General features: G+C 38.4%; 1 protein-coding gene, 1 long non-coding RNA gene and 1 pseudogene across 2 annotated transcripts; 2 read left to right on the top strand and 1 right to left on the bottom strand.

The window, feature by feature from the left end:
- The first annotated feature begins 16,277 nt into the window (after positions 1–16,277).
- On the top strand, positions 16,278–16,669 carry LOC136317320 (transcription factor E2F6 pseudogene; annotated as a pseudogene).
- A 4,866-nt stretch (positions 16,670–21,535) lies between these two features.
- Positions 21,536–48,729, top strand: VSIG4 (V-set and immunoglobulin domain containing 4). The gene is given in 12 exon segments (XM_066249825.1): positions 21,536–21,590; positions 26,465–26,495; positions 26,497–26,653; positions 26,656–26,714; positions 26,716–26,819; positions 27,562–27,762; positions 27,765–27,842; positions 39,638–39,700; positions 40,493–40,570; positions 45,676–45,780; positions 48,077–48,098; positions 48,435–48,729. Coding segments are annotated over 12 exon segments (1,188 nt in total). The 3' UTR covers positions 48,670–48,729.
- A 1,547-nt stretch (positions 48,730–50,276) lies between these two features.
- LOC136316986 (uncharacterized) lies at positions 50,277–54,355 on the bottom strand. The gene is made up of 3 exons (XR_010727832.1): positions 54,255–54,355; positions 53,082–53,299; positions 50,277–51,403 (listed from the first exon to the last, which is right to left on the bottom strand). It is a non-coding gene; the product is annotated as an uncharacterized lncRNA (long non-coding RNA).
- Positions 54,356–72,089: the final 17,734 nt, after the last annotated feature.

The raw sequence follows: 72,089 nt of genomic DNA, 5'->3' as shown, positions 1-72,089 counted from the left end.
TGTAATTGTATTGCATGCAAAGAGGAAAAAGTGAAAAGTGAAATTTATTTGTTTACAAAGTTGACTACAAAATAAGTTTTTTAAAATAAATCTTTAAGTAACGTTGGTTTCCATTAAAGAGATAAATTATAAAAGGAAATCATAAAGTAAGAAACTTACCAAAGAATCAGTTAATATGGTCGTATCTCTTTACACATAGGATAGTATTACATAATAGCAAGATTAGGGTCTGCTGGGATGGGAGGGTATTTGTTATGTTACCTAATTTAAGAATCTTTCCTTACCCTTTGTTCTATTTATGTACTTTCTCAAATCATAAGAATTTCTTCCATGCCTGGAGAGTCCTTGACTCTACACTTTGATAACATGCTCACTGAGGGTAGTACTTAGCTTCATTTCTCAAGATTGTATTTCCTGTATGTAGCCATACCAAAAAAGAGACACAAAGAAGATGGTAATCCTTGGAAATCTTGCTAGTTATATCACTCATCACAGTAACTTAAACAACATTTGGATTTATACAATGATTACTCTAATACAGTGGTTTTCAACCTTAGCTACACATTGGAATCACCTGGGAACATTTGCAAAATACTGATATCTGGGGTCAACTTCTAAAGATTTCAACATTTGTCTGAGGAAATATCTGGATGTTGGGAATTGTTTTCAATCACACAGACAATTTTAAAGTGTAATCAAGACTGATAAACATTGGCTTATCCTTTTGATTAATTTGACACCACTCACCAGAGTTGAAAACAGTGACTGCTTGAATCCATGAAATTAAGAACTTACGCTGAAGTAACCAGAACCAAACCAATCCTTGAAGATCCTTCAACCAGCCACAACATAGATATATATCCCAAGATAGTGTAAGAAATATACTTTTTTTCCCAGCACCTAAAAAATATAAAATGTTTATCATGCTTTTGGGAAAATAAGATGCTCTTAAAAATACCTTTTTTATTTATACTTTTGTGACATATAACTCTCACCTTAAAAGATTATAACAGTTAAATGGAAATGATGGGTGAAAGTATCATTAACTGCAAGGCTCTGGGATATTTCCTTATAATGTCTTCCAAAGTAAAAATTGTCAAGACCTGTGTTTAAGTTGTTAAGTGGTCCATGTATATTGAAGAAATTAACATCTAATGCTGAACACTTTGAACTCCTGCACATGACACAATACCAGTACAGTTCCATTGAGCCAGTTTTGTTATAGGTTGCTGGACATTTACATCTATTTGTTCATTATTTATCCTCAGCAGTGTGCCATCCAGGACAGTCTTACAAAACAGAGTAGTAATAAAGTTAATGTAAACACTCTTCATTTAAGCGACAGTGATTAAACCAATCAAGAAAAAAATTCAAGTGGTAGTGACCTCTGCAACTCTGGGTGTTCTGATGACTTCTTTTTTTTTCTTCTTTTTTTTAGGGGAAAGGAAGAGGTCCCATCCATTCCCATAACCAAAACCTGTGAGGGAACTAGAGGTCCAGAGTGTGATAGCAAAACAGAGAAGGCAGCCCCTGTGTCCACAAGGAATGAGATGGACTTACCCACTTGTTGCAGAACCCTGGGTTCTCCAAGTCCAGGCTGTGTCCCAGGAGTTCAAGCAATACACCCACCTGGCTGGATTGGCCTTCCCATTCAGGCGGCTTGTCCTCCACGTAGAGGCACTGAGAAAAAACCTGTTGCCCAAAGGGGTAATCACTCCACCAGTGACTGGGCTGCTTGAAGTTAGGGCAGGGCTCAGTGGGCAGCCGCCGACAGGGGCCCTGCCGGGACCAGTGGTCCTGCTTGCCACACTTAAAGCAAGCTGCTGGTGGCTCTGTTGATCTCAGGGTTGCCACAAGACCTGGGGGTTTGGAGCATTACCTTCTACTGCATGTGGGGCCTGGCGGAACAGCCTTGGCCTGTTTCTACTAATTAGGACAGTTAAAAACTTTAAATGCCGTGTTCACAGGTTCTGGATAGGGGTTTGGGGGTTTGGGAATAAGAGGAGGAGGGCTCATGTGGAGCCCGGCACCCAGATCCTGCAGGAAACACTGGACAGGGCAGGAACTTCCTGCAAGAAAATTGGGGTTGGACATCCTGAAAATGGTGTAAGAGCCAATGCCAGGCTGAGAAAGGCCTGATGGAGGAGGGACTTAAGAACACAGTGAAGGGAGGGGACCCTGGCCAGCAGGGGAGGAGAGAGAGATGGCAGTGGTGAATAAGAAACAGGGTTTTGAGAAAGGAGGGGAGGAGGCTGTCAGAGGGAGAGAGAGAGAGAGAGAGAGAGAGAGAGAGAGAGAGAGAGTTGGAAGTCCACGGAGAAGGAAAGATCAGGAGTAGAGGTTTTAGGTGAGGTTTCTCTGGCCAGAAAAAGGCCCATGCAGTAGAACAGGTGGCACAGAGATTAAGGACGGGTGCATGAATAATTAGAAGCCATGTATGTAAGAGATCTCCAATCAGTTCCCAGCTTTTTTGGTGATAGTTAAATTGGTGAGGATGTTAACACCAAAAGTCCCTTCAGGAGGTTAATTCAGTGGGTTCTGTGGCCTGGCCACAGCAGAGAAGAAAAACAGTTTCTTCTTTCTTAGACAGGGAGATTCCTGTGCCCTCACAGCTGCCCTCAGTTCTCGGAGTGGTCAGTATTGAGTTTTAGCGTCCTAAAAACTCAAAGGTCTGGCCACGGACAGAAAAGGTAAAGTGAATATGCTCCAGAGGTCTCCGAAGCACACACTCACTCAGACGGAAAAGAGTTCCCTGACGTAGCTCCAGTTTTGGACAGGGAGTCTCAGAAAAAAAGAACTGAAAGGAAAGGCGGAGGTAGAGGACTTACCGCACCATGCACCGAAGTGGGTGGAAGGTCGGAGATCTTGGTTCTTTCTCCTGGTTCTTTCTCGGAGGGGAGGGGAAAGGAGCGGTCCTCGCGGACTTCTAACTCCTTCTGGGTTTTCAGCACCAAAATGTAAGGTATTTTCCCTGCCGAGAAGGAAGAGGTCTTAGTGCTGCAAAGTTTGAAATAATAAATGGCTTTATTCAGTACAAAGCACGCATCCTGCCCGGCAAGGTTCCCTGGCCCCGAGGAAAGATGGAGGCTAGGGAAGTTGCCTCTGATGACTTCTTTTAAGTCTGTCTTGATTATTTCTTTCACCTGTTCCATCTTCCCCTCAATATCACCCTATTGTTACATATTCCTAGTTGTTTCATTCTCTGTGGGGGTGGCAGGCTGACTACATCATTATATCATCAAGGATATTTCTCCATATTAGTCAGCACACCTTCTAAAAATGCTTTAATTTCTTAACTTCCTAGTAATGAGATTGACTATCATAGCTTACTAAAATTTTCATTCAGGCCTGACCAGGTGGTGGTGCAATGGACAGAGCATTGGACTGGAACACAGTGGGCCCAGGTTTGAAACCCCGAGGTTTCAAACTAGCTTGAGTGTGGGCTCATCTAGCTTGAGTTCAGGGTCACTGGCTAGAGCATGGAATCATAGACATGACCCCTTGGTCACTGGCTTGAGCCCAATAGTCCCTGGCTTAAAGCCCAAGGTCACTGGCTTGAGTCCAAGATCGCTGGCTTGAGCAAGGGGTCACTCGCTCTGCTGTAGCCCCCTATGAGAAAGCAGTCAATGAACAACTAAGGAGCTGCAACAAAGAATTGATGCTTCTCATCTCTCTCCTTTCCTGTCTGTCTGTCCCTATCTGTCCCTCTCTCTGTCTCTGTCACAAAAAATGTAAATAAATAAAATTGTCATTTGAGAGAAAACCTAGTACAGACTGTAAAAAAGTGTTCAAGGTCATGAGACCATGATCTTTTAAGGAGGCTAACAGAACAGGAATTAAAAATTATAGAGAAGAAAAAGCTAGAAGAAGGAGTATTAATGGAAGGAAACATCTTTGCTAGTAGTCAAAAAAAGTACCTGACAATTTTCTGCTAATACTTTAGTGGGTTTAAGCTGCTAAAAATAAAATACACTATATTGGTATTTAAAGATGCTATTAAAGGTGATAATAAAATACAAAATTAAAGGAGATCTTTTCCCTTTTTGCATCTGGACTGTTGATGATATGTAACATGACATTTATTATATACATCCTAGAAATCTAGTTAATTGCTTTGTATCTAAGTTCCACTCTATATTCTGGGTTTCCTACAAGCAAGAATATATTGTACTCAGTTTTGTACTTCTGGCACGAGCTCAAGGTCAGGCACATAGTAGGCACTCAGTAACTGAATACATGAGTACATGAACAAAATAACAAACTCTAGTAGTGATTAGTTTTAGAAACTGAAAAGGTTTCTTGAGAATAATTGTAGTTTTACTTCTTAAAACATATGGCCTGTAAGCTTTAAGGGCAGGCTTGATTCTAATTTGAGCACTAGAAAGGAAGAGAATGAACTATAAGATCTTAGAATGTTCATTCATTCATTCAACAAATATTTACCAAGATCACAATAGCTTCCAAAAAATGTTCTAGGCATTTTTAATTTTTTTTTTTTTTTAGTGAGAGAAAGGGAGGCAGAGACAGACTCCTCCATGTGCCCTGACCAGGATCCACCTGGAAAACCCACTAGAGGGCAATGCTCTGCCCATCTGAGGCCTTTGCTTTGTTGCAATCAGAACCATTTTTTAGCACCTGAGGCAGAGGCCATAAAGCCATCCTCAGTGATCGGGGTTAACTTGCTCTAATAGAGCAATGGCTGCAGGTAGGGAGGAGAAGAGAGAGAGAGAAGTGAGAGAAGGAGAGGTGGAGAAGCAGATGGGCACTTCTCCTGTGTTCCCTGACCATTAATTGAACCTGGGACTACCACATACCGTGCTGATGTTCCAGCACCGAACCAACAGGCCAGGGCCTAAACACTTTTGATATATTCAAAAACAAACACTATAAAAATATTTACCTATGTACTGTTATTGAGCAATCTTACCCCATTAAATTTATTTTTTAAAATAAATTTTTTTACAAAACATAATATACAGAATTCTTGCCTCATGTTGCTCACATTCTACCAGACAATAAAAATAAGTAAATTGTATTTGTGTTCCCCACTCTTACTTTCCCTTTGCTAAAATACCTATGATATTTAAGTCCGGATTTGTGGACATGGATGATAAATCCTGATGATCAGAAAGAGTCAGAAGAGTTTTAAGGACTGAGAAAAGATGGTCAACATAGACTATCAGATGTATATTTAAAGAGAAATCTTACCCTTTGCAACAGCATAAATGGACCTGGAGACCATTATGCTCAGTGAAGTAAGCCAGGCAGGGAAAGACAAGTACTACATGATCTCATTCATATGTGGAATCTAATGAACAAAATAAACTAACAAAAAAAATAAAGACATGCTCGTAAGTAGAGAGCAGACTGACAGCTGTAAGGAGGGAAGTTTAGGGTGGAAGGATTAAGCAAAAAATAAAAATAAAATACATAAAAACCTCATGGACATGGGCAACAGTGTGATGACTGCCAGAGGAATAGATGTTAGAGGATGTGGAATAGGGTATAAGAGAGATAGATGGTGGGGAAGAATCCAAGATGGCCACAGAGTAGCAGATGCTCCAACTCCCACTTCCCAAAACCAAGGTGGATTACAACTTAAATCTGAGAACACTAAACTAAGAGGATTCTACAGCCAAGAACCACCAAAGAACCCACACTGAGACTGGTAGGAAAGACGGAGACATGGAAAGGGCTGCTCTGCTCCTGGAAGCGAGCGGTGCCCAGGAGGAACTTTTGCAATGGGGAGGGCTATCCAGCAAGTTGTAGGTCCTCATCCCCAAAACCGGAATCCCAACCTAGAGCCCTGGAACCTGGAAGGGGCTTATGGACTATATTTGGCTGAGAAAAAAAGCCTAGACACGGTTTGAGAGAAGGAGGCAGGACTCTCAGACCCAGGATCCGTATTAAAGTAACTGCATGGAGAGCCTCATTCACAGCCACTTTCCCGGAGCTCCAGGAAAACATTCTAACCCCTGGGTTGAGTCACTCCCCAAATTTAAAATAAACATTTTTCCTGGGAACAGCAGCAACAGCAAAGAAAAGAAAGTGCCCCATCCACTGGAGGTTCCCCTACCCTAGTTAGAGCAAAGGCACTTAGAGCCAGGCGCCATGTTAGGGACACAAATAGGGAGTGCACAGGTCTAAGCTATACCACCCACTGCACTGCTGAGTACTCGCCTGGGGCAGGCAGGCTGGAGGCAGCAGGGTGCAGTTGTAGAAGTTCAAGAGAGCACGCACAAGCGAGCACATAAAATTGGGAAACGTTGCTGCTGCTGGGGAAGTCCTGACACACACACAGTCCTGCTCACTGAGTGGCCTGCGCTTGGTTAGGGTGGAGGCCTGAGCGTCAGCAGAGGGGGAACATACAGGCAAATGCGAGCCTGCCAGCAGTGTGGCCTCTGCTGGGATCCAGGCCAGTGCACAAACCTGCCTGGGGTAGAGTGCACCCTCGGTGGTGATCTGAGCAGGCAAGCACAGCCCCTCCATAGCATATACTGAAGTCTGAGCAGATGCACAGACCCCTGGAGACGAGGCAGCCCTAGAAGTGGTCCAAGCAGGCGTGCCCAGCCGCATTCATGGGGATGAGGGCAGAGGCAGACACCCAAGCCCATGAGCAGAAGTGCCCACAGTGCACACCAGCTATAGGGGGCAGCTGAGGCTGGGATAACCACGGAAGCAGTCCAAACTGGCACATGGGTGTACGTGAGCCCAACAAGGGCAGCAGTGGTCAAAGAGGCGGGCTGATGCCAGCAGCACCAGAACCCAAAACCCCAGGCAGCAACAGTGGTGGTGGCCTGGTAGACAGACCACATAATGGGAGAACAAGGGTCACATCCACTTGACCTCTGAAACTACACCCTACTGAGTGCTGAAAAAGAACAAAAAAACAAAATAAAAGAGAATAAATAAATAAAATGTCTGGATAGAATGACACCTAAGGCTAAGGAGTAGACCACAGAATGGGAAGACAGAGAAGTGAAATTGAAATAAATCAACAAGAGAAACCACCAGAAAACAAACTAAGTGAGACAGAAATAAGCAAATTATCAGATGCAGCATTTAAAATAATGATTATTAGAATGCTGAAAGTTCTTAGAACAACAGTAGATCGACACAATGAGCACATAAATAAAGAGATAACAAGCATCAAAAAGGACATTGAAACAATAAAGAAGAACCAGTCAGAAATGACAAATACAATATTAGAAATGAAGTCTACACTAAAAGCAATTACAAACAGGCTGGTTGAAGCAGAGGATTGAATCAGTGATTTAAAAGACAAGATAAATGAAAACACAGAAGCGGAGCAGCAAAAGAAAAAGAAACAGAAAAAAAATCTGGGGAAACTCTAAGACAGCTCTGTGACAACCTAAAGAGAAACAACATCCGCATCATAGGAGTTCCTGAAGAAGAGAAAGAACAAGGGATATAGACCTTGTTCAATCAAATCATAGCTGAAAACTTCTCTAAATTGATGTAGGAAAAAGTCACACAAGATGAAGAAGCACAGAGAATTCCATTAAAGAGAAAGCCAAAGAAATTTAAACCAAGACACATTATAATTAAAATACCAAAACTAAAAAATAAAGAGAAAATACTAAAGGCTCTAAGAAAAAAAAGACTATCACCTATAAAGGAGCCCCCATAAGGATGACATCCAACTTCTGAACAGAAACACTTGAGGCCAGAAGAGAATGGCAAAAAATATTCAAAGTAATGCAGAACAGCAGCTGACACCCGAAACTACTTTATCCAGCAAGGCTATCATATAAAATTGAAGAAGAAATAAAAGCTTCCCAGACAAAAAAAAAAACAAAAAAAAACCCCCCAAAAAAACCTCAAGGAATTTATTACAACCAAACCAGGCTGCATGAAATGTTAAGGGGTCTGTTGTAAACAGATCAAAGGGGGGGAAATATACTGAAAGAGGAAGATAGCTTTAAAGAATAAAATGGATTCAGACCAGGCAGTGGAATAGTGGATAGAGTGTCAGACTCAGATGCAGAGGACCCAGGTTTGAGACCCTGAGGTCTCCAGCTTGAGCACAGGCTCATCTAGTTTGAGCAAAAGTTCACCAGCTTGGACCCAAGGTCGCTGGCTTGAGCAAGGGGTTACTTGGTCTGCAGAAGGCTTACAGTAGCTTCTTGGATAAGAAAACAGGACACAAACATATGCTGTCTACAAGAGACACACCTCAAAACAAAAGATGCACATAGACTGAAGGTAAAAGGATGAAAAAAAATATTTCATGAAGTGGAAATGAAAAAAAAAGCTGGGGTAGCAATATTTATATCAGACAAAATAGACTTTAAAACAAAGACTATAGTAAGAGATAAAGAAGGCCACTGCATAATGAAAAAGGGATCAATCCAACATGAAGATATAACCATCATAAATATCTACACACCTAATATAGGAGCACCTAAATATATAAAGCAGACTTTGATGGATATAAAGGAAGAGATCAAGAGCAATACTATAATAGTAGGAGATTTCAATACCTCACTAACATCACTAGATAAATCCTCAAGAAAGAAAATTAACAAAGAAACAGCAGACTTAAAGGACACACTACATCAAATTGTCTTAATAGATATCTTTAGAACTTTTCACCCTAAGGCAGCAGAATATACATTCTTTTCAAGTGCTCATGGTACATTCTCTAAGTAGACCACATGTTAGGACACAAAAGCTGTATCAACAAATTTAAGAAGATTGAAATTATATCAAGCATTTTCTCTGATCTCAATGGCATGAAACTAGAAATCAACCACAACAGAAAAACTAAAAAATACTCAAACACATGGAAACTAAATAGCATGTTATTAAATAACGAATGGGTTAACAATAAAATGAAAGAAGAAATAAAAAATCCTAAAATCAAATGGTATTGAGCAAACAACAACTCAAAATTTATGGGACATGGCAAAAGCAGTCCTGAGAGGGAAATTCATAGCACTACAGCCATTCCTTAAGAAGCTTGAAAAAGCTCAAATAAACAACCTAACCCTTCATCTAAAATAATTAGAAAAACAACAGCAAGTAAGGCACAGAGGTAGTAGAAAAAGAAAATAATAAAGATCAGAGTGGAAGTAAATGACATAGAAGGTAAAGAAACAATACGGAGGATCAATGAAACCAAGAACTGGTTCTTTGAAAGGTTAAACAAGATCGACAAACCTTTAACTAGACTCACCAAGAAAAGAAGACAGCAGAAATACAAAATATTGAAAAATAATACTGTGAAGAACTGTATGCCAAAAAATTAAACAACCTAGGTGAACTGGACAAATTCCTTGAAACATATAATCTTCCAAAAATCAATCTGGAAAAATCAGAAAACATAAACAGATCGATTACAACAAAAGAGATCAAAATAGTTATCAAAAAGCTCCCAAAAAACAAAACTCCTGGGCCTGATGGCTTTACTCGTAAATTCTACCAAACATTCAAAGAAGAACTAACTCCTATCCTTCTCAAGCTATTACAAAAAATTCAGGAGAAAGGAATACTTCCAAGTTCCTTTAATGAGGCTAGCATAATTCTGATTCCAAAACCAGGCAAAGACAACACAAAGAAAGAAAATTATAGGCCAATATTCCTGATGAATTTAGATGCTAAAATCCTCAATAAAATATTAGCAAATTGGATCCAGCAATACATGAAAAAAATCATAAATCATGATTAAGTGAGATTTATTCTGGGGAAGCAAGGATGGTACAACATTTGTAGATCAATTAATGTGATTCACCACATAAATAAAAGGAAGGAGAAAAACCACATGATAATTTCAATAGATGCAGAAAAAGCATTTGATAAAATCCAGCACCCATTTATGATAAAAATTCTTGGCAAAGTGGGAATACAGGGAACATACCTCAACATGATAGAGGCCTTTCATGACAAACCCACAGCCAACATTATAATTAATGGACAAAAATTTAAAAGAATTTCCCTAAAATCAGAAACAAAGCAAAGGTGCCCCTTTTCATCACTCTTATTCAACATAATACTGGAAGTCCTAGCTACAGCAATCAGACAAGAAGAAGAAATAAAAGGCATCCAAATTGGAAAAGAAGTAAAACTATCATTATTTGCAGATGATATGATACTGTATATAGAAAACCCTAAAGTCTCAGTCAAAAAATTACTGGACCTAATAAATGAATTCATCAAGGTGGCAAGATATAAAATTAATACACTGAAATAAGAGGCATTTTTATACATGAACAATGAACTGTCATAAAGAGAAATTAAGGAAACAATTCCATTCACTATTGCAAAAAAGATAAAATAAATAAAGTACCTAGGAGTAAATTTAACCAAGGATGTTAAAGACTTCTATTCAGAAAATTATAAAACATTGATAAAAGAAATCAAGGAAGACACAAATAAGTGGAAGCATATACCATGCTCATGGTTAGGAAGAATAAACTTCATTAAAATGTCTATATTACCCAAAGAAATTTATAAACTCAATGCAATACCAATTAAAATACCAATGACATACTTCAAAGATATAGAACACATATTCCAAAAATTTATATAGAACCAAAAAAGAACACAAATAGCCTAAGCAATCATGAAAAAGAAGAATAAAGTGGAAGGTATCACACTTCCTGATATCAAGTTATTCTACAAGGCCACTGTACTCAAGACAACTTGGTACTGGCTTAAGAACAGGCGTATAGATCAATGGAATAGAACAGAGAACCGAGAAATGAACCCACACCTTTATGGACAACTGATATTTGACAAAGGAGGTAAGAGCATACAATGGAGTAAAGACTGTCTCTTTAACAAATGGTGTTGGGAAAATTGGACAGCTACCTGCAAAAAAATGAAACTAGACCACCTACTTACACCATTCACAAAAATAAACTCAAAATGGATAAATGATTTAAATGTAAGCCGTAAAACCATAAGCATCTTAGAAGAAAACATAGGCAGTAAGCTCACCAACATCTCTCGCAGCAATATATTTGCTGTTTTATCTCCACTTGCAAGGGAAATAAAGGACAGGATAAACAAATGGGACTACATCCAACTAAAAAGCATTTGCACAGCTAAAGACAATATGAACAAAATAAAAAGACCAACCACACAATGGGAAAACATATTCGACAATACATCTGGTAAGGGATTAATAACCAAAATTTATAAAAAAAACTTGTAAAACTCAGCACCAGGAAGACAAACAATCCAATAAAAAATGGGCAAAAGAAATGAATAAACACATCTCTAAACAGGACATACAGATGGCCAATAGACAGATGAAAAAATGTTCAACATCACTAATCCTTACAGAAATTCTAATTAAAACCACAATGAGATACCACCTCACACCAGTCAGAATGCCGCTCATTAACAAAACAACACATGATAGGTGCTGGCGAGGATGTGGAGGAAGGGGAACCCTCGTGCACTGCTGGTGGGAATGCAGACTGGTACAGCCACTGTGGAAAACAGTATGGAGATTCCTCAAAAAATTAAAAATGGAACTGCCTTTTGGCCCAGCCATCCCACTTATAGGAATATATCCCAAGAACATCATATCACTGACTCAAAAAAAGAAATACACCCCCATGTTTATGGCAGCATTGTTCACAATAGTGAAGATCTGGAAACAGCCCAAGTGTCCATCAGTGGACAAGTGGATTAAAAAGCAGTGGTACATATATACAATGGAATTCTATGGAGCCATGAAAAAGAAGGAAATATTACCTTTTGCGACAACATGGATGGACCTGGAAACTATTATGTTAAGTGAAATAAGCCAGGCAGAGAAAGAAAAACATCATATGACCTCACTCATTTGAAGAAACCAAGGAACAATGTGAACTGAGGAACAGAATTAAATATGAAGGGAAGGGGGAGGGCTCTGTTCAGAGGGGGACAAGGGAGGTGTTGAGGGGAATACAGGGGAGGGGGAGATGCATTTGAGGAGACACTAGAATCTATGTAAACACAATAAGTAAATGCATGATGTCAGAAAAATATATATATTTACAATTAGAATTTATATAAAATTAGGATATGTAATCAAATATATGTAATATTTATAAACAATTGGGATGTATATAATTATTTTGACCCATAAAATGACTGTTGTCACTTTTTAAAAAACAGCAATTTTATATAGTTGAATCTAATATTTCAAATGGGCCAAAATGAGTACACCTGTTCAAAAATAAAGCTTATCTTGTGTTTTCTTTTACTAGAAAGAAAAAAAAAGAACACAGTTCGTCCCATTTATTATGTATTGTCTATGCTTGCTTTCATGCTACAACAGCAGACTTGAATAGTTTCCAATGTAGTCTATGATCACCTTGCTTTGTTCATTAAAATGCAGATTCCTGAAACAACACCAAATTCACTCAATGACATTCTCTTTGGTAAGAGGCCAAATATCTGCATTTTACCAAACATAACAGCTTATTCTGCAGCATATTAAGTGTATGAAACTTTTATTTTGTGTCTCCAAATTTTATAAGTACAGTCTGAATCAAATATATTGATTGCAGTATCTTTTTTTTAATTTATTTTATTTTATTTTATTTTATTTTCTTACAGAGGCAGAGATAGATAGGGACAGACAGAAAGGAATGGAGAGAGATGAGAAGCATCAATCATTAGTTTTTCATTACGCGTTGCGACTTCTTAGTTCATTGATTGCTTTCTCATATGTGCCTTGACCGCGGGCCTTCAGCAGACCGAGTAACTGCTTGCTGGAGCCAGCAACCTTGGGTCCAAGCTGGTGAGCTTTTTGCTCAAACCAGATGAGCCCACGCTCAAGCTGGCGACCTGTGGTCTCGAACCTGGGTCCTCCACATCCCAGTCCAACGCTCTATCCACTGCGCCACCACCTGGTCAGGCGATTGCAGTATCTTTAATTTGCAAGATTGATTATTTTCATGGTGTTGCTAGAACTAAATAATGAAAATTTTATCTGTTTTTCTTCTGAATATCCAAAATTTTGATCATTATATTACTTTATATAATCCCATTTTTATTTAGTATCTGTATACCATTAGACCAAATGGTAAGTGGCGAATGATTTATGTTATTAAGGAGTAAGATGTAGGGTAAGACTCTGAAATTCTTATTCTAATCTTATTTTTATATTCCAAAGCTTTCTTTTTTTATACATAATTTTATTTTTTAATGGGGTGACATCAATAAATCAGGATACATATATTCAAAGATAACCCAAAGCTTTCTTCAGTGTAGTCTTGCATGGTTTTTATTTCAGATCAAGATATATTTGGGTGTTCTTGAGCTTCTGTCTTTGAAAAGAACTTGTTTCCATCTAATCCAGCAGACTGCCTCTAGGGAAAGGGAGAAAGTAGGTTTTCAGATTCAGAAAACAAAACAAAATGAAAACAAGCACAGTCCACCTAGTTTCTAAGTCATTTAACCAGATTTAAATTCTAAAGGGGGCCTGATCTGCGGTGGCGCAGTGGGTAAAAGCATCGACCTGGAACACTGAGGTCGCTGGTTCAAAACCCTGGGCCTCCCTGGTCAAGATACATATGGGAGTTGATGCTTTCTGCTCCTCCCTCTCTTCTCTCTCTCTCTCTATCTTTCTCTCTCTCTCTCTCTCTCTGTCTCCTCTCTCTAAAATAAATAAATAAATAAATAAAAAATCTAAAAAAAATGTTTAAAAAAATTCTAAAGGGAACAGACGTTTTTGCACTCATTTTACATAAATCATGTTAATATTGGAAGTTAGAAAATAAATGATGGCTAAGCACAAATGGCCAGCCCTATAAATGGACCACCACATCCCCAAAGTGCCTAGATCAGCAGTTCTCAACCTGTGGGTCACGACCCCAGCGGGGGTCAAACGACCAAAACACAGGAGTCACCTAAAGCCATATATATGTATTTCCAATGGCTTTAGGCGACCCTTGCGTTTTGGTCGTTCGACCCCCACCGGGGTTGCGACCCACAGATTGGGAACTGCTGGCCTAGATCAAGATACTATACAAATGTACTATAGATTTATTATTGACTACATCTTGAAAGTATGCTTTAATTTTTTTTCTATTTTGATTATCTCTCAATTGTATATGTTGAACATTGTAAATACTATTAGTTGGTATCTTTAGCTAAATGCAAATATAAAATGAATAAACCTTAAAAAAAGAGACAAATGGTGATGAACGGAGACTTGACTTAGAGTGATATACACAAATGATGTATTGTAGAGTTGTACACCTGAAATCCATATATAATTTATAATATACAATCTATGTAGAATTTTGTTAACAAGTGTCACCTCAATAATTACAATAAAAAAGAGAAAAGATAAATCTGAGATAGCTAGGTCTATGAGCAAATAAGTAAATCAGAAAAAAGTAAGAACTGTATGATTTCACACATAGGTGGGATATGAAACTGAGACACATGGACATAGATAAAAGGGAAGTGGTTACCAGGGAAAGGAGGATGTGGAGACATGGGGGAAGAGAGTGGGGGGAAGGATGTAAAGAGAGACAAATATATGGTGACAGATAATGATTTGACTTTGGATGATGGATGTACAACATAATCAACAGTTCGAATGTAGTGGAAACATTTGCCTGAGACCTGTATACTCTTGCTGATCAATCCTGTTAAATTTAATTTTCTAAATAAAAAAAGAAATGCTATCTAAATGGTCATCAAAGATATGAAGGAAATAAAGTAATGTGTTGCTTTACAGAATCATTTGTAGAGTCACACAGATATGGGTTTAGATCTTGTCTAGGCACCTTCTATATAGGTAAATGATTTTACTATTCTAAGTCTCATTCTCACTTGTAAAATAGTGATTTATTCAATCCATTTAAATATATTGAGTGTTTGTTCTGTGTCAGGCACATTGTTTTACACATGGAGAATATATATATAACAGTGAACATGAAATACAAAATTTCCTGCTAACATGGGCTTACATTCTAGAGTGAGAAACAAACAATAAACAAGTAAACCAGTAAACTATATATATTTATATTTTATAAGTGATGAAGTCTACAAAGAAATAGTAAATCAGTGTAAGGGAGTTAAGAGTGACAGAAAAGACATAAGACTAAATACAGTAATATCCACCTGAGTGGTTGAAAGTATCAAATGAAATAGTGCACACAGAGTGTTTAGTACAGTGCCTGGACGACTAAGATTTAAAAATAGTAGCACTATACATGTGAGAAGATTATGGGGATGGCGTCCTGAAATTCGTTATTCACCCTTCTCTCTTCGAGACTGCGTGGTATTTCCCCAGGCCGTGGGACAAGGATGCATTTGTCTGCAGCCCAGCCTTTCCAGATGCACCTCCAAACAGGCCACAAGAATATTTTTGGTTCGTACTTGGATTCAAGAATCAGCATATTGGGAACAGTGTCTGATCTAAGAAAATGCAGGAGAGCTCACAGAATGCGAGGTCCAGAGGCTGCCACCAGGCATGAGTCAGGAGTGGCTGACTAGGGAACAACCACCCAGTCTGCCTGTGGTCGAGGCAGAGGAGACAGTAGGCCGCCAGTGATGAGAACCTTATCAATGTGGAGAGCCCGCTGCCATGAAAAATAAGGATTATTTTAAAATAATTAATTTAGAAGATAATGTATAGTATGTGTCCATGAATAAATCTCTAAAAGTGAAGAGACCTCATTTTGATGTATCACTGTTTTATTTAACTTGAAAATTTATGGATCATTTCAGAAATGTTATTGAGGTTATTTTTTGTTGTTGTTGTTGTTGTTTTCTTTTTTTACAGGGCCAGAGAGATAGGGACAGACAGGAATGGAGAGAGATGAGAAGTATTAATCATCAGTTTTTCGTTGCGACATCTTAGTTGTTCATTGATTGCTTTCTCATATGTGCCTTGACTGCGGGCCTTCAGCAGGCCAAGTAACCCCTTGCTTGAGCCAGTGACCTTGGGTCCGAGCTGGTGAGCTTTTTGCTCAAGCCAGATGAGCCCGTGCTCAAGCTGGCAACCTCGGGGTCTTGAACCTGGGTCTTCTGCATCCCAGTCTGACGCTCTATCCACTGCGCCACCACCTGGTCAGGCACTGAGGTTGTTTTTCATGTATATAGAGTTGCAACAATATTGAGAGTATGAAAAATGAATAGTAATATGATGTCACCAATATCTAAAGTGGAATTGACCTGGTAAAAATAAATAAATACATAAAAATAAAACCCAGATTCAATGAATAGGACCTGATCTCAACAATTTTGAAGCAATGCTCCGACAGACAAAACTGCGAAAGGAACTTTCTGACTTGCCAGTGATGGAAGATACTCTGTATGATTTAATTCAAGATTGTACTCACTAATTGATTAACAGATGACAAAGAAAATAAAAGACTAGCATATCTAATATATCAAGATATTCATAGTATTAAAGCTTTCCATGAACAGATTGTTACTGCAGTTAAAGTTACAGCAGAAACCAGACTGGATGTTCTACTTCCCAGAGAAGACTCTATCATGGTACATATATAGAGCACCAGAAGGTCTTCTGATGACTATTTGTGTGATGTGGAATTGGATCACTCAAGTAATCAGGTGTGTAAAGGTGTAGGAACCTCTTCATCTAAAAGCAAACACCCAAAACACCCTGATTAAAAAAAAAAAAAACTCTCCATGGGAAAGTAAAGTATTACTTGAAGTGAGCAACTGATAGGATTTCAGAATTTGTGTAGTCAGTATTTTTGGAACATCCTATATGGATAAATGATATATCAAGATTGATTCTCAGAGCAATAAATGATTCATGAAGTTCCCTCATTCGCAGTAGCGCATTAAGTCCAGTAGTTTTTTTGAGTAGTTCACTATTCAGGATACTGGATAATTACGGCTCCCACATTTGAAAACAATTTTTATAATTATTTACTTCTTTTTGGCAGTGAAATAGACATCCTGCCTACTGAAATAACTTCATCCTAAAGAATATCACTAAAACAAATGGTGGACCTGAAATGGACAGTTCTTCATAGATTCTGCCTCTTCCTTCAAGGATCATGTGTCATTATTATGAAACAACATGAAAGAAATCATTTACATGGTTTATGCCTGCAATTAGCTTTTGACATTGGATGGATGTCTATGCACATCTAAATGTAATGTCTTTGTATATACCTGTATAATGTTTAGTTTGCTTATAAAACATGTCGAAGTAAAACTTTCCACCATTGTATAGCCAAAACAATTCATATATGGAAAATAAAAAATTTCCATAGTATCTATAACTTATTAGAGTTCTCTGAATGAGGATTAGAGGAGAGTTTTTTCCAAACCTTTACATGTAGAAGTGTCATAAATATGCTATATAAATTAAGTTCATGAATTTAATTGAAGAATTTCAGTATGGTTCCCAGTGTGAGACTCAGACTTCAAACTAATTACAGTTATTGTGTCTGAACAGACTGGTGGCATACCACAAACTTTTAGGGGCAAGTGTAGAAATGCCATCAGGTAGTATCTTAATTGATTGCATGACATAAAATTCAATTATGGTAAAAACTAAAAACTATTTTAACCTTTTAGCCAGTAGATTTTATAAAATGTTTCTGTATGCATCCTTACTCTTCAATAAAAGGAGATTACTTATGCTTAGTTTGTTGTACCCTGCCCTTTCGCCATCTCAAGTCTCCCATTACCAAGTACCTAGCTAATTCTATCTTATTGAGTAAGTCATTTCTCGCTCTGTGTCTCAGTTTACTCAGTATTTTAACATTAGACAGTGAACTGCTTGAAGGACTCTGTCCTTATTGTTGGTCAAATAAGTTTGTAAATATGATATATATGTTTGCTCACTTATAGTTTGCATTGGATGTGGGAGACAAGTTGTAAACTGGCAGGGTCCTCATAGCCTAAGGCTTAATTGTAAGACTAAGCCTTTCCCACCCTTTTAATACTAAGATATTCAATATTCTCAAAACTAAGCTTTTCCCCACACCCTTGACTGTTGCATGATGTGGGGTGCTGCACCCTTATGAAGAATCCCATTTATGCCTCAGATAAGTGGCTTTGTATCAGAGACTTCCTTATTTGTATATTGGATTAAAGGCTTTAATTTCTACACTACAAGGAAAACTGGGAGCTCTCTCACTGAGATCCTGCCATCAGCACTGCAGAGGAGAAGCAGCCAAGATGGTGGAGTGCTGAAGAAGAAGCCAGTTTGTGCAGAGTTTGTGCAAAGAGAAGGAGATAGAGAACAGAGGTGAATAAGGCTGGTGAGCTAGAAACCTTTGATTCTAGGAAACTTGAATAAGTTAGTGGCTTCAGGAGCACTGAATGGAAAGGGAAGTGTTTTCCCACTGTGTGTGTATTTACTCGACTGCTGGGTGCAAGCTAGGATTAAAGGTAATGGCCCACCAGTTCTTGGTTCCATTATTTCATTACTGTCTGTCCGAATCTAATGCAAACCTGCACAAGCCAGGCAGCTGTGATGGGGGCCGTGGCTACTGGCTTTACACTTATCATTGTTATACCCGAGCGCCTTGTACCATGCATGGCATATAAAAATCAATCACTAAATGGCTTAACAAATAATAAAAAAATAGCTATTATTGCTATAGTTATTGTATGTATAATATAGTTTGATTTTTTAAAATCTGAAAAGATACAAACATCAAATTTAATAGTACTCGTTAAAATTAGGGAAGCTGAGGTTCAGCAGGACTTAATTTGGTCAAAGTGTCTCAGAATGAAATAAATGCAGAACCAGTCTGTCTCTGGGCTTTCTGACTTCCCTTTCAGAGTTCTTGCTCAACATGGTTACTGAGCCCTCTGCAGACTGGAAATTGTCACCAGAGAAATGCTGGTGGCTTCTCTGGATATGTATCTTCAGATCCAGGCGGTTTCGACAATAGACAAGATGGCAGTTTAAGAAATACACATCTAAGATAAAGTTGCATGATTTTTTTAAAGTGCTAAATGGAACTCAAAGTTTAATAATAAAACAATACAATACCAAAAAAAAATACATATCTACCAGGTCAGGAGGAAATTCACATTAGTCTAATGGGGCATGGACTTTCAGATCTTCATCATATAGAAAGAAAGGTGTGTGTGTGTGTGTGTGTGTGTGTATGTGTGTGTGTGTGTGTGTGTGTAGATTTATGGCAGTAGGGTGTTGGTTGCAAAATACCAAATAGGGTTCTCCATAGTTCAGGGTTCCCTGAGTGAAGACCCAATAGGAAAGAATGATTAGAATTTCCAGTGAGATAGACTGAGTTAAGTAACCAAAAAGCAACGGAGAGCCAGACAAAGTGGATGGTATCTGGGAAGAAGATTGACTTGACAGAATTCCATGGGACAATGGCAAGGCCTAAAATTCTGGAGGCTCCTCTTAGCCTTTGCAGAGCCCCAGGCCATGTTTATGTAACCACTCCTTGGAAAGCATATGAAGGAGATAGTATCTCTCTTTTGAATCTCACTCCACCTCCTTTCAAAGCTCACCTATCCTTCAATATAAGCCTTTCTTATCCCTCTAATTAAAAAGAAAGCTAAGATTAGATGTTATTTATAAGTCAGTATGAATTTGTTGGATGCGTTTCTCATTTTAAAGGTGTTTATATATTTTCAAAGCTTAGTAGATGTGGGCAATGCTAAACCTAAATGTAAACTGTTGGTGAACTTATAGTCACTCTGGGGTTTGTGAAGAGAAGCAATTAAAATTTTTGCGAGACTTAATGTCATTCTTTTGCAGTCCAGGGATCTGTATCAATTGAAAGGTATTAAAAAGTCCAACTTAATAAACTTAACTTTCCCTTAAGAATAAATGAAAGATCCCTTATGAGCACTAATGGGACCCCTTTTCACCAAATAGGTGGAGATATTGGAAAAAGTGATGCATAAATGGTAGTATGCTAAGTGAAATAAATCTATCAGAGAAAGACAAATACTATATGACTTCACTTATATGGGAAATTTAAAGAACAAAATAAACAAGCAAAACAAAAATAGACGCACAGGTCCAGAGAACAGATTAATGGTTGCCAGAGGGGAGGGGGATTGACAAAGCGGGTGAAAAAAATAAAAAGATTAATGTTAGTCAAATAAATTTGTAAGTATGATGTATATATTTGCTCGCTTATAGTTTGCATCGGGTGTGGGAGACAGGCTGTAAACTGGCAAGGTCCTCATAGCCTGAGGTTTAGTTTTAAGACTAAACCTTTCCCACCCTTTTAATACTAAGATCTTTTCAACCTCTTTCTAATACTAAGATTTCTCAAATCTAAGCTTTTCCCCATACCTTTAACTGTTGCATGATGTGGAGTGGTGCACTCTTATGAGGAATCCCATTTATGCCTCAGATAAGTGGCTTTGTATCAGAGACTTCCTTATTTGTATATTGGAATAAAGGCTTTAATTTCTACATTATAAAATGAAGCAGACTGGGGGGCTCTCTCGTGGACACGCACTTGGTTCCTGCCATCAGCATTGCAGAGGAGAAGCAGCCAAGATGGTGGAGTGCTGAAGGAGAAGCCAGTTTATGCAGAGTTTATGCAGAGCTTGTGTAGAGAGAAGGAGATGGGGAACAAAGGTGAATAAGGCTGATGAGATAGAAACCTTTTGATTCTAGGAAACTCAGATAAGTCAGTGGCTTTGGGAGCCCTGAATGGAAAGGGATGTGTTTTCCCACTGTGTGTATTTCTTGTCCGCCAGGTGCAAACTAGGATTAAAGGTAATGGCCCACCAGTTCTTGGCTTTGTTGTTTCATTATCATTGGTCTGAATCAAATGCGAACCTGCACGGGCCAGGTGGCTCTGACTGTGGCCTTGGCTACTGGCCATACAATTAAGAAGTACAAATTGGTAGTTACAGAATAGTCATGGGAATGTAAAGTACAGCATAAAGAATATAGTCAATAATATTGTAATAACTGTATGGTGCCAGGTGGGTACTGGGAATATTGGAAGGACACTTTGTAAAATATATGATTGTCTAACAAATATGCTATACACCTTAAACTAATACAAAATAATATTGAATGTAAACTGTAACTGAAAAAAACTAAAAGAAATTTTTCAATATCATATAAGGGGGCTGTATTCCTCCATGACATCATTATTCAGCTGAGAAGGCAAGAGATAATAGTATGATGCTGAATATTAAGCCAGCAAAATTTGTCTTTTCTCCCTAGTCTCACCAGAAAGGAAAAGATCTCCATACTAGAGGAAGCAGACTCACCCCAAAGGTCATCCCCCAACTTTTAAGTATTGTGGGAGAAACCTAAAATAAACACATCCTGAGAAATCAAAGACCAGAGTCTTATTGGCTCAAGAGAAAATAAAGTCGGGGGAAAATTGCTTTGTTCACCATTGAATCTTCAACCCCAGGCAGAGGAGGGAAGGGGATGCTCATGTGACTTGTGCTGAAATAAGGAAGGAAGGGAAATGTGAGGTAGGACTGGGAGTCCGAGTGAGAGATATAGGGAAGGAAGAGAAGTGAGCAGGCACAGACACCAGGAACAATCAGGAGTCTGAGCCGCTTTGATAACAGGAGGCTGGAACAAAGGACAGAAGTGTTTTTGACTGTGATGGGGCTTTTCCTTGGTCTACTGTTCCTGAGCCACCTAATGGTGGTTACCTATGGTAAGGCTTTTCCTTGGTCTGCTGTTCCTGAGCCACATAATGGTGGCCTGATGCCACTGCTGGCACAGGCAAAAGGTTGGGAGTGGGGAGAGGTTGGGGTTCAATGATTACTAAGGAAAGCTTATTTTTGCTGAGCAGATGAGTTTCTGACAATGTTGAAGACCTCTCAGCTTTTGGTAGAAAAGAGGCAGTAGTTGAAGGCTAATGAAGAAGCCAAGAGATAAGTTTCCATAGAAATTGAAAAGGATCCTCTCAGAGAAAATATCTACATAATTTTATAGTACATGTTTTATCTCCGGTATTCAGAGATGTATACAATGCCAACATTCAGAAGGTATACAATGCCATTCAAATCCCCCGTCCATTTGCTATCTTTCAACTAAAATTCTACCATTATTACTTCAGACTTTGATCCCTCTTAATGCACGTATCTCCCAAAGAAGAAATGCTGTTGAAGAGCTATAAGGGGCCTTAAAAATAATCTAGATCCACCCCTCACTGTTATAAACAAGTGTACTTCCAGAGACTGATAATTTACTACTTCCCCAGGTCATCCAGTCTATCCAGAGGCATCTCCAACTGTTAGAAAATTTGTCCCCATGCTGAACTAAATACTCTTCCCTGTGGCTTCCATCTAAAGGTCCCAGCTCTGTTTCTCTTTGACACACAGATCATATCTTCCCCCTCTATACTATGACAGCCCTTTACATTTCTGAAAACAGACATGTCTCCTTGATTCATCTCTGCTCCATGCTAAACAGCTCCAGATCCTTCAGCTGCTCTTCACAGAACTTGGTTTCTCACCACTTTCCAAAGTAACTCACTTCTCGGTGGATATAGCCCAATTTTTCCGGGTTAATTGTGGGAGCTTAATGCTGAATACACATCCTAAGAGAGTTCTGACTATCCTAGTAGCATTATTTCCTTGGGTCTTTCTTTATCTTCAATTATATCCCTGAGAATTGAGATAACCTTTTAAGAAACTAAGACTGAGTGATAGATAAATGCAACCCATAATAAGTCACAAGGGTTCTTGCTGCACTCCTGCTTGTTTCATATTCTTAAAGGATAAGCCTGGATGATGTTAGATTGGTGTCCTTTAATCTCCAGCTTCCCATAGGTGACTCAGTTTAGGCTGTCCTATCCTGGAGTCCTGTGATTCATCAAATTCTAGAACCTCAAGCTAGAATTAAGTCACCTGAGAGGAAAAAGCATTAGTGGCAGAATTAGTGCTCCTAAAAATAGTGCTTTTTCTACAACTACAAATTTTTATTTTTAACACGTTTTAGAATGCACTTCCCTACCTTTTTCAAATGTGTTGGTTTGAGGTGGGACTTACAGAAAAAAGTCTGGGACTCAAAAACATTTCGTAAATGTTCATTTTAAATCATGTGTAAGCATGCACATGATATTTCATATATGTATTTTATCTCCCTGGATCTTAGTGTCCCCAGTTCATCTGGACAGTGAGAAAATCAGCATGTCTTGCCCCAAAGGGTCCTACCAGTTAGACAGCTCTGCAGGACTGTGGCTTCACTTCTAAAATGTCTCTGGGGACCAGAATCTGCTGTTACATCTAAAACATGTGTTGAAATATCATAATAAAAATATATCTTAACATTTTCATTTTATAAACATTATTAAATTTTATAAACATTTATTATCAAATTAATCTTCTTTTGGCCTGAGCTGTGGTAGTACAGTGAATAAAACATTGACCTGAAATGCTGGGATCACTGGTTCAAAACCCTGAACTTGTTTGTTTAAGGCACATATGGGAGTTGATGTTTTCTGCTCCTCCCCATCTTCTCTCTCTCTCTCTCTCTCTCACTTTCTCCCACCTCTCTAAAATTAATAATTAAAAAAATAGATTAAATTAATCATCTATCCAGGAGGCATCCCCAAAGGAGAAGAGTAGCCAGGCACAGGGATGTCTGGTTGTGAGAAGATTTCACCTTCTGTGTAAGGATAAAAGAAAAAAAAGATTCAAATAGGAACCCAGACACAGACTGAGTTTTATAAAGGGGCCCACTCAGAGAAAACTAGGTCTTTTCTTTACTTAGGACCAGTACACAGGCCCCAGACTTTTTCTTGTATAAGTTCAGGTGCTGCGAGTAGATTAAAAAGCTGTGGTACATTTACACAATGAAATACTACACAGATGTGACAAAAAAGGAAATCTTACCTTTTGTGACAGCATGGATGGACCTGGAGATTATTATGCTAAGTGAAATAAGCCAGGAAGAGAAAATAAGTACCATATGATCTCACTTATATGTGGAATCTAATGAACAAAGTGAACTGAAGAATGGAATAGAGGCAGAGACAGGGTTACAGAGATCAGAGGGACAGCAGTCAGAGGGAAGGATAATGAAAGGATGGGATCAGAGAAGGTGAAGGGATTAATGAAACTATATATACATAGCAAATGGATACAAATCACATGTCAGCAAATCCCAGAGGAAAGGAAGGAGGAAACTATGGAAGGGGGGCAAAGAGGATGTAATGGGGAGCACATGGTTGGGGGTTAGGGGTGTTATATTGAGTGTGACACTTGAATCCATGTTAATACAATAAGTTAAAGTAAATAAAAATTAAATTAAAAGAAAGTTCAAGTCCTGGACCAGAAAGGGTCTCAGTACTGTTTCCTCTTTCTCAAGTTAAACCCTTTTCCAACAAAAGCCCTTGAATCAGTGCCAAGTCCTGGTCTTTCTGCGGAGAGGGGTACAATATTTAAATAAAATTCAATTATTTTCTGAGGAATAAAAGCAAGGCTCTAAACTTCTAGGAAAAGCTCTTTAGAAAATAGCAAATGAGAGAATTCTTTTTCAGGCAGTCAGGGGATAGAATCCAGCCTTGAATTAACCTCCCTTTAAAACATGTCAGTTAGGCCCAGGTAAGGGAGATTGCTGGCTTCAGCCACATATGAAGCCAGCAATCCCTTAAAAAGTTTAAGAAGTTAAGAAGGCACCTGACCAAGCGGTGGCACAGTGGATAGAGCATCAGACTGGGATGCGGAGGACCAGGGTTCGAGATCCGAGGTCGTCAGCTTGAGCGTGAGCTCATCGGGGTTGAGGAAGGCTCACCAGCTTGAGCCCAAGATCGCTGGCTCAAGCAAGGGGTCACTTGATCTGCTGTAGCCCCCGGTCAAGGCATATATGAGAAATTAATCAATGGACAGCTAAGGAACCACAAAGAAGAATTGATGTTTCTCAACTCTCTCCCTTCCTGTCTATCTGTCCCTATCTGTCCCTCTCTGACTCTCTCTGTCTCTGCCACAGGAAAAAAAAAAGTTAAAAACGTAAGAATGCATTAGAGCTTCTGAAAGCTTTTATTCTAGGCCTCTAGGTCCAGCTCTGCTCCTATCTTTGTAACTTTAGCATCTTTAGGATAAGCATCTTTATCTCTCTGGGCCTCAGCCTTGCCCATATGTACCATTAGGGATTACAACTAAGTGGTTTATAAAAGTCCTTAGATCTATCATGCCATTCTAGGAATCCCCAAAATACTATCTTGCCTGGTTCCTCAAGACCTGTTGTACCAAGTACCTAACAATTTGGTGGTTTTCATGGGTCCATAATAAGTAGAGCCCCTCAGGTGTTGAGGCTTTCCTGAAATAGATTTTCCCTATCCAATCTTCCAGGAAAGTCAGCAATACTGCTTAATTTGGGCAACGTTTTACAGGCCACTATGTCCTCTCTTCCCTATAGCCTAGGGATGGCCTATTAACTGCATGTAACTTGATAGGCTCCATCAGGCAGGGAATGGCAGGTAACTTCCATACCTGTTTGTGTTGTAATTTCTCCTTCAGGTTATTATTAAAGCTGACAATTATCCAATCTAATTAACCTGTCCACCTTGGGAAAACACAATAAAGACTTCTTTAAGACAAGAATAATCAAGACAAATATAAAAAGATTCTCTTGAGACCTGAAACAAGACTGGCATTTTTCCAGCACCTACTGAATGTCAATCACTATTCTAGGTGTTTTCACACCTATGAGCTTCACAATAACCATCCTGTAAGGTTCATTATTACTTCCATTTTATCGATAATGACCGAAAGCTCAGGTTTAGCAATTTATCCAAGGTCACACAGATATATATATATATGGTAGGACAGATCTTGAACTTATATTGGTGTTATTATTCTTACTCATTATACAGTGTTTCACTATCCCTCTGATCTCACTAGATGCTCCTACTCAATGTTTCTTTAGGCTCTCAGAGTACCACAAGGATTGTTGTAAAGTATAATCAATGCAGTTGAGGTTACCTTTATTTTGGAAATGTCCTATGCCAAAAATATACTCTCTTTTTATGCTGCTAATGAAGAAAGAGGAGAAGAGAACAATAAAAGAGGAGGATAAAAAGAGAAAAGTTTAAAGGACAAGTGGGATAAATGAGGGGGGGCAGAAGTAAAATAGAAAAAAATGTAATTCTTACAAATCTGGTTACTAACTTTGTCCCATGCCCCTATTCTGAAATGGAAGAGTTACGTCTGACTTAATTCTAGAAGTGATTTCCAGGATTGATAAATTGGGACTGGCTGTCCATGTTCTTGACAGACCAGAGTAGGCTATGGGAAAATCCCCAGCAAGTTCCCAGAAAGAGTAGCGTGAGCTAGGCCATGCAGTTCTCCCAAAGTTAAAGGGAAGACATACATACGCATAGACAAAGGCATTTTTAGCTATTCCAGATGTCCTCACAGCAGAATGCTGCTTTGTTTCCCAGGAGGGGAATGTGAGGATGTTTTTATGGGAAGGGGAGGAGGATTTGGGAGGGCTGGAGGAAGATTAGTGGAAAAGAGACACCCTAGCTCCCAGGTGGTTGTGCCATCTATATCTGCATTTTCCTCTGCTGCCCATTTTCAGGCCATCCCAAACTTGAAGCGCCTGAAAGTATGACCTTGGAAAAGGGATGTGAATATCCCTTGCACCTATGGTCCTCTGCAAGGCTACACCCAAGTCATGGTCAAGTGGCTGGTACAACGTGGCTCATACTCAGTCATCATCTTCTTGCTTGACTACTCTGGAGATCATATCCAGCAAGCAAAGTACCGTGCAGGGGCTGCCTGCACGTGAACCATAAGGTTCTGGGAGATGTGTCCCTCCAACTGAAACCCTGAGATAGATGATTGGAGCCACTACACTTGTGAAGTCACTTGGCAGATCCCTGATGGCAACCAAGTGGTGAGAGATGAGATCATTGATCTTCGTGTCCAGAAACGTGAGTCATTGTGGGGGTAGGAAAGTACTGATAGGCAAAGGCCCAATACAGGACTATAATCCTAGAAAACCCTAAGAAACTCAAAGATATTTGTTAACCTGTACGTAGGATTTCTTCAATTATATGTACTAATTAGAGGAAATGAACAGGCGGAGTATCCTCAGAGTCATCACTCTCATGGCATAATTTAAAATGTTTTGGGAAGGGTTCTTGGCTTTCAAGTCTCTACTGCTTCAAGTGTCAGAAATTATAGCATCCATATCTTTGTTTCCCTCTTTGGGCTCTGTGTCTTAAAACTTATAAAAATGAATACATCTTTTTAGGATATTGGATAATGAATTGATGCTGACAGAGAAACTCTGAGGAAAAAAATGCAGGGCTTTGACAAGATAAGCTTTGTTGGCTTCACAATTTTACAAATGTGTTCCTCTGTAATGTAAAAATTGTAGATAATCCAAAAACTCTACTTCAACTTAAAGAAGCAATATTAGTTTTTACAGTGAGTTGAATTTTAACTCTAGATAATCAAAAACCCAGATAATTCAAAACAGTACTTAATTTTCTAAAGAAAGCTATTTTTATTTACATTGTTTTATTCGCTTCTTTCCTCCCAAGTCAGGAGCCCCTTTTAGTTTTGTTTGCAGACATATACATATCTTTATACCCAGAAAAGATGAATCATCTTTGTGTTCCCATATCCTTGTAACTTCCCAGAGCCTCCTCTCTTGTCTTCCCTTTGCAGTCTCTGTTTCCAAGCCTACAGTGACAACTGGCAGTTGCTATGGCTTCACAGTGCTCCATGGAATGAGGATTAGCCTTCAATGCCAGGCATAAGGTTCTTCTCCCATCAGTTATGTTTGGTACAAGGAACAGACTAACAACCCAGAACCCATCAAAGTAGCAACTTTTAATACAGTACTCTTCAAGCTGGCAGTGGTGGCTGATCAGGCTCCTATTTCTGTATTGCCAAAGGCCAGGTAGGCTCTGTGCAACACAGTGATATTGTGAAGTTTGTGGTCAAAGGTGAGCACCCTTCTCTCCTGGTGAATATCTCAACAGATAGCCTTATTCCAGATTTACCTCGGTAGCATGTCTTTATTCCAGAGAAGAGAGATTGGTGTGTGTGTGCAGATGGGGATTGTGTGTGTGGGAGGGGAGGCGTTGTTAGTGGGTTGTACAATCATGAAGAGAGAAACATTTTGGACTGGTGACACTAGAAATGAAGACAATGTTTGTCACATTGTGGGTTAAAAAGATAAATATGGTAAAGGAAAAAGGACTATTTGCCAGATTTAATAAACAAGAACTCAGCATGTTTTCTCATTGAATTCCACAACTATCTCATGAGATAGCTCAGGGGTCCCCAAAACTACGACCCACGGGCCACATGCGGCCCCCTGAGGCCATTTATCTGGCCCTCGCCGCACTTCCGGAAGTGACACCTCTTTCATTGGTGGTCAGTGAAGCACAAAGCGCATCATCGTTCATGTGCAGTACTACTTCCAGTGATGCGGGATGCACGCGTCACTGCTCTGGAAGTGTGTCATATCACTTGTTACGGCTAGCAGTGACAAATATGGAACCAGACATTGACCATCTCATAAGCCAAAAGCAGGCCCATAGTTCCCATTGAAATACTGATCAGTTTGTTGATTTAAATTTACTTGTTCTTTATTTTAAATATTGTATTTGTTCCCATTTTGTTTTTTTTACTTTAAAATAAGATATGTGCAGTGTGCATAGGGATTTGTTCATAGTGTTTTTTTATAGTCCAGCCCTCCAACTGTCTGAGGGACAGTGAACTGGCCCCCTGTGTAAGAAGTTTGGGGACCCCTGAGATAGCTATTATTACCGTCATTTTAAAGAAAAAGAAACTGAGAGTCAGAAAGGGGAATCTGTTTACCAAGCAACTCACAGCTAGGAAGTTCAAGTCAGATTTTATGTTCTTTTCACTATGTCCGATTGTCTCTCATGCTTGTATCTATACTAACTCCTGAACACTCTTTGGAAACTTATTTGTTTGGTTTGGTGTGTTTTTTATTGTTATTTTGTTATGTTTGGTTTTGCTTTATGAAATAAAACTCAGATTCCTACATAGTTTCTTTAAATTTCCCTCACTTTTCCCTAAAGCCAAATGTAAGTTCTAGTTAACATGTCAATTTAGACTGACTCTGGTTAATCCCAGAATTATCCTGGGAGCACTACAGACTATGTACATAAAGACTGCAGAAAGGGCCCTGACCAGTTAGCTCAGTAGTAAAGTGTTGGCCCAGTGTGTGAGTGTTCTGGTTTCAACTCCCCATCAGGGCACACAGATGAAGCAACCATCTGCTTCTCCAGTCCCTTCACATCCCTCTTCTTTCTCTCTTCCTGGCATGCAGCCATGGCTCAATTGGTTAAAGCACATCGGCCCTGGGTGCTGAGGATGGCTTCTTGGAGCCTCCACTTAAGGTGCTAAAAATAGCTCAGTTGCAAGCATGGCCCCAGATGAGCAGAGCATCTACCCCAGATGGGGATTGCTAGATGGAATCTGGTCAGGGCACACGCGGAGAACTGTCTCGCTATCTCCCCTCTTATCAGTTGGAAAAGAAGAAGAACAACAACAACAACAAAAAGAGTGCAGGCAGGATTTAAATGAACAGCCCAGCAGTGATATGTACAAATGAGTCTTGCTGCCTTCCAACAGATCTCCTTGGAAGGGAAGACACATATTCCAACAAACCTGCCTTTGCTCAAAACATTTTGCAAACAAACTGCTTTAAAGAAATTATTCTCAGAACTACCTGAAAATTACTATCATGTGAGGATAGCTCTTTATAAAGAAAGTGAACAAACTATCTTTCTCCAATTTTGTTAGGAGACTGATGTTAGTTTGAGACTACTCCGTTTGATGAGATTTGTTTGTAAGTTGAGTTGTAGTGACTATGTGCATGCTGTAGGTTCTGGCCTGTCAGTTTTGGGAGGAACATGGACAGTCTCACTAAGAGATAATTATATGAATACTGTACCAGTTCTTTGAGAGTTTATAATCTGGTCAAGCAGAGAGAGCAGGGAATGGCCAGTAAGTCCAAGAATGTGTACTTCATAAAGAAATATGTTGAACGTTTTCCCCTTTCTGTAAGTTAGTTCCTATCCCATCTGGTCAGGACCTTGCTCAAAACCAATTAACCTATCTATTCCTTATCTCAGTCCGTTTACAGGCAATGAAACAGTGCTCATGACTGCCCCTACTGATAGAAAAGGACATTGAGGCTCTGAGATATTACTCCCAACCTTTGCTTTTTCTGCTGAGTCAAACTTCTAACTCTTGGATTTCTTTATCTGGCTTTCTTCTCTACTTAAATCTTGCTCCATGCATCTGGTCCCCTGTTTCATCTCTGCTCTACACAATTCTCAGTCCCTCATCCTTCTGCCTCAACTACTGGGCAGTTTCTCAGTTCTGGGATGCCCTATAGACCCTGTCTTTGCTCATGCTCTTCAACTGCTTAGCTCTAATCACAATAAAATTATAGACATGCATTTTACCTATGTTAGTTCTTTGCTCTGTGGCTTCCACTGCTTGCCTCCATGCTGTATGCCAATTAATTTGTTCATCTTTTTCCTACTCCTTATAGCTGTTACTCACCTGCTCCTTATCTAAAATCAACACTTCCTCAGATGTGAATGCTATCAGTCACCCTCTCTGCCTGGACATTGCCCTAACCATTCTCTCTTGGATTAAAATAAAATTTGCCTTTCTTTTCTCCACAGCAAACCTTCTACCTAAGGTCTTAACCTCTGCTACTTCAACTCTTATTCCACCTATTATCTTCTCCCTAAGACTAATATGTATGAAGGTATGTATATATGTATTTATAATACACACACATATGTATATAAACCTAAAATACTGCTCACAAAAATCAGGGGCTATTTTATCGCTTCATATTTATTTTGAAATATCCTCTAATTTCTGTGAGCAGTATATATATATATATGCATATATGTAATGTATATATATACATATATATGTAAATTACATATATATACAATTTTTTATATTCAATATAAATTTTTATTATATTTAAGTGATAAGCATAGTGGTTCAACAATCATATATTTACAAAACGGTCCCCTCAATATTTTTAAGTACCCACTTAACACCATACATGGTTATTAAAATGTCATTGATTATATTCCCTATGCTGTACTTTACATCCCTGTGACTATTTTGTATCTACCAATTTTAGTCCATCTTAATCCCTTCACCTTTTTCAACAAGCCTGTCAAAACTCTTCCCCTCTCAGAAACTGTCTTTTTTCTGTATCTGTGGGTCTGTTTCTATTTTGTTTGTTCATTTAATTCTTTAGATTCCACATATGAGTGAAATCATATAGCATTTGTCTTTTCTCTGACTGACTTATTTATTCAGCATAATACCCTCTTGGTCCATCCATGTTGTCATAAATGATAAGAATTCATTATTTTTTATGGTTGAATGGTATTCCATTGTATATATGTACCACCACTTTTTTATCCACTTGTCTATTGATGGGCACTTGGGTTGCTTCTATATCTTGGCTATTTTAAATAATGCCACAATGAGTGTATATACTTTCAAAATAGTGTTTTGGGTTTTTTGAATATATACCCAGAATTAGAATAACCGAGTCATAAGGCAATTCAATTACTTTTTTGAGGAAACTCTATAATGCTTTCCACAGTGGCTACACCAATCTGCATTCCCACCAACTGTACATAAGCATTCTTTTTTCTCCACATTCTTGCCAACACTTGTTGTTTCTTGATTTATTTGTGATAGCCATCCTGATAAGTGATATCCACCTTACCATCCTGGTAAGGTGATATCTCACTGTGATTTTAATTTGCATTTCTCTAATTATTAGTGACTTTGATCATTGTTTCATATGTCTATTGGTTATATATATGACCACTTTGGAAAAAGAGTCTATTCAGGTCCTTTGCCCATTTTTTTTAAGTGGGTTTTTTTTTGTATTTTTCTGAAGCTGGAAACGGGGAGGCAGTCAGACAGACTCCCGCATGCGCCCAACTGGGATCCACCCGGCATGCCCACCAGGGGGTGATGCTCTGCCCATCTTGGGGCGTCGCACTGCCGCAATCAGAGCCATTCTAGCGCCTGAGGCAGAGGCCACAGAGCCATCCTCAGGGCCCAGGAATACTTTGCTCCAGTGAAGACTTGGTTGCGGGAAGGGAAGAGAGAGACAGAGAGGAAGGAGAGGGCGAAGGGTGGAGAAGCAGATGGGCACTTCTCCTCTGTGCCCTGGCCGGGAATCAAACCCGGGACTCCAGCACACCAGGCCAACGCTCTACCACTGAGCCAACCGGTCAGAGACTCCTTTGCCCATTTTTAAATTGAATTGTTTGTATTTTTGTTGTTGAATTGAATAAGTTCTTTATAAATTTTGGATATTAACCCCTTATCAGATGTATTGGAAAATATGCTATCTCAATCAGTGGGCTGTTATTTCATTTTAATGTTTTCCTTTGCTATGCAAAAGCTTTTCAGTTTGATATAGTCTCATTTGTTTATTTTTCTTTTGTTTCCCTCCCTTGAGGAAATATATCAGAAAAAAATATTGCTATGAGAAGTGTCCAAGATTTGACTGCCTATGTTTTCTTTTAGGATTTTATGGTTTCAAGTCTAATACTTAAGTCTTTAGTCCCTTCTGAGTTTCTTCTTCTGTATGATGTAAGAAGGTGGTCTAGTTTCATTTTTGTAGGTATCTGTCCAATTTTTCCAACACCAGTTATTGAATAGGTTATCTATACTCCACTGCATGTTTGTGCTTCCTTCATCAAATATTAATTGCTTATAAAGGCCTGCGTTTATTTTGGGACTTTTTATTCTGTTCTATTAATTGGTGTTCTTTTATAATGCCAGTATTATCATATTTTGATTACTTGTAGTATAGTAACTTTTTTTTATCTTTCTCAAGATCAGTGTTGCTATTTGAGGTTTCTTGTAGTTCCATATTGCTTTTTGGAATATTTGCTCTCATTCTGTGAAATATGCCATTGGTATTTTGATAAGAATTGAGTTGAATCTATAGATTACTTTGAGTAGTATAAATATTTTAATGATGTTAATTCTTTCTACTTATGAACATGGTACATGTTCCCACTTGTTTGTATATTCTTCAATTTCTTTCATCTTACAATTTTTTGCAAGTACAAGACTTGTACATCTTTGGTTAAATTTATTTCTAGATATTTTATTTCTTTTGATGCAATTATGAATGGTATCATTTTCTTAGTTTTTTTGTTTGTTTGTTTGTGCTAGAATTATCACAGCAGGTTCATTTACTATTGCCCCAACTAAAAGTTATCAAATGTCCATCAATAGAATGCTAAATAAATTGAAGTACATCTATGATACAAATCGTACACCACCCAATAGTTCCATGTACCCTATCAAAATAAAGTATTAGTTTTCTTTTCTAATAGGTTATTACATAATATATAAAATGCAGCTGACTTCTGAATATTTTGTATCCTGCTTCATTACTGAATTCATTTATTAATTCTAGTAGGTTTTGGTTGAATCTTTATGGTTCTCTATGTACAGTATCATGGTATCTGCAGATAATGAGTTTTATTTCTTTCTTTAAAATGTGGTTGCCTTACATATATATTTTTCTTTTTGTCTGATTATCATGGCTAGGATTTTCAGTACTATGTTGAATTATACTGGTTAAAGCAAACATCCCTGTCTTGATCCTGATGTTAAGTAAAACATTCTTAGTTTGTGCTTATTGAGAAGATGTTGGACATGGGTTTGTCACACATGGCCTTATTATATTAAAGTAAGTCCCTTCTATTTCTACTTTGCTGAGAATTTTTATCACAAATGGGGACTGGATTTCATCAAATGGTTTTTCTGCATCTATTGATATATATGATCATGTGGTTTTTACCCTTCATTATACTTATATGGTGTATCATATTTATTAATTTGCAGATATTACCAACCTTGCATTTCTAAAATAAATGCCATTTGATCATGATGTATGGATTTAATATCTTGCAGGATCCAGTTTGCTAATATATTGTTGAGGATTTTTGCATCTATGTTCATCAAGGATATTGGTTTATAATTTCTTTTTTTTTTAGTGTTTTTATCTGGTTTTTTAATTAGGATAATGCTGGCCTCTCTTGTGTGGGTTAGGTGAGTTCTCCTTGAATTTCAGTTTAGATTGCTTTTGGATTATCTGTGAGTACAAATTGACCCTCAGGCTGGCTGACTGTGAAGATTGGCACTGACCACAGTTTACAGGCTGCTATGAGATGAACTGTATTTTGCCTTAGCAGTATCTATTGCCTGCTAACACCTCCCTTTGGTTGTGTTGTTTGTGGAGCTAATTGGGTTGTTTTCTAATGTGTCCTGAAGCCAACCATTGGTGTGTTTGTATCTGGGCTGTTTGGAATAGACTCTGGTGAAGGTCAATATTACACACTGCCTGTGACTGAACTTGAGCAACTTTTTAGGAGCTACATGTAATCCATAATTGATAGCTGCTTTGCTGAGCCTGGGTGGATGTGGGTTAGACCAAGTTGCATTCTGTTATATGTTGCCAACAGTATGAGGCCTGGAGTAGGTCTGTGAAACGTTCAAGGCACCCTAAGATCTGCCATTACTTGCTGACTGCTCATTGAGCTCAGCTTCTGAAAGAGCCTCAGACAATATGTGAGTTGATAAAAGAGATTCTCACTGAATCACCAGATAGAGGTGAGCTATGCTCACCAAGTTAATACAGATTCAAACTTTGTACCATTGTTAGGTCTAAAGTCACTTAGCAAAAGTCCCGGGTACACCAAGATCAGCTGCCACCCTTTGGGTGCAGCAGATCTTTCTAGTGGGTTTGCATCTCAGGGTGTCATCACAGTGGAGTTAGTACAGTTCATCAAGATAAAGCATATTAAGATGTAGCCATCAGGAAGAAAGGCTCTGCACATATATGGACAGACTTGTTGAGAGGTTTTCTTGAAAGACTACAACATGGGCCAAGGTGGCTGCTGCCTGCAGATCCTACAACCTGGTTCAAGTTTGCCAAACTGGGGCATTAGGGGATCATCAGGGTGGGCCTAGTACAGTTCCCCAGGATAATGCCATGTGGAGATGTGGGCTTGTCCAACATAGGAAATGTGCTGCTGATTGCGCTTGTGGGGATAAAATGACCCTCACTCTATAGCCACACAACCCTGTTTCTCCTTGGGTGTCTCTGGCACTCCCTGGGTTTGCCTAAAATTCTTCAAGAGTTTTTTTCAAGAAATACTACAACCAGGGCCCCAGTAGTAGGTTGCCAACAGGTCCTTTTGTTGGGAGCAAGTTTTACAGTGTGGGGTCTCAAAGAATTGGCAGGGTGGAGCAAAGACATTTTCTTAGGCTAATTCCATATAAAGGAGAATGTTATAACCAAAAAAGACATTGCATCTTAGGCAATGTCAATGAGAGACTCAGCATAAGAATCTTGTTGTCTTTCTAGCTCTCTCCAAAACCACACAACCCAATTGCTCCTTTATGACTCCAATCTCCTCTGAGCTATTGACTCTCTGCCAGAACCCAGGGTGAATGCTTATGAGCAAGATTTTATGTGATGGCCCTGGATTTCCAGCAGTTTCTTATTTCATCCAGGCAGACAAAATTCCTTCTAAATTTCACAGCCAGATGTTATGTGGACTTTTTTTTTCCAACACTGGTTCTCCAGTCTGGGGAGCCTGGCATGGGGTTGAGAACCCTCAATATTCCAGAGAGACCTCTGCAGCTGAGATATGCTTCCAGATTCTCAACTTCTTCATGTGAATATGGAGCTAGCACCTTTTTGCATCTCTTCCCCTATTACCAGTCTTGATGGGGTTTATTCTACATATTCTTAGTTATGAGACTTGTTCAACTAGTTTTCAAATGGTTATCCAGATTGATTGTTGTATAATTTTGTTGTAGTTTTGATATGGTCCTAGGAGGAGGTGAGTGTAACTTTCACCTACTCTGCCACCATCTTGGATCCTTCTATATGTGTTAATTTTTTTAAAAAGCTTTCTCTTTATCTGCCAGCCCATCTCTATGGTCACTACCAACCTCATAAATATATGTAATTTCTGCTTGCTCTCTTTACCATTTTAAAACAATATGACTTTGTAAATTGTAGTTATTACTGACCTTTAAACAACTAAAACCCAAGACCTCTCCATTTCCACCCATCCTCCTCAACATCTCTGTAGCAGTGGAACATGTTGTACATTCCTTCCTCCTCAAAGCTCTTTTAAACACTATTATCAATACTACTACTCTCTCTTGGTTCTCCTAAGACCTATTTGATAAATTCTTCTAAGAACGTGTTTCTGGTTCTTCCTTTATTCATCCTTTGATTATAAGTTTTCTCAAAGATTGCCTTATCTTTTCATTCTTCCTATGTCTCTGTAGCATTTTATCAAGATTTTATTTACTTCTATGGCTTTAAATATCCCCTCTAGGCTGATGAAATTCAAATAAATAATCGTATCCTTAATTTCTTTCCTGAGAGCTAGATCCCAATGTGTATCTTTAATTTTATTCTTGCTTGTCTAAAACTGAACTTAACAGTTACTCACTAAATATGCACTCTAAACTTATTTTAAAATGCATCAGTATATTTTACCCCTCCCGCTTAGCCTTTCAGATAATTATCAAGATCACCAAGTGCTATGAATTTAACTAATTAATCACCTCTCTTTATTACTGTATTTCCCCATGTATAAAAAATGCTTCCATGAATAAGACGCACCTTAATTTTGGAGCCCGAAATTTGAAAAAAAAATGTATTACATAAAGTTATTGAACTCAAGTTTTATTCATCATAAAATTTATACAACTCCTCATCCATGTGAAAAAGCGGGAAATGCAAGTAAAAAAACTACAACCACTGTATAAGATGCAACTAGATTTTAGATCCCAAATTTTTTGAAAAAAGGTGCTTCTTCTGCATGGGGAAATATGGTAATCTCCTTTTTTTCTATACCCTTGTAGTTTCATTATTTTTTTCAATCGACTTTTAAAGAAATTCCCCATGTCCATTCATTCTCACCAAACCATCAACTTATTCAGTATTTATTGATTATCTACTTTATGTTGCTAGGTATAAAATTCATTATTGGTTCCCCATGGTCTGGCAAATTACTTGGCACTTAAGAGGCACTTAATGCATATTTATCAATAAATAAACAAAATATGTCACACCTTCACCTTCAAAACCCTACACACTATTGTCGGAATTATTTTCCCAAAACTTAAATTGGGCAATGTTTACTTCTTCCTCAAAAACCTGTTACTATCAATGGACCTGTCCACCAAGGAACAAAGCCTAAATTTCTTTAGTCAGTCACTAGCTTATGTATCAACCCTTATCTTCTAACATCTCTCTCCACATCTGAAACATAAAATTTTTGTTCTCTCTGCCTCAGTGTTCTTCCTCCTTTGTAACTTAATCTTTCACTGGCATCTACTTTTTAATGTATACTTCAAATACTATATGATTAAACATTTCAAAGTATACAATTTAGTGGTTCAGGTGATTGTGCAACCATCATTATAATTATCTTATTCCAGAACATTTTAATTATCCCAAAAGGAAATGCTGTACCAATTAAACAGTCACGTTCATTTCCCAGTTCTCGAGCCCCTAGAAACAACTAATCTGCTCCTTATTTCTATGAATTTACCTATTCTGGTTATTTCATATAAATTTCACCATACAATATGTGACTTTTGCTAATGATTTCTTTTACTTAGCACAGTGTTTTTGAAGTCCATCTTTGCTGTAAGATATAGTTATACTTTATTCTTTTTATTGAAAGATAATATTTCATTGCACGGATTTAACACATTATAAGCCATTCATCAGTTAATGGGAATTTGGGTCATTTTTACTTTTGGGGTATTATAAATATTGTTGTTGTGAACAATAATGTAAAAGTTTTATGTATATATTTTTTTCAGTTTCCCTAAATATGTGATTAAGAGAGGAATTGATAGGTCATGAAGTCGTTCCATGTTTAACTTTTTGAATAACAGCTAAAGTCTTTCCCAAAGTGGTTGTACTGTTTTATATTCTCATCAGCAATATGTGCGTTACAACTTCACATTCTCACCAACTTGTTATTCTTATTCTGTTTTATTTATTTATTTATCTATTTATTTATTTATTTATTTAGAAGGACAGACAGGGATAGACAGACAGGGAGAAAGATGAGAAGCATCAATTCTGTGTTGTGGCACTTTAGTTGTTCACTGACTGCTTTCTCATATGTGCCTTGATGGGGGCTTCAGCCGAGCCAGTGACCTCTTGCTCAAGCCAGTGACCTTAAGGTCAAGCCAGTGACCTTGGGCTTTAATCTAGTGACGTTTAGGCTCAAGCCAGTGACCATAGAGCCAAGTCCATGATCCCACACGCAAGCCAGTGGCCCCACACTCATGCTAGTGAGTCCATGCTCAAGCCAGATGAACCCACGCTCAAGCCAGTGACCTTGGGGCCTCTAACCTGGGTCCTCCACTTCCCAGACTGATTATATATCCACTATGCTACTGCCTGGTCAAGCTTGAGTGAGATTTTAGCATGTTTCTCTTTAGTTGTTCCTTGATTGCTTCTCATAAGTGCCTTGACTGAAGAATGCAAGACAATAGTGACCTCTTGTTCAAGCCAGCTACCCTGCACTCAAACTGCAAAGCTCATGTTCAAGCTGATGACCTCGAGGTTTCCCACCATGGACCTTAGAGTCTTAGGGTAGCCCTCTGAATACTGTACCACCACCAGTCAGGACCATTCAAAATCTCAAGGCCAGCCATAGGTAAAAACGCACAGCCTTTTTATGTCTTTTCTGATTATGTACACAGCTTTATGCATTTGTGTGGCCTTCTAGATTTCTGGAAAAGAGTCAGAGCTTTTCTAAGTTCTTATGGACATCTCATTGATCAGTTTTTGTAAATTTATTTTTTAGTTAGGTTCTTGTTTCTGTCAATTGCTATTTTTTTTTCAAACAACTATGTGAGAGATTTTTCCCCTCCCTGGAGAGAGTTTTGGCACCCAGTGACCAATAGAGGCAAACTTTTTAAATTAGGTCTTTCAGGAAACTGCCACACAAGTCAAATTATAACAATAGTTTGGAACTTAAATCTGTTCTGCTTACTCTAACACTTGAAATTGTGTTTAATTTAAAGTTTACTACTTCACTGTTGAGAGGTAGTGAGATTAGGGTAAGTTAAAATGTTATGAAATATATAAGTTCCTAACAATACTGGTGTGTTTTTCTCCCACAAATCCTCCCTGGGTTCATACAAACTTTTGGCTAATTTTCCAAATTCTGAAAAATAAGTTGATTATGAAAATTTTTCCCATTATTTTATTGCTTTTGTGAATAAGTGATTATTCAGAGGTCATTATTCTACCATTTACACTGACATCACCCACAGCCACCTTCTTTGTGATACTTTCTAAGTCTCTCTCAAAAGCATAAACAGTTAAAAATAGTTAAAATTAGTATAAACAAATCTTTTTCCCATCCAAGTTGAAAGACACTTTGGACTCTAACTACACATTTCTTGTCTATCTATAAACCCTGGGTTAAAATAATGCTGTCTTAGAATAATTTTAAGTTTAAATAGGTGAGACACAACTTTCATGACATACAGTTATCATAACAGAAGAATTCAGTCAGATCCAAGTGTGGAATTTCTTGGTCTTTACTTATTTTCCAATATTTCTATGTTATTCAAGTGTTCATTCAAGGGTGCCAGAAACCTTGAAATAGTTTCTTTTTCCTTGCAGACTCCTCAAAGCCATACAAAACCAAGACTGGGACATCTACAATCATATATTCCCCTTCAGAATGTAAGTTTTTCTATGGTACATTTTGAATTGAGAGAGGTCTAAAATAGTGACATAAATGCCAAGGGAGAAGGGACAATGCCATTAGATGAGTGACTAAGAGGTTACAGAGTTCTTCAAAAAGAACATAGTGGCCTGACCTGTGGTGGCGCAGTGGGATAAAGCGTCGACCTGGAACACTGAGGTCGCCGGTTCGAAACCTTGGGCTTGCCTGGTCAAGGCACATATGGGAGTTGATGCTTCCTGCTCCTCCACCTTCTCTCTCTCTCTCTCTGTCTCTCTCTCTCACTCCTCTCTCTCTAAAAAAAATCAATAAATAAAATATTTAAAAAATAAAACAAAACAAAAAAAAAACAAAAAGAACATAGTAATAATGGAATGGAAATAAAAGAGAGATATCAAACATCAATGATTATGAAGAAGTGGAATCATGAATATGTATATCTATATATATGTGTGTGTGTATGTACATATATATACTTCTTTTGTGAAAACTTCTGAAGCAAAAGAAAAGAGACAAGAATAATCTCATGGGGAAAGAGAAAACTAAAGACTTCTAGTCTGCTCCTAGTCTCACTTTCTGCAGGACTTTGAACATGTTGCCTTCACTCTCCGGGCCTTCTTCTCACCACCAACAGTAATAAGCTAAAGTTACTTCACCTCATAGTACTAGTATTCAAAGACATATATCCAGGAATTCTGGGAAGTTCAACACAGATGTCCAAAAAAGAATCCCAAACTTTGCAAATCTTGGCTGGAATAGGGCACTCTGATATTAATACCCTGTTGTCATAGCAACACCCACAGTGAACTCATCCTGGGGCTGGACCACTGAAGTGAATAACTATCTTGGGGACACCAGTGCTGGGCCAGGTAAGGACAATGTCACAACTTCTATCCTTTCTTTTTGGTTCTAAAATTTGCAAATGACATCTTCTTCAATGTACATTGTTTTATGGAATTCAACTCTGAAAACATTACCTACTGTGGTCCAGACAATGGTCAAAGAGATAAGGAGTGCAGGTGGGATGGATAAAAGAAATATATATACGAGGATAAGCAAAGTCAGAGTGGGGGTAAGGGAAGTGGCAAATGTGTTCTTAGCTGGTTCTTTACGACCATATTTCACAAATATTCTAAGAAAGAATAGAAGTGGATTTATGACCCCACCCAGCTCTACTAAAAAGATGAGCATCAGGTCAGGTAAGGGTAATGGCAGGGCCTCATTGCCAGAGCTCTACATCAGGGTTTACCCTGCTGTTTCCAACTGACTGCTGATTCATCAAAAGTTTTTTTTTCATCAAAAGTTTTTTTAAATAAAATATTCTATTTATTAATTTTAGAGAGGAAGAGAAAGAGAGTGTGAGAGAGAAACATCAATTTATAGTTCCACTTATTTATGCAATCAATGGTTGATTCTTGTATGTGTCCTGCTCAGTGATCAAACCCATAACCTTGGTATCTCAGGACAACTCTAACCAGATGAGCTACCTGGCAAGAGCAGAAGTTGCCTTTTCACATTGCAATCTTTAGCTTTCTATTCTTTAAATCTGTTCTTTCTTCTCCCACCCTAAATTATTTTTATGCTCTACTATCTCCCAATTTGATTACACCAATAATCTAATCTATCTTCCTACTGGATTGCTAGCCTTAACCAATCTTTTACCTAGTCATTTGCAATAGATTTAAAAGAAAAGGAGGGTTATAGCATGTTGTTTACAAGCATTCAGAGGCTTCTCACTGACTACAAGATTAAGTAGGGGCATTAATGATCCTTTCCTTGTAAACTCACTTCTCCAGCATTCTTAAAAAACCCTTTGACCTTTACATTTCATGCTTTCTTTTTTTTATTAATTGTACTAGGGTGACATCAATAAAACAGGGTACATATGTTCAAAGAAAACATCTCCAGGTTATTTTGTCAATCAATTATGTTGCATACCCATCACCCATAGTCAGATTGTCCTCCGTCACCTTCTATCGAGTTTTCCTTGTGCCCCTCCCCCTCTCCCTTTTCCTCTCCCCCCCCCGTAACCACCACACTCTTATCAATGTCTCGTTTTTATGTCCCATCTACATATGGAATAATGCAGTTCTTGGTTTTTTCTGATTTACTTATTTCACTTCGTATAATGTTATCAAGATCCCACCATTTTGTTGTAAATGATCCGATGTCATCATTTCTTATGGCTGAGTAGTATTCCATAGTGTATATGTGCCACATCTTCTTTAACCAGTCTTCTATTGAAGGGCTTTTTGGTTGTTTCCATGTTTTGGCCACTGTGAACAATGCTGCAATGAACACGGGGCTGCATGTGTCTTTACATATCAATGTTTCTGAGTTTTGGGGGTATATACCCAGTAGAGGGATTGCTGGGTCATAAGGTAGTTCCATTTTCAGTTTTTTGAGGAACCACCATACTTTCTTCCATAATGGTTGTACTACTTTACATTCCCACCAACAGTGAATGAGGGTTCCTTTTTCTCCACAGCCTCTCCATCATTTGCTATTACCTGTCTTGTTAATAATAGCTAATCTAACAGGTGTGAGGTGGTATCTCATTGCAGTTTTGATTTGCATTTCTCTAATAACTAATGAAGATGAACATCTTTTCATATATCTGTTGGCCATTTGTATTTCTTCCTGGGAGAAGTGTCTGTTCATGTCCTCTTCCCATTTTTTAATTGGATTATTTGTTTGTTTGTTGTTGAGTTTTATGAGTTCTTTGTATATTTTGGATATTAGGCCCTTATCTGAGCTGTTGTTTGAAAATATCATTTCCCATTCAGTTGGCTGTCTGTTTATTTTGTTGTCAGTTTCTCTTGCTGAGCAAAAACTTCTTAGTCTGATGTAGTCCCATTCATTTATTTTTCCCTTCACTTCTCTTGCCTTTGGAGTCAAATTCATAAAATGCTCTTTAAAACCAAGGTCCATGAGTTTAGAACCTATGTCTTCTTCTATGTACTTTATTGTTTCAGGTCTTATATTTAGGTCTTTGATCCATTTTGAATTAATTTTAGTACAAGGGGACAATCTGTAGTCGAGTTTCATTCTTTTGCATGTGGCTTTCCAGTTTTCCCAGCACCATTTGTTGAAGAGGCTTTCTTTTCTCCATTGTGTGTTTTTGGCCCCTTTATTAAAAATTATTTGACCATATATATGTGGTTTTATTTCTGGACTTTCTATTCTGTTCCATTGGTCTGAATGTCTATTTTTCTGCCATATAATGCTGTTTTGATTGTCGTGGCTCTATAATATAAAAGTCAGGTATTGTAATGCCCCAGCTTTGTTCTTTTTCTTTAGGGTAGCTTTGGCTATTCGGGGGTTTTTATAGTTCCATATAAATCTGATGATTTTTTTGTTCCATTTCTTTAAAAAATGTCATTGGAATTTTGATGGGAATTGCATTAAATTTGTATATTGTTTTGGGTAATACGGCCATCTTGATTATATTTATTCTTCCTATCCAAGAACAAGGAATATTCTTCCATCTCATTGTATCTTTTTCTATTTCCCTTAACAGTGGTTTGTAGTTTTCATTATATAAGTCCTTTCCATCAAAAGTTTTAAGGATACTTAATCCGTGGTCTCAGAAATCCAAATTCAAAAAAAAGACACTCTTTTGTGTTCTACCTGGAACTAATAGTCATCTAGTATACACTAGTACAATTTCATTTATTGTTTAAATAATAAAATAATTTCACAGTTAGTTGGTAATTTGATACTTCCCTTAACTGCTGAGCTCCCCATTATCACTTGGGCTGCCCTGGTCAATTTCTCAGAACTCTCCAAACTACTCCATAGTGTTTCAACAAAAACATTGATGATTAGTATTGCAGGGGACCTCTAAGACTCCATGTCTATAGTAGGCATCTGTTTTGATTGTTTGGTGCTAAATAGTTTGATGACTATCATTCGTGATATCATAATTTAGCTTCTTATAATTTATGGTGGAATTCTTAATACTTTTGTACTTCTTCAGCCCTGGTTTCAGAGTTTCTTAGTTATCTCTAGACTTATCTGTAACCTGTTTGATGTGCCACCTTTACATTGTCACCTTTGGCTTGAAGGTTTCCATAACTCCATGCCTCTCCCAGGGCAAAATCTAATGAGAGAATGGAGATTAGAAGATACTTCTTGGAGGTTTGGTTTGGGGAAATGAGGAGATAACCCCAGGAGGAATAAGAATTATCAGATATTGCATCTGTGCCCTACATCCTCTATCAAGTTTTTCACTATTTAACTTCCTCCAAGGGAGAATCTTCTTTTATTTTTATCTATTTGGTGCTTGGGTTCTCTCATCATTAACCACAACTCTGAGGACCACAAATATCAGACTTCCAAGACAGAAAGAATATCTTGGATTCTAAGAAAAACAAAGCCAGTTGCTGCAGCAAATCCTCAGGGTGCTGGGATTCCTTTACCTGTATCTTTGTATCTTTCAGTCTTGCCCTCTAGATTCAGATAGCTATAGTACTTTAGAAATCATCCAATCTTTTCATTGAAATTATGGGAAAATTAAAGCCTAATCAAGAATTTGATTAAAGTCACTGTATTTATTTTGCTACAACTGTTATAAATATTGCCCCTAAATAAGTGCCTTAAAATAACACAAATGCAGTATCCCTCAATTATGAAAAGCAGAAGTCTGACAGACTTCTAAACACACTTCTGACACATTGGCTAAAATTGACATGTCAGCAGAACTGTTCTTTTTTTTTTCTGAAGTTGAAAACAGGGAAGCAGTCAGACAGACTTCCGCATGTGCCCGACTGGGATCCACCCAGCAGGCCCACAAGCGGGGGGGGGGTGCTCTGCCCCTCCAGGGCGTCGCTCTGTCGCGACCAGAGCCACTCTAGCGCCTGGGGCAGAGGCCAAGGAACCATCCCCAGCACCCGGGCCATCTTTTGCTCCAATGGAGCCTCGGCTGCAGGAGGGGAAGAGAGAGACAGAGAGGAAGGAGAAGGGGAGGGGTGGAAAAGCAGATGGGCGCCTCTCCTGTGGGCCCTGGCCAGGAATCGAACCCGGGACTTCTGCACGCAAGGCCGATGCTCTACCACCGAGCCAACCGGCCAGGGCCAGACTGTTCTTTTTGGAGATTTTTGGGAAGAATCAGTTTCTTTGCCCTGTCCAACTTCTAAAGATTCTTGACTCTTGGCCTTCTCACACCATTTTCAAAAGCAACAATGTTGCATCCTTAAATCTGACTCTTACCTCCTCTTCTGTTTCCTTATTTCACTTTTTCAAAACTCTTGTGATTTTATTGAGCCTACCCAGATAATTCAAAATAATATTCCCATCACAATGTCAGCTAATTAGTAACCTTAAATCAAACTGCTACCTTAACACCTCCTTACAATGTAAATTAACATACTGATTCCAGAGATTTGGGTGTGAACATATTTGGAAGACCAATATTCTGCTTGCCACAACAATACAGCAAGTAAATAACAGATCTAGGACTGGAAGATCAAGCTAGATGTTTTCTTCAGCTTGTAGACATGATTAGGATAAGTAACCCTAGGCGAATAAGTGGGAATATGTTTTGAGGAAAAAGAAACCTGAGTACTTGGCCAGAGAGTGTGAAAGAAATAATTTTTGCAGCCAGAAATAATTAACAATAATCTCAAGAAAGTAAAATTTTTGTAAGGCTGATAAGTCAAGATACTACTTTCTTTTCTCTAAGAATAGGTGAAAACCTCTCATGTTAGCTCCACAGAAAGCATGGAGGACTAATAAAAATACCCAGGCCTATCAGCCATCACCAATGAGTTTGAAAAACTTGTTTATACATGGAGTCTCTAGCCTCTCTCAGGTCTTTGTCATTGACCTGAGATTTTGCTTGTCTCCAAGAAACTTAGGAGAAGATGGAAAATGGAAAAGAAGGTGGTGTGGGCTAGTCTGGGGTGCTTATTTGCATCTCTCTTTCTGAACAAAAATTTAATCAGATATCACTTTGTCTTGTTTTGCCTTCTAGAAAAGGGCCTGCCTATGTTTGTCATAATTTTCATCATCTTCTTGTGTTGTATTATTGTCTTCACCATAGCTTATATTATGTTTTGCCAGAAGATGTCCCAAAAAGGTGAGTGATGAATATGACTTGGTAGCTCTTGGTCATTCATTCATTTCGGCAGTATAGTTGAGCATAAACTCTGAACCAAGCACTGTGTTAGGCATTTCAAAGGGTTTTCAGCCTAGTTGGGGTGTGAGGGTAGGGGTAAATAAAGACAGACATGCAAGATAATAATACCAATACAACATATAAAAATTAATTTAAAAATCTTTGGTACCCAGCATAATACAACCATCTCTGTGATGGGTTGTCTAATAAGGATGCAAAAGAAAGAGAAGTCCCAATCTTTGGCCTTAGGTTGTTTACAATTTATTTAGGAAATTTAATGTATAAGCATGGACTTTATCAATAGTGATACATAGCAATAAAGGCTATGGACTCAGAACCTGGAGTTCAATACAGTAGATGTTAAAGGAATCCAGAGAGAAGGAAAGTTAGTTAGGGACAGAGTAGTTAGCAAAGACTTTCAGAAGAAGGTGGGACTATGATCAGGCCCTGGAGAATGTAGACAATTTGGAAAGGGGTATTTTTCTAAGAAGGAGGAACTATATGAGTAAAGGTGTAAAAGCTTAAAAGATAACTGTCAGTGAGGTTATTAATAAAGAAAATTTATTTGGCTGAACAACTGGGGAAATAAACAAGGAAAATAAAAGTTAATTTCTGATATAGAATGTCTTGAATGACATACTAAGTAAGGAATCTGGACTTTCTTGTCTAGGCCTTGTAGAGATACTTTCTCTACAAAAGTATCTCTTGGGGTGTGAGGGTAGGGATAAATAAAGACAGACCTTTCTATAAAACACCAAAAAAAATTTTTTTTAAACAAAGTAGTGACATGAAGAAGGTACGGTTATTAGAGGAATTTTAGCACTTTGAGCCAACAGAGAAAGAAAGAGAGGATTTAGATGTTGATTTCTAAGTATAATCTAGCTACTCCTCAATACCTGCTGCACCAGCTGTTTTACCTATTACTAGTATATCTATCCCATGGTAACAGCTTCTATTCCCAAATAGCCTGCTTTCCACATGGGTCTCTCCAGTGAAAGAAGAGAAGGGAATCCTGAGCATCTTCTTTGTCTGGATCTTAAGTATCAGCTCTGGTCCTGGCTAGTTAACATGGCTATGAACCGTGAGGCTAAACTTGGGAGTGGAGATATCTTAAGTGGTCACAAATCGCAAGAATTCTAAAAGTAAAACATTTAACATAGTCTCAATGATACTGGTTATAAATTGTAACCATATTAGTTTGTTTCCTTCACAGAAACATTCTAGGTTTTTTCATGACCCAGAGAATAGAACTCAAAATGTAATATTTTATTAAAGATCCCCTGTAAATTGACTCTACCTTTTCTCTACCCTTACTGCCCCTTTATACCTACCTCGTTATATAGGCAAATAGGCTGTATACCTCACATCTTTCTGCTTATTCCCCTCCTGGATCATCTTCCTAGAATTCTTGTATTTTACCTCTCTATAAAGGAAACAATCGTGAAACATCAATCTGAGTCAACATCTAGTTACTGGGAGCCTATTATGTGCCAGGCATTGGGCATACAAAAATGTAATAGATACATCCCCTGAAGTAGAAGCTATCAGGCCAGTGGGGGAGATAAGACATTGGAAATACAAGGCTCTATCACAAGACGGAAGGCATACTGCAACGTGCCAGTTTAAATTTGTTGTATAATGCATTCATTCCCATTTGTATTCCTGCAAGATTATAAGCCCCTAAAGGATAGTACTAAGACACATTCATCTTTATATCAGCTATAGAGTTTTTAAACCTGCATGAAATGTAGATATTTTTCCTATGGAATAATGATGACCTATTTCAGGAATTTTCATGGTGCAGGGTGGAGCTGGTTGCATTTGGGAATGGCTTAGGCCATGGTCCTGATATCAGACTAATTCAGCTCCTTCTGTCTGGGCTCTGTCATGGCTTGCCAAGTTTCCTACAAAGACTTCCTGGGGACCTTCAGCAAGATCCCTGGGTTGAAAGTCGATTCAGTTCCAGTGTCCCTCTCCCCACCACACTAAGCTATTGTTCCAGCACAATGTCTTGAGTCAGAGTATGCCAAAGAGAGCAGTTAACCAAATGTGCTTCCTCTTCCTTTCCTTGAGACAGTTACATCCTTGTGTTTCAACGCACCTTCCCAATATTTTCCAGTTGTTGGAAAGCTGAACTTATCAAAGGACCCCTCTATTTCTCCTCTTCCTTCATTTTCTGACTGATATCCAAGGTCTATCCTTGGCCCCTGTTCACTCCTCATAGAGATTTCTGACCTTATTTCTCCTTCTTTTCTAGAACACGTCTATGAAGTGGCCAGGTAAGATAGCTTCTCTCTTCTTTCTTCTAAGTCTTTCCCTGCCCTCAATTCTTTATGTCACTGGCATGGAAAAAAAGGGGTTTGGCACAGACACAATTCTAACCCCAAACACTTTCAGGGTCAGGGCACAGGTTTTCTTCCCTCTCTGAAGCACCTCCTGATGTTCTGTCATGGCCTACCCAACTCACATGATAATTCAGTTCCATCAGCTCTTTGCTCGCAGAATCTCTGGGTGACAGCCTGAGGATCAGTTGACAAGAATTGGGACAGAAAGGTGGGAAACCAAGGTCTTACCCTCAAGTCCTTTCTTATGGATGGTGGACTCTTGGGCCACAGGAAGCATGCCAAGGAGGTCAGTGGCACTGGTGAAACCATGAAGGTGGCTATCTTTGAAAGTGGTTGCTCCAATAAAGAGCCACTTTTCCAGATTCTAGGCAACTATTTTGATGAACCCTGCCTGGACCAAGAGTACCAGATCATCACTCAGATAAATGGTGACTACGCTCGCCTACTGCATGCAGTTCCTCCGGATTATAAGCTTCTGATCTCCAAGGACAAGAGTGTCTGCTAAAACTGCTCTACTAGACCAGGGTTTGCTGATATAATTACCTTTTAGCCCCTACCTTTTGTATTACCCCCTTCTCTTCCTGGGTAGCCCAACATATCTTACCTGCCCAACATTGGGATCCTTAAATGTGATTAGCTTACCTAAAATATTGCTATGTGCACACAAGCAAGCCTACTTCTGGGTTGGGCCCTGAGCCTTTCTAGTATCCCTGCCTAGACTTTCTGTTGTTTATCTCCAAGCACCAGAGGGAAGTGCCCATAGCTCTAAGACACCACTTAACTTTGATCTCTTGTCACGAGAAGAACAGAAGGAGGCTCAACTCTGCCAGCTCAGGGAATCGGTTATGTCCAGAATCACTTCCTTTTCTCCAAGGTAGATAGTTTTTAATTGAGATTGTCATGTAACAGGCCAAGGTTCAGTTCTGCTCTTACACTGTGAATTCAGTATAAATTTAGTGTGAATTTAGAATTATTCTTCTAGTGCTCAATAAATATCTAATCATAATAACAACCTTGGTTGTATTGGCCTTTTCTCAAAGACTTACCAAGAATGATTAAAGTGGCCCCCACTCAATGGAAATTTCAACTTCTTCATAAGAAAAAAAACTCTGTCCAGATCCCACAACCTTTGAAAACAGCCATTTTTTATTCCTACTACCTTTAGAGAAAGGAATTACTGAGGTTGAGAAGGAAATCCTAGTTGTATATTCCTTGGTAAAATGAGCCCCAAATCCAAGGTCTACCTCTTCCATACAAGTTATGAATCCTCAGGGATACCTAAGAGTGCCTTGCCTTAGATACCTTAAAGATTATGCATTTTAATTCTCCCATATTACAGATGATAAAATGAAGCCCAGAATGAAAGAGGAATTTGTCTAAAGTCAAACACACCAAGTCAGAGGTAGGCTAGAGACCAGATGTTAGGTCTGTGAAATCCTAGAAGAATATATTCATTGCAGCAGGAAAACTGCTGGAGAGTATTTGTATTCTCAAACTGGTCATTTTCTTTAAATAAAGACAAACCAGTAAGAAATTCATAGGTATAGGACTATTCCAAAGCTGCAGGATAAGACTAAACAAAATGGGATGATAATACAGGACCGTCTTAGGTAGGTGGTTGGTCAGGGGAAAGTAAAGGAATAAACAGAGGAGATCTCCAGGAGAGAAAGAAGGTATAAAGTTCCTTTAGGATAGTTTCATAAATTTTGTCTCATGGAATAGTAGACCTAAGAGATGGCCAACAGGAAAGAATATCACAATCAGATAGGTATGGGAAATGTTTCATTCTATATATAGCTCCTGCTTGGAAATTTCTAATACAGTATTAGAATATTAAAGACTGAAATTTTCTGCCAAAAAAATTACCTGTATAGTTTTGTGTTACCAAGTAATTTCAAAATGTATTTGCCCTCTGAGCCTTTTTTTTCCCCTTATCCTGCAGCTCTTGATCCAGTTTCTCAGGAGAAAAAAACCCTTTCATATTGGTTATACCTTGCATGCCTTATACTATTGCAGTGACCACACTTTTTTTTTCTTACAAAACTCCTCAGTGGAATATGTCCCAAAGGCCAAGAGCTAATGAACTAGTCAAAAGTCAATCAATCAGTTGACATTTATTGAGCATTTTCTGTAACCATAATATTGTGCTACAGTCTGTGGTAAGGATGGGATGGAGAGACAGCAGTCACAGAAAGATATTGTCTTCTAGAAGCACAAAATCTAATAAAGAATTAAAAAATATTGAGACAGAGAAGAGATCTAAGGGACCACAGGAAAAGAGAACAGAGGGAAAGGGGATAATAGGATGGGATAAAGCTGAAGGGAAGGGAGGAGGGTGCTATGGGGAAGGGAGCAAGGGAGATGTTGAGGGGAATACGGGGGAGGGAGGTTGCATTCGGGGAAACACTAGAATCTATGTAAACACGATAAATTAAAATAAATAAAACAATATATTCTGGAAAAGTTTAGTAACAATTCAAGTGATACCATTGGGAAATGGAAGATAAGGGGGTACATACAAGGACCAAGGCAAGAAGTGATTTGATAATGAAGATGATAAAACATATAGGTTGACTTTCAGAAGTTCCTGAAGAGACTGGATTCTGGCTGGGCCAGGAAATGGAGATGGTGTTCTCAGAAAGAGAAAAGACATGAGAAAAAGCAAAGAGATAAGTAATGTCAAAGTGAATTTAGAACCAAGACTGAGAGTCAGGAAAGTGGGTTTCTAAACTCTGCCATGATGCTTGTGTGAGACTTCTGGTGACCTTGCAGGGAGAGTCTGGAAAGGAAACATGAACGGTGAATGGGGGAAAAGTAATGAATCAAGCAGCTTTCATCTCTGGGCCCTGGACACCTTTTCAAGATGACTGTGCCCCCCTTAGGCTCTCACAATGTGTGTAGACACAACTCAGGGTTCTGGCTCCAAGAGCAGTCTTACTTTTCCATTGGTAACTTCAGATACAATGCTTACGTTCCCTAAAAGTTACCAAAAATAACTTGTGAGAGTTTAGTTGGTGTTTGCTGTGTGTTCTTTTATCCAGCTGATATTCTGTTTGTTGTGTCCCAACTGCCCTGGTTTGGAGCTGCTAGGCAGGTGCCGCACTTGGGGTATTTGACAAACTGACACTCTACTACACGGAGTGTCCAACTCAGCTTGTCAAATACACGGAGCGTGGCACTGCAGGAGGCTATGCCAGGGACTTCAGTGTGGAGATGAGGTCTTCTTGGGAGATGTGGCCCTAGAGGAAATGAGAAAAAAAAAGTCATACGCTAAAACCCAGGGAAATTGCCAAAGCACCAAAATAAGGAAGTGAGCCAACTAGACATGAGGCTTCTAATCAAAACAGGATCTTGAGGGTAGGTAAGAAATGCTCAGTTAAAACTACAGGTCTCAGTGCTCAGCTAGGGATTCCTCCGGTCTGAGTCTTATAGCTATGACATCTTTAGGGGTCCCAAGTTTTAATGGGATATTCTGTGGAGCACGGAGAGAACAATCCAGTAATCATCCTGCCTCCCTAACCTCAGGAAAGGAACTGACCCCAGAGTCAGTGTCTATGCCCTGTCTTCCCAGCCCTTCCAAATAATGTTCTACAATGTTGTGTATATGAAATTAAGCACTGAGGTTAAATATGAACTTAAAAAAACATAGTTCTGCCATTAATTAGCTAGGAAACCTTGGATAACGTATTTATCATCTCTCTAAGCTCCAGTTTTTCCACATTCTCAAAATGGGTACATACCTATTAAATTATAGTGAAAATGACATAAGATAATATATACAACGTTTTTACTTTGTTTTTCATACACACACGCACACACACACACACAATGAAAAATGGTGGTTGTATTGCCAGAAAGAAAGCAAGGGCCAGTGACAACTGACTTCACAGGGTCAGAACAATCGAAACAAAAATTTCTGATAACCTCAGCCTCACCTAACATGCTTCCCTTGTACTATATGAACTCAAGAGAAGCAGCTACAAAATGAATAGCATCTATACTCACCTACTCATGTTATAAATGAGAAAATGAAGGCTCATGAGGGGGAAGAAAGCTGTTAAAGGTCATACAAGTTGTTCACAATTTGTTGGGCCATATATCAATCAATGTGTTTTTCAGCTTTCCTCATCAGTCTTTTTACCTCCTTGCTGTACCTATCACTCAAAGAAGGAGACACATCAACAAGGAAGGCAAAAGGCAGGCGGTGGTTTTGGCAATGAGGCACGGCTATCAGAGAAATAAGAAAACTGCCAGGAGCATGTAACTTCCAGGAGAATTCCCATGGCAACATCCAGATCCTGTTGTTAAATATTCCAGGATGTCTGTGTCAAATTTACCCCCTTTCTAACAGTGGCAGTTGATCTGTGAGAAGATAGTTGTCTTATATTAAATAATAACACAAAAGTGGCACACATTTTAAGATTATCAAAATTAGATAACTGAGAATTAAGTGAAACAAGTTGATGCTTCTCTGTCTCTCAACTCAATGGAACATTAAAAGTAAAGATAAAATTAAAAACTGCCTCATGAGTTTATTCTTCAACTAAAACAAGGCAGAAGACTTGTCTTTTGGCAAAATATATATATTATTTGTAATAGCTTAACTTTTTTAATTGAATGTATATTTGTAAGGAGGTGACATCCTCCTCTGGAAATAACTTCAAACCCAAAGATCTAAAATGTATTCTCTAATCCTTCATTTTTCTCTCTACCTACCTAATCCATCCCAAAACACTCAGAAGTATGGCTTTTTTAGCCAAAGTAACAATCATTGTCAACAGATATGTTAGAGTGGAAGAATCAAACAATCTTGGGTTCTAATGCTGTTTTTGGCACCAATTAGCCAAGTATAGCATTGAGAAAGTCTTTCTTTGGACCTTAGTTTTCTTCTCTAGAAACAGGGACAAGAAGACTTACCTGGCAGAGTTGTTAGGAAAGTGTTCATTAAGATTTCTGGAGCTTCCCAAAAAGTAGTCCACTGGTACCTTGGCTCAGTCCCTGGAGCTATGAGTGGAGGCCAGCCAAGGAAGCTGCTTAATAGAGTTTGAATTCAGGGCAGTTGGGGAGAGGCAACTGATGCCTTTCTTCTGTCATCCCCCTCATTGGATACCAGCTCCAGTGAGAAGACCTGAAAACTGAAGGAGGCCACAGTGTCTTGAATATCTTTTCTGACTTCATCAGACAGTAAAAGTGATATGAAGGAGATAAATATTTCTACTTAGTATTTGTAAATCATATTACTCCAGTAATAATTAAAGAACTTGGTGATTGAGATGAAACTAGTTTTATTTCCATTCTTGATATTCTACTCCATGCCTCTCCAATAAAGTGTATATAACAAAAGTAGGTTCAGTTGAGAAAGGTTGGCCAGATCCATAGGAAGAAGAGGTGGATATCTACATGTAACATATTGAGGAATTTCAAAAGCTCTTCTCTTGATCTGTCATGCTACATAAAATTTCCTCATTTTCCCCTGTTTCACTTTGGAAGGAGTAACATATCAAGCAGCAGGACTTTCTGTGCAACTAACTGGGTTGGGTCTTCTTATACTATGGGCAGTCTGTATTTTCTTCAAGCATTTTTCGAGGACTTATATAGCTCCACCCAGGGATATTTACTCAACATGACTCTAATGCCTTTTCTCATTAGAGGCCTGACAACCATCAAAATAAGGAACATAAACACTAAAAAAGTCTCTAGAAAAAAATGCATCTCAACCTTCTCCTCCTCTTCTTTGCAGAAGAGGTAAAAAGAAGTGAGTCATATAATGGAGAAAAGACTTGCTCAAAAATACACAGTGGGTAAATGGCAAAACCAAGACTGCTGCTCATATATCTTGACTCTTGGTTCCAGAGGACATTCCACTTCCATGTTTCCATCTCCTAAATAGCATGTTTAGAAAGGAAATAGCATTCTCCTTTCTTATTATTAGAAGCTCCAGGATAGAAGACCAGTAGGAACCTTCTTCTCCACACCCTTAACCCAAGACCCCTGAGGAGCATTCAAGGAGAATGAGCTAAACAGGTCCAAGCCACCCTGGATGCTGCTCCAACTTGGGAATCCAACCAGAGAGACAAATGGATACTGTACCTGTTACTGGGGTGCTGCTTTGATCTCAGAAGCACAGGTTCCCTGGTGATGAACCATCCTGCAGAGGCCAAAAGGAACTTGGCTTTATATGGTGAGCTGTATTGTCATGTGTTTTGATGGGCCTTTGGTGTCTTCAAGAGGAAACAGAAATGAGGAAGATAAAACTGAGGTTAGTCAACGGAAATCTGGGTGCAAAATGACAAAACAGTGCTGTTGTGAAAGGGTCTGTTAGTGCAGCAACAATCTCTACTGCCATGCCTCTACCCACTTTCAGACAACCTCCAACAGATACTGGCTTTCCTAGTTGCAGAGTCAGAACAAAAAGCCCTTGGCTGCCCCAGTTCTGCCTGTGGACCAAGGATGTTCCCCAGAGCTAGTGAAGGAATCCTGGAATATCAGAGCTGAGACATTGTGAAATAAAAATTCCCATTGTCAATTGAGAAATTTAGCCTCTGAAGGATGAAAAAATGTCATATAACAAAAAGAAAATTAGTGGCATAGCTAGAATTTGAATCTATTTCTACCAACTTCAAATCATGTGTTTTCTCACTCTGTCAGAATGACTCCTAAACCTGAAATACCCTTTTTACCACCCTCCTGGCACAACTACTCCCCTGGCACAGCTATATAATTTGCAAGGTCTAGTCGAAAATGAAAATGAGGGGCTCCTTGTGAAAAAAAATAAGAATTTCAAGGTGGTAACAAGAAAACATTAAGCCAAGTGCAGGGTCTTTCTAAGCATAAGATCCTATGAAACTTTACAGCCTCCTTGATCGTGAAACTGGCCCTGCTGACACAGCTCTTGATCACAAGTAAAATTTTGACAACCAGGAGCCTCACAAAAGGGAAAAAAAGCAATTCATATTTATTTAAAAACTTAATATGTGGTTTACATATACTATCTTGTTTAATCAACAATCCTGTAGTATAGTATTCTCATTATCCTTATTTATAGGTGAAGAAGCTGAGACTCATAGAAATAAAGGGACTTGCCTGAGGACAAAAAACTATGAAATAATGTAGAAAGGAGGATTCACATGCATGTCTTCCTGGCTCCAAATGTTAGACGTTTTCTCTTCTCCCACATTGATAGTTGACCTTAAGAAAGAAGAGATGATGCCAAACCCTTAATTGTGACCTTCAGACTTAATAAGACACATGAAAAATATGAGAAAAAAGTAAATGACTTCCTAGCATCTTTTGTTTGCAATCTTTGGGCAGTCCCCATTTACGGTCAGGAAAGTGTTTGATTTTCATTATGTAGTGTTCTATCTACATCATGAATCTTGATGGCATGGCAGATGGGCGAGGCAATTGCTGCAATGTTTTTAAGATAGCCATGAGAATGCCATCAATGGCAGTGTCCAAGTCCCTGCCCTTCCTCTGTATAGCAGAAGTAGGTTCCAGGGTAGTTCTCAAGCCCCAGTGAATAATTTGTCCAAACTATAGACAGTGTTATAAATTCAGGTTCAAGAGAAAAGACCATATCCCAGGAACCAGGAATTCTGTGCCCTAGTTCCAAATATGCAAACTGTGTTCCCTCCTTTAGCCTTGGTTTTCTGTTTAATCAACAGAAGTTGTACTAGATGATCTTGGTAGCCTTTTCAACACAAATGTTTCCTAGCTCCTTTATAAACCCCTCTGTCCCTGCTCCTTCTCACAATGGATTTTCCTCTGAGGGCCTAGAAACTCTAGGTACATACTTGGATAAGGATTCACTTTCACTTACATACTCTTGCAGAAAACTTCCTTCTACCAGAATAATGTCACAGCTTAGTCCTTGTGACCAGTTTCCCCAGATCTGGTATCTAAAAACATTCAGTTTCCTTCCATTTTGGTTTCTGACTAAAGCTTGGGGTGGAGGGAGGATTGTCTTGTGGACACTTTCTTAGGGAGGAACCCCCTTCTCCTTACTTACAACATAACAATTAAGTTCATCTATGCATCTTTTCTTATTTTCTCACCTATCAGTTAAGGTACTCTACTGTTTTTTGTTTTTGTTTTTCTTTTTCTAGCAGGGGCCTTCTGGAAACATTATCTTTACTTAAAATAGGAATTAACAGTGGCTACTTTAAGTCCCAAAGTAGGTCCACAAAACAGAACATTAGGAGCCAGCAAATTGCCTATGCAGAAGGCTTGAATTAGTTCAAAGGGTAGTGGATTCCTTGGAGTTCTTTTTTACGTCACAAACACAAAGTTTGCTACAAAGGGCCCAGTCTGCAGCAGTAACACAAGGGTGACTCTTCATTTAAGTCTGTTGTTCATGCAAAAGACAACAGTCCTCTCACTTTGGGTGCCTTCTGAGTTGGTTATGCTTACAAAGGCAAATGGGGAGGAGAGTTGGACTAGGGGCTAAGGCAGGCAGTGCTGAAATCCCACACTGTAGACTCATTCATTTATTAACTCAGTGCTGGACTGGGGGAAAAAACTGAATTTTCAGTCAGAGTCTTAGAACCTAGGTTATAGCCCCTGGTTTTTAGACCCCAGCTCTGTAACTCACTAACTAAATTCCTTTGAAAAATTATGCATAGCCTATCTAAGCCTCAGCCATCACATCATATTGATGGATTCTTGGGCTGGAGGGGAGAGGGACACAGGCATGCTGCCAAGGAACTGTCTTTCTACAGTATGAGAGAAGTTATTTGACAAAAGTAAAAAATGTTATAAAAAATGTAGGTAAGAAAAGTGTGACCTACTCAGGGTAGAAGGTGAAAAGGTGGTGATGTTTAGAAGGATTCTTAGAAAAGTAGGACTTTAGCTAGGTCTTAAAGGATGGAGAAAGAAAATAGCAATGCTCATTGTCTCTGGAATGCCTTTTCTGACCATCCCTCTGTTAGCAAAATTAATTGCTCTGTGCTTTGCCCACCTCTAGTCTTAAAAACCTGTCTACTCTGCAGACTTAAGTGTCTGTTCCTCACAGAAGACAAGGAACTTTTCAAAGTAGGGACTATGTCTGATCCCCTCCTTTTTTCACAAGACCAAGAAAAAATTGTTACCCCATATTTTGAGTTGAAAAAATTAATGTATCAGTGCATAAGTAACTGAAGGAGAACTCCTTAGCTCAAGGTCCCCATATTCCTTAGCTTACCTCACCTCCATGAAGGAACTATGAAGACCCCTTTCAACTGAGTTCATCTCCCTGCTCACCTACCCCCACCTCCTTTAAGAAGTCTGTACAGAAAAGGCTTCAGAAACAATTGCAAAGCTGAGACCACTTCCTGAATAAGAGGTTGGTGTCCACATACTCCGCCTCAACTCTGGCTATTGCTGTGCACATGATTGCACTGGGACTTCCTTTGAAAGGAAACCCAAAAGCTGATGCAATATATAGGCCACCTCCAGGCCAGGGTTGAAGAACTTCATGTACATCTGGGTCTAGGGACAGAAGGTTCACTCTGAGGTTCCCCACAAGCCCAGAGATATTCACAGATTGGGAGCAATTAACCTACCAACTACAGCTAAACTTCAACAAAAATGTGTTCAGTTCTTAATGACTACAAAGCTTTATGGTTGGCACCAGTTGGAAAAATAAAAGCACAACAGAGAATTCATATACATGTAATAGAAACGTAATGTGAGCCACAAATGTTCTAACAACCATATTAAAATTTTGAAAAATAAATAAGTAAAAGTAATACTGATAATATGTTTTATTTAATCCAATGTATCTAAAATGTCATCTTAACCTGTTGACAATGTATACATTTTAATGAGATATTCTACATGCTTTGAAAAGTAGTGTGTATTTTACACTTACAGTGCATCAAAATTTGGACTAGCCGTATTTCCAGTGTTAAGTTGCCACATGTAGCTAGTAGCTATCACATTAGACAACGTAAGTATGATATGTGGTCCCTGTCCTCAAAGAATTCCCATCTTAGTATAGGAGCCAGACGAATACACAATCATACACAAGAAATAAATACTAAAGTGGAACAGCATGTATGGAAAAGAACACTGTATCACAAGTTGGGAGGCCTAGGCTACAGGCTTTTCTCTGCCACTAATTCTTTGTGTGACTTTGAGTAAATCCCTTTCTCTCTAAGGGCCTCCATATTTGCACCTCTACAGTGAGGTTGGACTAGATTTATTTGCTCAACAAATACATGTTAAGTGTTGTCTAAGTATTAGGCATGGTAGGAGACACTCAGGATACAGAGATGAATAAGACACATAAGATGTTTGCCTTCTTGACATTTCCTGTATAGCAGAAAATTAGTATTAAACAATTCCAGATAAATATGAGAAGAGAAGGAGAAACACAAAGGCCTGGGAGAACACATAACAAGGAAACCTAAGCCACCAGACTTAATTATGCTCAAGAAACCTTCTCAGAGGGAGTAACATTTGAAGTGAGAATGAAGATGAAGAAGGAGTAAACTAAGTGAATAATTGGTGAAAAGTCATTCCAGGCAGAAGAAATAGCATGTGTACTGGCTCCAAGAAGAGAAAAAATGTGGCCTAGTCCAGGAAAATAAAGAGACTAATATGTCCTGTAATAGAGTGAGCAACAGAAATAATAGCTCAAAGCAAGGTAGGAAAAGTAAACAGGGGAGCCTAACTGGGGAAGGCCTTGTATGCTAGATTGAGGGTTTAAAACTTACCTAATAAGACATGAGAAGCCAGAGAAGGTACAGATGATGCAGTGCCCTTCCATCTCCAAGCCCAAGAATTTTGTGAGCAAAAGTACAGAGGTAGGAAACTACCTTGTGTGGATTGAGGGACCACTGTGTGGATTGAGGGACCACTGATACAACAAGGTAAGTGTAAGCCTAAGAATACTGTATCTTTGATTATCTATAGATATTCTACTCATCAAATGTCTTCTGAGAGAAATCAGACAAAGACCTTATTTAGACCTATCAAGAGATTTGTTTTGTACTGTAATGATAATAATGAACACATATGGTGAACTTACTAAGTGCCAGCCACTGTCTCAAGCACTCTGCATGTGTTAATTTACATAATATGCTCATGACAACCTTATGAGAGAAAAACTATAATTAGCCCCATTTCACAGATGAGAAGGTGAGGTTCAAGAAGGTTATGTCATTTGCCTAGAGTTAAACAGCTAGTAAATGGCAGATGCAAGAGTCAAATATCATGCAACAATTTATGAAAGTTAGGACTTTTGAAGCAATCTACAAAAATATATAATATGGCTTTGGCTGAGAAATATCAAATTCAAGTCAGTTATCATCTCAGTCTTCAAGGGCAGTTTTATCCAGAAAAATCTCAATTAATTTCCAATTTATTTTCATAAGGCATGCTGAGCTGAAGTAGACCTTTGCTTAACTTTTTCTAGTAAACAATGTAAATAAGATAGGAGTTCCAGAGAGTTGTTTAAAGACTAAGAAAAGCACAATGATTTCACTCTTCACTCCCTATATCTTATCCCTAATTACAGTCCCTCAGGAGCTTTCCTTCAGAAGTTTTATCTATGACAAAAATAACTGAAATGACCCTAACCAATCATATTTAACTATTTCCTACATTGGTCTACCTAATCGCCTAGGCCAGTGGTCCCCAACCTTTTTTGGGCCACGGACTGGTTTAATGTCAGAAAATATTTTCACGGACCGGCCTTTAGGGTGGGACGAATAAATGTATCACGTGACCGATACAAGCGTCAAGAGTGAGTCTTAGATGGATGTAACAGAGGAAATCTGGTCATTTTAAAAAAATAAAACATCTTTCAGACTTAAATATAAATAAAACGGAAATAATTTAAGTTATTTATTCTTTCTCTGTGGACCGGTACCAAATGGCCCACGGACCGGTATCGGTCTGCAGTCCGGGAGTTGGGAACCACTGCCCTAGGCAACAGTTTTGAATGTACAGGGAATGAAGAAAAAAGGAACCAATTTATGATAGCTTATACTATATATTTGAAAGAAACAAAACTGCATTTCTTTAAAATATATATTCTTTAATTCAGGCGAGGGTGAGTGTCCCATTAAGTCATTGATTTGGGACACAGAGACCATTTTCAACTTCCTAGTATTTTCTCTCACTAAAGAAAGGGCAAGGATGGTGCATTTTGTGAGAACAAAATATTATTAAGGCCCAACCCTTGAGTATATACCACAGGTAAACATCTTCTATAACTAAGATGCCAGAATTTGGCTTAGCATTGATTTAGGAGGCAATCAATTTCTACATCCTTTTCTCCAAGGTTAGTCACCAGGACACTTCTCCTTAATGTTCCTATCTTATGTTCATATGTGTCAGTTTCCACAGGCTCATCAAAGACTGTCAACCATCACAATTTGTGTGGCAATAGATAATTCAGAATATCCAACATATAACCTGAATTTTTAAAACCCCAAAAGAGATGTTATGATGTAGATAGCCAAATGTCTCTTATTGTTAAAGAGTGTTATAACCAGAATAAGTGAGAAATTAAAATATCAAATATGCTCACAGGGGGCTTTTGACTAATGACAGGTATTGCATGTTGTTACATGAAACCTGTGCTATACTGACAAGAGCATCACACTTGAAGTTCAAAAACCTGGATCGAAATTCCAGTTTGCCAGTTTCTAGCCATGAGGATTTGAGTAAATTACTAATATTTCTTACTATCCATTTCTCCATCTCAAAATTAAGCTAATAAATAGGTACCTTATGAGATTTTAGGAAAGTGCTATGCTTGAGATCGCCTATCAAGGCCAGATGGTACAATATAAAAAGTATCAAAAGCTACATATTTGTACATGAAAGGGTTCTGCTCCTCTATTCTCAGCTTTGGGAAGAATAAGAAGTGGAAAATGGAAGAAAAAAAAGTATTATTGAGTGCTATTAAGTACTACATACCCTCACGTCTATTATATCACATTCCTCTCAACAATCCTGTAGAATAAGAATTATTCTTATTTCACAAATGACAACAGTGAAGTTCAAATAAATTAAACATTTTCCTTCAAAGTCCTATATTTAGTAAGTGGCAGAGCTGAGATTCAGACATTTATTAGTTGTGTCCTTAGTAAAATATGAGAGCAAAGGTATGTTTCAGAACCTGAGAGTGTCTCTAATTACATATTATCCCCAGTTCTCTGAGACACTGATGCTATTATACATCCAGGAAACTCCCTGGCTCTTCTCAGTGCTCAGCAATGAAAATGGGAAGAGGGGAATAGTGCAGGGCTCTTTGGCCAGCTTGACTCTAACCAGGAGATGGTCAGCTCTTAGACACTGTGGCATGGATTCCCAGAATCCACAGGTTTTCCCAGCTTATTGTTATTGATTAGGAATAAACATGGGAAATAAAGGGGGGCTATCTGGAGACTCCTGCACACTGTATTAATAAAACTAAATAAACAGAAGTGGGGGAAGGTAGCTTACAGTTGACTAATGGCTACTATGTCCCAGGCACTATGCTGGATGCTTTAGGCACATCATCTAATGTCATCTTTATAACCATTCCAGGACGTGAAAATTGTTCTTTCTTTCAAAAGATGAAAACAATGAAGTTCGGAATGCTCAAATGACTTACTTCAAGTTACTCAGTAAACAGCTGTGCTACATTAGTATAAATGACTATCCCACTTTCTTCTATACCACATACCAGTAGGAAGAGTCATTTTAGCACCTTCCAATGCCTCCAGGCTGGACAATACCAATTTTTATTCCAAAGAAAAGGTAGAGTCATTTGTAATTTAATAATAATTGCATATATAGAGATTCTCTCACTTTTCTTGTCATGAGTTATGCTACTTTGGCAGGAAGCTGATCCTCTCATCTCATCTGAACCATGCCTGTTGTGGTTTAAGTCAACTTCCTCTCCTTTATTCTACTTCTCCTCCAAACATTCTTCCCTGGGTTGCAATGTGCAGCTTCCAACCTCTAGTACATCTTTTGCACCTCCCACTTTGACCCTTACCAAGCAAACGGGTTTCAAAAATGAAATTAGGGCTCTTTACATCTGCTTCCACTACTCCACTGGCTTTGCTCTTACAAAGTTCATCAATCTAATGACCTTTTCTCAGATGTCATCCTATTTGTTCCCTCATCTGTTGATCTCTCAGCTTGCAAGCATAATCAAGTCACAGCCAAATATTTTTCCAATGCCTACTCAATGTGACCTTCTTGAAAAAGTTATTTCAAAAGGTTACCTCACTGTTTAACCTCCTAATCCACTATACTTAGCTTTCTCTTTGTTCTCTCAGGTTCTGCACTGTCCCTGCTATCTGGTGTCACCAAATTACCATGAACTCCTAATCAACACAGCCAGAAGTCTCTCTACTAACTCTTATTTCCCTCAATGTCTGCCACAGATGATTCTGTCAACCATTCTTTCTTTCTTAAAACCCTGTCATGGACTGGTTTAGAGGGTATCCTCTCTCTTCAGACTGAATTATATCATGAGAAGCCACACAACTATGGTCTGCATGAGATATACATTTCCTGCCAGACGATCATAGCTCATGGCAGGGACCACTTTTGTCATTTATTTCCCTAGTGTTTAACACAGTACCTGATCCAGAGTGTGTTCAGTGAAAATTGTTAAATTAGTTTACCAAGAGTTCTCTGATTCACTCATGTTCCTGATCACTCTCCTTGGTGTTCTCTATAAGCTCTTCTTTCTTTCTCTGCTTCTTATTACATGTGGTTATTTCATGGAGCTCTGTATTTTCCTTTGTGTGTACATTTTCCTTTGTGTGTCCTTTGTGTCTTCATTTTCACTCAATTTCTCTGTCCCTGACCTCTAGATTCATAGAATCAATTGAATATTGAAATATACCCCTGAATGTTTAAGCTCTCGTGTCCCTAACCTTACACTTCAAGCAAACCCACCCATCATCCTAGAGGGAAAACATTTCCATAGAGGGAATCCAGAACAGAAAAGTCAGTGACCTTTGACCACTATTATACATATCTATTTTTAGCACTGATTAATATTAATATTAATTAATGTTATTAATATTAATATTGATTACATCACTTACTACCTTATAGCATGATATTTTATGTCCCTGTCTTTTCCTCATAATTACCTGAAATTACCTCGACAACAAGGGTCTCTGTCTAAATTAATTTCTGTATCTCTAATTTTGACAAAGGAAGTTAATGCTTAGAAAATGTTAGCACAGTGAGTGAAGAGTAACAAGGTCAGCTCCCAGGATTTCTGTATTAAAGGAGAAGATCATCTTGTTCTTAATAATTAAGATAAAATTTTATTTTTTTAAATGAACACAATGCTTAATTTTTAGTTAATAATATCATTTTCCTTAAAGTTTGGTATTTATTGTCAAGATGATCTTTTAATGACACAGCTCTGATGGTGATACTCCACTTCTTAAAAAAGATCATTTCCCAAAGCTAAAAGTCAGTTTCTCAGAAAGGCAGTCAGGACACTTTATAGCCTGTTCATAATCTTTATTTTCATCCTTCTCCACCCATCCTATATTTCAAATACAACAAGCTCTATACTTTAGTACACTTCTGACCTTTCCACGTGTCTCTTTGTGGACCTGAAAAGCTTCTTGGTCAGAAGATGTTGTGTTTGTTCTTAAAGCCTAGCTTAATTATCACCTCCTCTGGGAAACCGTTCTTAAACAAAGTGTCCTGTACTTTCTGTATACTTCAATCATGGCCTGATCACATTGCATTTAGGTTATATCTGTTTATATGACTAGAAGATGAGTCATACCAGGCAGGGGCTTTAACTTTCTTGTTTTTGGATTCTTAGAACTAGAGTAAATTCCAGCATGAAGCAGTCTTTCTGTAAATTTTTGCTAAATTAAATTAAATGCCTATTGAAAGATTCTTTGCACATATGTCTAGTCTTTAATTCCAATCCTACCTCAGTCTAAATCTCTTTACGTGGCAGGGTTCTCTATTTTCTTAGGTTTCATACCTAGCATATGGTAAGCTCTTAGTGAAAGAGTTAGAATCAGGATCTGGCTAGAGATGAAGATAGAATAGCACAACAACTGTGTTATTTTTGAAACCTTTACTTTCTTCCCATGGACATATTGGGACAAATTTTGAAAAGAAACAGTTTCAATCAGGGTTACAACCCTGTTACTTCATGTAATGAAGAGGAGACAATGAAATAAGAGAGAAGGAGGGAAGAGCGGGTGCTGGAAGAAGGAAATCTGTCCTCTTAAATCAAAAAACAAACCTGTGAATAAACCTCAGTCCCTTGGGCAGTTACTGGAAAAGTAACTAGGTTCAATTGATTTAATGATTAAGTTTCTGAGAATTTACAGAATGTCTTATCCTGAACTAGAAGCTAACAGACAGATTGCAAAATGCAGACATAGAATGTTGTAGAACAAAACCCAAGGTCAGATTAGACTATGACCTAGGCTTAGATTCTCACTCTGTCACTGATCCACTTGGGCAAGTTTCTTCTCCTCTCTGGGCTTCAGTGTCCCCATCTGCAAAATAATAAGATTGGCTCTTTAACTTTAAAAAGATAGACGTGCCGTATAAGGATATGAACTTACTTTTTAATCAGAGATCTCTCACTCTTGGACACATTCTATTTTTGAGAAGACACTTGAAGTTTTTATCTGATTATATTCCATAGACTAACTTACTCAAGTCAAACAAACAGGAAGCAGATGTAATACAGAGGAGTTTGTTTCATTTTGTTTGTTTTTGTTTAATTCCAGAGAAAATACAAACCCCAAACAAGTGGGAATGCTCGTATTGGCTAAACAACCATTTCTGCCTTATTCAGAATCTATTCTGGAAGCCATATTTATTAAAAAGTTATTTGATAAGAACACAGACAGAACAAAAGATATTAGATGAGCTTAATTAATTCTTCCTTCCCCAAAACTGCCTCAACTGAGGTGAGGTGACAAGGAGGTTCAAGGTCACCTATTTCTGTTTTCTCTCCTAGACACTACTATGGATACAATGATCACATTCAGACCTTGCTGCTCTTTATTTTTTCCCAATGTTCATAAAGAACTCCTACCTACCCTTCTGCGTCATTTTTGTAGATAAATTAATCTTGTTGATGAAACTTCTGTAACTTCTTCAACTTTCAGTTAGACCTCTTAAGAGTTCACCATAATTAGATTTCTGTGAGGCCCTATTCTTTCCTACTAATCAAGTCTGAGTTTTTGTCCCCTTAAGAACTTTTCCAAATGGCTAATCTGTTATATGTTAATGTTACTGGGTGAAAACTCAGAGGAACCTCTTTATTTGAGTGGAGATAAAGGAGCAGGGCTCATTTTCCCCCTACTACTATATATGAAGAGTTTTGCTCTTTCCCCCATAGAGATAAGGAGTGGGGTTGAGGGACTCTGGAAGATTCAGTGGATTTGCAGATACACTTTATTTCTATTGGTGTTATTAATTTGAGGAACTTGTTGATTAAAGTGTGTGTTCTTATTAAGGTCAAGTACTATTTCACGGTAAAAAAAAAAAAAGAAAAGAAAAGGAAAAAAGAAACTTAGGCCCCATTAAGGTTGTTTTGATGGTGAGGCAGGATTGGTAAGCCTACTAGTCAATGAAAGGAGCTCATCTTTTCCTTACTCTCCTTTTCTTACCTTCCCTTATTCTTCTACTCCTTCCTCTCTATTGCCTCTTCCTTCTTTATCTTTCTTCTCCTCCTCTCTTTCCCTTATCTTAGTCTCTAGTTCAAGCTGGGATAGATATTAAGACAAGTGTTGGAATAAGACTGAGCCTGGGGTTATAACTGGATGTAGCCACGCTGAGCACTTTGAGTTGCAGAGGAAAGATGAAGGAGGAGTAAGGCAGGAAGAGGGAGAAGAAGAGAAGAAAAGAAGGTTATTGGAAGTAAATGGAAATGTGTATGAAACTCCAGGTTCCCTTCAAGGAAAGCACATAGACTTGGGGCTTTATATCTAACCCTATTCCAAAGCTTCTGCCCCAGCCAAGATAAGTCTTATCCACCCAAAATACTGTGCTGAAGTTTCTGCTCTTCCTGGAAATATGTACTGTTACGAAAAGCACTGCTAGCATCCAAAGGCACAACCATACTGTCAAAGGCTCACAAGATGACTTTCTTCCTCTACATCCAAAATAAAGTACCCTATCCACACCTTCTTTTTAGGGAGTGCCAAGAGTCTGATGTGTTCATTTAGTTTTCGGTTCAGATAATACTGTTTCAGCTTTACCCAGATTAATTAAGCCTCAAGTTGAAAAGAGATGTACTTATCTATTGGACAGCTTGAGGCAAAATTACTTCATATTCCAAAGATTCAGCTTTCTAACTGAAAAATGGAGTCATAGATTAAACTAGTTTATCTCTAAGTTATAAGAGCCTCTTAGAACCAAATATGCTCACCTCCTTGTCAAACAGATAAAAATGCTGATATTGAAGATAGTTAAATAAAACAAAATAAATTTAGGAAAAGGACAAGTTTGCTCCTGGCACATAGTATACACTCATTAAATGTCAGTTCCTTTATGTTCCATTTAAAGAATTCTTAACAAGAATGGGTCTCAAAGGAGAGAGATTCTTAACATTGTATCCAATGCCATTACTGCAAATTACACTGCCTCCAGTTAGCTATCAACCCTAGTCAGCTAGACAGTGTACATCTTTGGCTCTTTCTTATCTCTGGACCTTTGGATTTTCCTTAGCTGACTTCTTTACATTATTTACTATGTAGTTTAAAACATTCTTTTCATGAAATGACCTATGGTTGAGATCCTAACTACAGTAGTCCCTCTTACCCCTTTTCCCTTATATACTTAGCACCCTACTGACTTCCTTTATAGTACTTTCTATTATTTGGAATAATTTATTTTTTGGGTTAATGTACATGTTGATTGTTGGTTACTTTCTTGGTCTTAGACACTGCATTTTGTGATTGGGAACTCTGTGTAATAAACAGAAAATATTTTATTCATTGGTGTATTAGCTAGTGCTTTGCATAGTACCTGGTACATGGTAAGAGATCTTAAATAACATTTAGTAGATAAATGACTGGTGGCACTGATACAATATAAATCAGAGTGAGATAAATTGACATTACTTGAGTCAATGTTATGATTAACTTAAATGTAGAAGTTGAAAGTTTGGAAAAGTTAAAGGGCTGTTAAGTTGAATGGATATGAGGCTGCAGGAGGAGCAGAGCTCAGTCTCTGGACATGGAAGGACCATTAGATGAGGAAAGTTGAACAGTTAAATATGAAAAAAAATGTTGCCACAGGCTTCAACACTTTCAAGTGTAAAACAGGTTAAATATTTGCCTTGCTTACATTACAGGACTTTTGTGAGGTCTGATGGAATAATCAATGTGAAGGAGAAAGGTAGGATAAGAGGGAAACTCATGAGTGAGTGGCTTATCTGCCATTACCCCTAACCTAGGCTTGGCCTGAGATGGCCTCTGTAACTGCCTCTGTAGACTCTAGAATGCAGAGTCATTGTGAAAGGGAAGTCCTAGCAGCAACAGTCTGGACTTCTAGCCTCTACCTCCTCAGTTGCTCAAGAATGACGGTTAGATTTTGCATCAGTCCCTCTGCAGCATTCTGCCCCCACCACCCATACTACCTCCCCAAAGCCTATGTGTGGCAATTTCCAAGCTAGCATTTCACCACAACTGTGACAATGTTTTGGTCTCCCTCTCTCGGGGTCTTTAAGGTGGTGATAGAGTGGACAAAAGCAGGTTCTTTGGACCCCTCAACATGACACTTGGTCTGTCTGGGAACATGTCAGGATATCCTGATCTCCCCTAAACTACTTATACCTTTGGGGGTTAGGTTAATTCGACAAGTTGGGTTGGTTTTCTTAGAGCCCAGCATTGGAAAGTTAGCTTAGATCAGGTCAGACCCGATAATTGGTAAACAGACTAGAAACCTAAGCTGAGTTGTACCTAGTTCTACCTCATTGTCATCTCATAAACTTAATCACAAAACTCATGTTGATCAAGTTAGAGGGTGAGAAAGGGGAATACACATCCTTGGGAATGTTCTTTTCCCATTATTTCTTCATTTAACAAACACATGAGTAGTCAATTTAAGTCAAGTTTGTGTGTAATGCTGAATGTAGGCAAATCAACAGAGTGCTCCAGTTAGCCCAATGTGCTCATCACTATGCTATATCCAAGTACAATACATGATATAGTATATATAAGCTACAGTGGCAAGCAGGAATAATCAATTTTCTGTGAAGGACAAGAAATGTTTCACACAGAAGATGATAGTGTGCAGTTTACAGGTATGAGCGGAAAGGAAAGCATCACAGGAATTCTAGAAGTGTACCCTAAAACTGTATGTGAAAATATATGGCTATATGAAGCATACAGGTAACTTTGGGTGAATCAAATTTTGTATGATTTGAGTATAAGATTTATATTGAGGAGTGGCAAGAGGTGAAACTAGATAGATGTTCAGGTCCACATCACTGAGGATTATGAATGTCAATTTGAGTTTAGAATGTCCCCAAAACAATGAAAAGTTATTAAAGAGAACACTGAACTTCATTTAGCACCTTTCAAAATTATATCTTCAGATATACTTTATGTAATTATTCACGAGTACTAAAATGTGAAAACAGCATAAATGTCCACAGACAGATGAATAGCAAAGAAACTATATTAAAAAAAATAACCAGACTTAATTTGGAAAATAAAATTGGCAAAGCCTGATTATTGATTTGCTTGCTCAAAAAAAAAAATTACACAATGTATTTTCAAAGTAAATCCAAATTCAAACCAATCTGACAAATGTGCACGTAGTTATGGGAGCAACAGGACCAATTTTTTGAACTGTAGCTATACTGGGAAGTATAAAATCTATGTTTATCATACTTATGATTACCACTACCTAAAGATATAATTGCACATGTCTGGATCAAAGAGTTGTAAATATAGATCAGTTCTTTTTTCATGTGTTTCTAGAAAGTCAAGAGCCCAAACCTTCTTCAAAGGATTGAATATCTGCCAAAAAAAGGAGAAAAGAGACAGTTCAGCAGGAAAAAAAACAAAAATCTTCTGTCAAGGTTGCCAAGCAACCCTGAAATTCTAGGCCTGCTTGGTGTGAAGAAATTAGAACTTGGAAGAGAAGAGATGCAGATACTAAATTACAATTAATATCTTAACCCCTACCACCACCACATTCTTCACTTCAAAAGTATCTTCTTTACATGTCTCTTTATGCAGCTGTTCTCTAGCTGTTTAAATCTAAAAGGAAACTAGTTTTAGCCCAAGCCCTGAGGAACAGAGGGCAGTGTTATAAACTATATTTTCCCAGCCTCCTAAAAAATCATATATTGAATGTAATTGTTTTTGGAAATAAAGCCTTTAAAGAGGTGATTATTTTAAAATGTGATCATCAGGACAAGCCTTAATCTAATCTGGTTGGTATCCATAAAAAAGAGAAAATTTGTACACAAAAATAAATACCAGGGGTGTATGCACACAGAGGAAAGACCATGTGAGGACACATTGGAAAGGTGGCTATCTATAAGCTCAGAGAGTTCTCAGGAGACCAAAACTGTGGGCACCTTAATCTTGCAGTTCTAGTCCCCAGAACTGTACAAAAATTAAATTTCTTTTTAAAGCCACCTAGTTTGTGAATTTTTTTTTATGGCAGCCCTTAAAATCTAATACAGGTAGAGATCATTTTTAGTTCACTGTCCACTGCTCCTTCTCTCAAGAGACCTTCTTACTCTGGTAATTTCTCTTTCTTCCTCTTTAACCAGAGCTTAAATAATTTGGCCAGCTTCTTGTGTCTTCTACTTTAGGTCTGGACACGGTGCCAGTGATGTCTTCAGTGGTATATTTTGTCCCTTTTTTGAGGTTCCTAGAAATGGTCAACAACAAGATATAGCCCTCGCAAGAGAGTACAATAAGTGGGGGATCTCAGCAACTTTTAGGTAAAGCCAATCAAAAGGTAGAAAATCCTTTGATTTTGAATAAAGATACGTTCTGTATTCAGTTCTACTAGTAATTAGTTGTATAACTCTTAAAATTTTCCTTCATATCCCTAAACTGTGTCTCTCACAAAAATAAATAGGTGACAATGTGTATATTACTGGTCTCATATTGACTTAATGGGATGATGTTTAAAAGCCAATTACTTTAAATTCCGGAGGAGTTGAACCTTGAGTAGTTATTATAAAGAAGTGCCAAATCCCACAAGGAGTATACTCTTTATCCAACCTCAGCTCCTTTCCTTGCTCATGAAGAGGCTAATTTAGATCAAACTTGATTCAGTTTGGAAACTGACCCAAACAGAATCAACAAAAAACATATGAGTTCAGCCCTTTGAAGAAAAAGTTGAGCCTGAAAAAAGAATTTGGACACATATTACTGATGTGACATTAATTGTATATGTCCCAAGTCTCCATCAGGGGACCAGGTCATGTCCCAAGTCTAATTCTTAGGAAGACATAGCAGGAATGGAATTTCGTATACAGAAAATAGTAACCTACTCAATTACGTTGTAACTTGGCAAAAGTTACTTTTGTGTTGTCATAACAGAGAAAATGTTACAGAGAGGGTGATGGTCTCCATGGAGGCTAAAGAAAGAAGAGACAAAAACAAAAGAATATGTAGATGTGGCACTGATTCTATCCAAGGAGAGGAGCCACTAAGTATATGGCTCAAATTGTGCCACACATGACAGAGATATCTCAAAATTTGGAGGGACCAATTCATCCAGCTCCAGGGGTGTGTCCCACAAGGGTGTCCAAACCCTTTCACCCTAATCCTAAATTGTTCAAATCCTTTTGCATTCTAGTCTACTTTTCTGATTGGACTCACTCTAGGTCAGAGCAACTTAGATAAACAGCAGGCTGGGGTAATTCAGCTTTGTTTATGGAGAATGGAAATTAGTTCTCCTGTGCTTAATCAACACTGGATGAGATTTCTAACCTTGCCAACATAAATTCAGACCCTGTATCCATGGTGACCTCTCTCTGAGTCACCTTCTCTGCCAGAAGCCTTTCTTGGTAGTAACACTTGCTTAATTGGTGGGGTCTTCTTTGGATCAGTTCTTACCCAGTTCTGAATCCTGTTCTCTCTTCTCCCCAAACTTGCTTAAAACACACACACACACACACACACACACACACACACACATCCAGAATAGAGGACATGTGGTTTAGAAACAACATGTGTAGTATAGCTCAAGGATTTGGAGAGTGAGCTCAGTGTGCTAGTTGTGAGATGTGGCAACCAAAAACTATTGCCACCTTTAGCTGCATTGACAAATATGCTGTATCTGGAATCAGGGAAGTAACAGTCTTGCTCTATGTAGCACTGGGCAGACCACAGAATGTTTTCCTTTGTGGGCACTAAACTCTTCAAAGAAAGTTAACTAGGACACCTTCAAACCCCACATTTCCCTAGAGATGGCTATGAGTTCAAACTTCCTCCTGGATCAACCTTAATATCCAAGCACACCATAGCTCAGCCCTACCTGTACCATATCTTCAAGCCACATCAGGAAGATTTCTTTATCCAGAGATCCATGAGTCCTGGAGAATTTGGGGTTTTATATTCTGCCTCTCAAGCTTTAGAGTCTTGAAATCATGAATCAATTCAAGTGAAGGTCATTCTATTTTGTCTAAAACATTAGAAATAGAAACCATGTGAGCCACTGCAACCCACCACAGTCCAAACTGTCTTCCACTTTTGGAAGACATTTTTTATATCTGAATCCTAGGTGAGTCTCTCACAGTCAGGTATGGAAAGAATAGAAATACGCACAACAGAAGGTATAGAAGAGATAAAATGTATCACTTCCCAAATTTCTTGGAATTCATTCTCATATAATTGTTTGGAGAAGTTCCTGCTCAGTATTATGGTTTTCCTCTCCAGTGGATCACTGAAGTTTGATGAATCATACTCTGAGGTGGCACACACTTTACCCTCCGTTTTATGTCTTGAGGCTGGAGGT

Source organism: Saccopteryx bilineata, chromosome X, assembly GCF_036850765.1.
Source record: "Saccopteryx bilineata isolate mSacBil1 chromosome X, mSacBil1_pri_phased_curated, whole genome shotgun sequence".
Taxonomy (NCBI): Eukaryota; Metazoa; Chordata; class Mammalia; order Chiroptera; family Emballonuridae; genus Saccopteryx; species Saccopteryx bilineata.
The sequence above is the reverse complement of the archived record's forward strand: the minus strand, read 5'-3'. Positions and strand labels throughout refer to the sequence as shown.